The 60,948-nt window shown below is 55.1% G+C and overlaps 1 protein-coding gene across 2 annotated transcripts; it reads right to left on the bottom strand.

Annotated features, from left to right (window-relative positions):
- Positions 1–263: 263 nt before the first annotated feature.
- FGFR1 (fibroblast growth factor receptor 1) lies at positions 264–49,048 on the bottom strand. 2 transcript variants are annotated; one of them, XM_056116775.1, is made up of 18 exons: positions 48,809–49,048; positions 40,155–40,330; positions 16,125–16,391; positions 14,661–14,750; positions 14,338–14,510; positions 9,810–9,933; positions 8,669–8,859; positions 6,930–7,074; positions 5,506–5,702; positions 4,488–4,633; positions 4,175–4,296; positions 3,765–3,875; positions 3,180–3,370; positions 2,505–2,627; positions 2,324–2,394; positions 1,708–1,845; positions 1,242–1,347; positions 264–1,152 (listed from the first exon to the last, which is right to left on the bottom strand). In XM_056116775.1, exons 2-18 carry the CDS (start codon positions 40,243–40,245, stop codon positions 976–978), a joined length of 2,463 nt encoding a protein of 820 aa, XP_055972750.1. In that variant the 5' UTR covers positions 40,246–40,330; positions 48,809–49,048; the 3' UTR covers positions 264–975. The 2 variants fall into 2 exon arrangements, with proteins under 2 accessions (XP_055972750.1, XP_055972751.1); XM_056116776.1 differs by having other exon boundaries at positions 14,667–14,750.
- Between the last annotated feature and the right edge of the window lie 11,900 nt (positions 49,049–60,948).

The following is a 60,948-nucleotide window of genomic DNA, read 5'->3' as shown; positions in this document are numbered from 1 at the left end:
CTCTAGTTTTGCTCAAGCCCTCGGCTATTCCGAGGGAGTCCCCTCGGCTCCCCCGGGAACCGATCTGTGGTTGATGGCTGCAGGCAGGAGGTCCTGCCCTGCCTCCCCACGCCCTCGCGCCCAGGCCTCGGGGCCAGACCTCAGAGGAAGGGGTTAGGAGCAAGTCACAGAGCGGAGTGTGGCCCCTCAGACAGACACAGCCCAGGGGTTCCCGAGCCGCCCTCCTTTGAATGGACACGCTCTCCCTTGTCACACAGCCCATATAAAAATGAAGCAGCAGCAATTTTTATTGAGGGACCTAAAATGAAAATAGGTTTAGAACATAATTTAAAAAAATAAAACAGCAAAAGTAGCAAAAAATATATGACCTTTTTAAAAACATTTTCCTTTTTTTTTTTTTGCTTTTTTTTCTTTGTTTTTTTTTTTAATATATAGCAACTGATGCCTCCTCCCAGCCACCAGGAGCATCTTACCCAGTGGGTAAATTTCTGGTAACGACCCTTTTAGAAAGACATGTAAATATATACTCAGATTTATACACTTTGTGTTTTCTTCATAGCTATATACAAAGCCCCCAGTCCGGGCTGGGCCCCGGGGCCGCCAGGCTACTCCTGCTCTTTGCTGCCCTACCCTCCGCTACCGGCCATTTGGTCAGCAAAGCAAATTAGTATCAGAATGAAGAAGCCCACGGCACCGTTAGTCTGGGGCAGAGGTCGCCTCCCCGGCCCCCACTGCCGTGACCAAGCCCCAGGGGCTTCTGACCGGGGCCAAGCGGGCAGAGCTCACCCACAGGCTCTGCGGGCAGTGCCAGGGGGCGAGGCTGGGGCGTCTTGGTCCAACATCTGGCAGGGATGGAGGTGGCCGCCGGCCAGGGCCGGCCTCTGCGTATCTCAGGGGAGGGGGCTGGGGCGGGGTGAAGGCGGGCCACGGGCCGGGAGGCGGCTGAGGGTCCGGATGATGGGGATGGGGCACGGCTCAGCGTCGTTTGAGTCCGCCGTTGGCAAGCTGGGCGGGGTGCCGGGGCAGGCAGGGCTCCTCGGGCAGCGGCTCATGCGAGAAGACGGAGTCCTCCCCCGAGGAGCAGGTGGAGCTGCGGGTGTCGGGGAAGCCGGGGGAGTACTGGTCCAGGGGCACTGACAGGTCCAGATACTCCTGTGGGGGGAGACAGAGCACAGTGCCAGGCCCGCAACCCTGGGGCCGGGTGGGCAGCAGGCAGGCGGGCGGGCGGGCGGGCGCCTCACCTGGTTGGACGTCAAGGCCACGATGCGGTCCAGGTCCTCCACCAGCTGCTTGAAGGTGGGTCTCTGCGAGGGCACTGCGTGCCAGCAGTCCCGCATCATCATGTACCTGTGTGAGGGGCGGGACAGCTCTTCACCCCGCCCACCGGCTCCCGCTCATCCCAGGGACGCGGAACCACCCACACTGAATCCTGAAGGTCCCGGACTGAGCCCTCCGCCTGCTCTCAGGCTGCCCCCACAGGGCCCGGGATGGTGCAGAATGGGCTGCATGCAGGCACCCGAATCCCTGGACTCTCTCGGCCCGACTTCAGATACTACTGCGGGAACAGCTTACAGCCGAGTAATGCTCGTCCTCAAGCTTGGCTGAGCCGCTGCCCAGTGCCCTGGCCCTCCTCACCGCCGATCCCAGCCCCCCCGCCCGGCCACTGTGGTCAGCTGTCCAGGCTTCACGGGCCTCCTGCTTGCTTACAGCTCATTCGTGCAGTTACTGGGCTTGTCCATCCGATGACCCTCCTTCAGCAGCTTGAACAGCTCCTCCACAGGCACGCCAGGGTAAGGAGAGCCGCCCAGAGTGAAGATCTCCCACAGGAGCACCCCGAACGACCACCTGTGGGCAAGGCAGTCAGGCCGCGGGCAAAGGCAGGAGAGGACCCAGGTCAGTGGCGTGCACAGCGGGCGCCCGCCCTGCTCTGCCTACTGCGGCTCCAGCCTCTTGACACCAAGTGGACTGACGCCTGCCTGTCCACGGACCCAGGCTGAGAATCACTGACCTGTGGTCCCTCCCCCCCTCCACAAGCCCATCCGTCGTCGTCGTCTTCTTTTTTTTTTTTCTTTTTGGGTCACACCTGGCGACGCACAGGGGTTACTCTTGGCTCGTGCACTCAGGAATTACCCCTGGCAGTGCTCAGGGGACCATATGGGATGCTGGGAATCGAACCTTGGTCAGCCATTTGCAAGGAAAATGCCCTACCAGCTGTACTGTTGTGTCAGCCCCTCGTCAGTCTTCTTGACCCTATGAACCTTTCGTTCTAATGGGACAGTCTGCCCAAGCCGCAGGGGCGCCGGCTCCCCTCCTTGGGACTCACACGTCGCTCTGGTGGGTGTAGATTCGGTCAAACAGGGCCTCGGGTGCCATCCACTTCACCGGCAGTCGGCCCTGCGAGGGGGTCAGAGCAGAAGACTGAGGGGACAGGCGAGAGCGGCCCGTCTCACACCCTGGGCTGGACCACGTGGTGACCCGGCCCGCGGCATGACACCGGCACTCACATTGGTTGTCTTCTTGTAGTAGTCGATGTGGTGGATGTCCCGAGCCAGGCCGAAGTCCGCGATCTTCATCACGTTGTCCTCAGTCACGAGGACATTCCTGGCAGCCAGGTCCCGGTGGATGCACTGTGGGCGGGGAGGAGAGGCCAGTGGGCAAGGGGCGAGCGGCTGGGAAGGACGCACCACCACCAGCCGGACTGCCGCCCCACTCCAGCTCCAGAACGTTCCACGAGGGTGCCAGTCGCCTCCATTTCCTGCCCAGTTCCTTCGATGCCTCCAGGCTGGGCTGGAGCGACAGTCCAGCATGGAAGAGGCTTGCCTCTCACGAGGCCAAGCCAGGCTTGAACCCCAGCGCCGCTGCGGTCCCAGAGCCCACCAGGAGTGACCCCTGAGGTAGAACCAGGAGGAAGTCCTGTGCACCGCTGAGTGTTGGCTGCCCCCTCCCCAAATACCTCCAGCGGCCGGCCCTGCGTCGCTCCCCACGCACCTGAAGGCCCAGCCTTTGTGCCAGTGCCGTTTCAGGGTACGCCCCGAGGGTCCCCACCCTGAGTCTCGAAGGACTCCACGCCCAGAACCACTCTGCAGCCCGGCCGGCACCAGGAGCCACGAGGCACTGAGTGGCCCGGCCCTACCCCCCAGAAGTCTGAGGAGGGCACTGTGGGCCGCAGGGCTCCTCACCTTCTTGGAGGCCAGATACTCCATGCCCCGGGCCACCTGATAGGCACAGGACACCAGGTCCTTGGAGGACAGCTGTTCCTCAGGGTCGTGGCTGGGGTTGTAGCAGTACTCAAGCCCTGGGGGCCTGCGGGCCTGCAGGTACTCTCGGAGGTTGCCCTTGGAGGCGTATTCCACGATGACATACAGAGGGCCTAGGGCCAGGGGTGGGAGAGGTCAATGGGGCAAGGCTTAGCCCACGCACCAAGCACCAAGTACTACCCGAGACCTCCACCACCCCTCTAGACAGCCCAGGGCGGGCCAGTCCACTGCCCGCAGAAAATCAAGGCAGTAATTCTCCCTGGCATGGTCTGGAAAGTTCCCACGAAAAGGGGAAGGGAAGGGCCTTCCTGGGAAGCAGGACTGCTCACGTTGCATGAGACTCAGTGCCCAGGCAGGAAACACAGCCCTGCTCTCGCCACACCCTCCCAGGCCTCCCCACGAATGGTCTGTGATACCCACTTGCTACACTTCTTTCTGTGACACACGTTGGCATTGAGGGAGGCCCAGGTGCCCAGAGAGGGCCGGGAACCCCCTTGTCGTACTTACCGTCCTGCGTGCAGGCGCCCAGGAGATTGATGATGTTCTTGTGCTTCCCAATCATCTTCATCATCTCCATTTCCGAGATGAGGTCGGACAGGTCCTTCTCGGTGGCATCCGCTTTGCACAGACCAGAGCATGCGTTGAGGGTCAGCTACTTCGGAAGGGCGGCTGATGTGGCCGCCCAGAGGGGGAGGGGAGCAGCCTGTGCACCCCCCCCCCCAGCTGCCTGGCCGGCACCCCTTTTTCGCATCCAAGTGTATTTCCCCTTCCCTCATCTAAGAGCCAGCGTTGCCACAAGCTAGCCAGAAATGGGGCCGCGGGAAGGAAACCAAAACGTGGGGACCAGAGACACCCAACTTCGAGGCAGGCTGGCCAGGGAAGGGGTCGTGCTTTTGCAGGACAGAAACATCACTTACATTTCAACATCTTCACGGCTACTTTGGTCACGCGGTTGGGCTTGTCCTTGTCCAGCCCAATGGCCTCAGCCAGCACCACCTGCCCGAAGCAGCCTTCTCCCAGGGGCTTGCCTAAGACCAGTCTGGGGGAAACGAGAGGGGTGAGAGTCGGGCTGGCGCCAGGCAGGCCCCCGAGGACACCCGCCCCTGCTGCTCTGGACTCCACCTGCCCGGGGGGCACAAAGTGGGTGGGGCTGTTTCTGCCTGCCCCAGCTGGCCGGTGGCCACACACAGAGCCACATGCCAGCTTCCACTGAGAAACCCCAGCACTGACCTGTCTCGGGGCAGCTCCCAGCGGGGGTCCTCCGGAAGCTCATACTCGGAGACCCCAGCCAGCATGGGGGTTCCGCTGGAGGACAGCCGCGAGGGCCGAACCAGCAGGACCCCGGAGTTCATGGAGGCACTGGAGTCCGCTGACACCTACAGGAAGAGTGGGGTCACCCTTCGAGCAGGGATGGAGGGGTGGCAGCGGGGGCCGCCTCCAAGCCTGAGGCTGCTGTGTGGGCCATCACTGAGATTCCTCTAGATGTCGGTCGGCGGCAGGAGACCGCCAGGGCTGAGCAGAGCTAAGCTCTAAGCCAGATCGATTCACCAGCCTTGCGCTCTCCGGAGCCCTAAGCCACTCACCTTGGACAGACAGACACGCGCCACAGACGGTGCTTCCTTCATGTGAAGCCCGCCTCAGGCCACAGAGGCCACGAAGCCCTTGGCCCCCTAAGCCCTCTCTAGAACACACTCCTCTGGTTCTTTTTTTTTTTTTTTTTTGCCTTTTGGTCACACCCAGCGATGCACGGGGGTTACTCCTGGTTCATGCACTCAGGAATTACTCCTGGCCGTGCTTGGGGGACCATATGGGATGGTGGGAATCGAACCCGGGTCGGCCGCGTGCAAGGCAAACGCCCTACCCGCAGTGCTATCACTCCAGCCCCTCCTCTGGTTCTTTACAATATAAAGACTCTTGCCCTAGTCTGGGAAGCCCTCGGCCCCCTACGCAGTCCCTGGGGCCAGCACAGTTCTGCGTGGCCCCCTCCTGCCCCTGGTTTCCGGTATAAGAGGGAGAGAGGAACAAGGCAAACAGGCACCGAGGCCCCAGGCCCCTGCAGCAGCGCTGCACCTCACACACAGCCGTACACGTGCCCAGTGAGGAGTGCGGGGTGCCTGTGGGTCCAGGGGTGGGGGGCTGGGGGGGCCTCCAGGGAACCTGAGCTCACCCCACACCCCCAAGGCAGCACAGGCGGAGTCTGCGGCCCGGGGAGGGAAGGCGTGCGAATCCCCCATCTACTTTCTGTTACCTGTCTGCGCAGAGGGATGCTCTTGGCCAGCTTGTGCACGGCCATCTGGCTGTGGAAGTCGCTCTTCTTGGTGCCGCTCTTCATCTTGTAGATGATGGCGGAGCCCGCCATGCAGGAGATGAGGAAGGCGCCCGTGCAGTAGATGATGATCTCCAGGTAAAAAGGCGAGGCCATCACTGCCGGTCTGTCATCCAGGGCTGAGTCGGCGTGAACAGGGCGTTAGGGGGGCTCAGGGGCCCCGTCCAGCAAGGCCGGCCCCACCGGGCACTTCCCTGGGGCACCAGCACCGAGCAGGTTCCTCCTTAGGGAGGGGGTCCCGCATGGTGGGGGGCGCATCTGCGCCTTCGGAGGCGCTCGGAGGGGCTGTGCTGTGTGGGAGGGACGGGACAGCCTAGCGCCCCCCCACCCCACCCCGGACCCTGTATGCAGGGCCCTGCTGAAGCCCACCGACAAGCCTCCAGTTCTCGCAGGAAGGCGGGCAGGACGGGGACGGTGCCACTCGGGGTTCTGTGACACCCGGCAACCTGAGTGAGGGCAGGGAGAGCGGCCAGCCTGTGTCACTTGTATCAGGCCTGACAGGCGGGCAGAACTGACTGGACACACCCAACAGCCCCGGACTTTCCCCCTCTCCCCCACAGACCAAAGAGGAACACGGAACTGTGTGCTCCCTTCCCGAGCCCCAGGGAACAGCCCCCACCCCGACCCTCTGGCAAGGAAACCAGCCGAGGGCGCCACCCAGGGACCTCCCAGGGAAGGCCGGGCCCAGGCCGAACTCCCTGAGACCGAGAGGGCAGAGACAACGAGCAGGGCTTCTGTTTGTCCCCCTTCCCCAGTGACGACGAGCACGCACGGACAGACAGCGACAGGGACACACAAAGAGCGCTTCCCGGCCCCCCAGCGAGGGGCCCAGCCTGGGGCAGGCGGGCAGCAGAGCAGAGAGGGCAGGGACAGCAGCCCCGAGCAGCACCCACACCCAGCCCACCACCTGCAGGCTCCTTCCTCCGCGGGCGTGACGGATGGCACCCCACCCCGAGGGGGCCCCGGGACCAGCCCATCTCGCTTAAAGCAGCTCCAGGTCTCTTGTTTGGGCGGAATCTCCCCATCTAAAAATAGACGCTGGAGCAGGGGTGGAGGGTGGGCGGGCCTGGCTCCCAGCAAGGCCCCTTTGGGCTTGTGTTCGGCTAGAGGCGGGGGACATGCCCTGCCTGGGACTCTGGGGGCATCCTGGCCGCGGGTGGAAGGAGCCTGTCCTGAAGGAGCCGAGCGGCAGGTTAACACCAGACCCCGGCATGCATCCCACGGGCCGAGGGGCGAGCCGGCTGCGTGGGCCACCCGAGGGCTGCGGTCGTCGCCCCCCGCCCTGCGATGCATGTTCCCCCCGTGCCCGTGCGAGGGCGGGACGAGAGGAGAAGAGCAGTGTATACCTTCCAGAACGGTCAGCCATGCAGAGTGATGGGACAGTCCGATAGAGTTACCCGCCAAGCACGTATACTCCCCCGCGTCCTCAAAGGAGACATTCCTTAAGTGAAGCACCTCCATCTCCTTGTCGGTGGTATTAACTCCGGCAGTCTAGAAAGAGACAACGGAAGCCGATGGGCCAGCGCGGGGGAGCGACGCCTCGGGACGCGGAGAGAGAGGGAACACACGAGCCAGCGAGGAGGAGGAGGAGTCGGGTGGGAAACCAGAGAGGAGAGACGCTCCCGCGGCTCCGGGCCACGACGGACACACAGACACCACCAGGCAGCAAGCCCTGTTAGAGGAAGAGAGTGAGGCCCCGGGGGCCCCGCCTGCGCCGCCGTTACGACCCTTCACCACACGCCGGCAGCCCCGGCCCATCAAGCATGCGGGCGCGACAGCATGGAGAAATGGGGCCCGGCGGGGGGCGCTGCTTGGTTTCAGGCGAGGAAGGGAGCGGGCACCGGGGGTGGGGTGGCACACACGCCGGGACACAGAGAGGCACGGGGCAGACACCAACGGTCCCGAACCAAAGCAGCCGCCCGGGCCGGGCATTTTTCCATGGCTCTGGACACGAGGAACACAGCAGATCCACAGGGAGAGTCCGGCGCCGGCGCCCCGCCTGCCCCGCAGCTCGGGAGGGGCCTCCGTCAGAACCCCCAGCAGGGCCCGTCCGACTCCCCGTTACCTGCGGCCACAGGTCTGGTGACAGTGAGCCACGCAGACTGGTGAGCTTCACCAATGTAATTGGAAACCTTACACACATACTCCCCGCTCTGGGCCTCTGTGACATTGAGCAGGGTCAGCACCTCCGCATCCGAGCTATTAGTCCCCGAATGCTGGAACAGACCAACGGCACCCAGTCAGTCGGCGGGACCCTGGACGGCTGCACCTTGCGCCCTGGAGCCTCAGGGCCGGGAGACGGGCGCGGGTGAGACGTGGGCGTCCCGCTCTGAGCGCGGCAGAACGAGTCGGACTTGAACCACCCGACACAGAGACAGGAGATCAGCTTTCAAGGACAGGGCGTGGCCACCGCCCCCGTCCAGCGGCGCTGCCCCCGCGCACCTCAACTTCGGAAGGAGAGGGACGGGCAGTAAATCTCGGGGGCAGTCGCCCAGGGGAGGATGCACCCTAATGCTGGGACCGGGAGGTAAACTACTTTCCCAGCTTCTGTGACTTCCTGCTGCAAGGTCCACGGGTGAGCTGGGCAATTACCTTCCCTGGATTAATGGAGCATTCAGGGGCAACACAGTCTGGGAGCGAGAGGAAAGAGGAAGAGAATGCCATTACTCCTGACACCGCTTAGAATTTATCGGTGGCATTTGCTTTTCTAGCTCGGCTGATGCTCTCTGCCCTTCTCATCCGTCCCACCTGCCGCAGAGACTCCGGAAACGGCGAGAACGGCAACTGCCTGCCGGAGAGGCTTCCGGGAGATGGGAAAGCAGGGGCTGCAGTGCCGCCCCCCAGGCCCCACCAAATTCAACCCAAAGTGCTTTAGCAACCAACACTGTCCACTGCCCCCATGGCCCCTGCCCGCCTCACAGCCCCACTGCGCCCAGCCACTGGCCGTGGGGAACTGGTCCAGTTCCTGGTGGACAGAAAAGTACAGAGCACGTGCTCTGTCCAGGACACACCTGCCCCAGCACCGGGGACTCTGAGCACTGGCCCCTCCCCAGCACCTGGCTGTGGAGACCGGGTCCGGGATTACCTTCAGGATCTGGACATACGGCAGGTTGTCCGGGCCAATCTTACTCCCATTCACCTCGATGTGCTTCAGCCACTGGATGTGGGGCTGCGGGTCGCTGTAAACCTTACACATGAACTCCACGTTGCTGCCCAGGGCCACTGTCTTATTGGCAGGCAGGCCTGCCTGCAGGATGGGCCGGTGCGGGGACCGCTCTGTAGGGGCAGGGAGACGAGCGGATCAGCCAGCCCCGTGGGGCCTGTTCTGGTCGGGACACACCAGGCGCCTATCCCAAGACCATGGGAGACGAGTGCGCCACCCCCCGTGGCTGGCCCTGTGGCAGGCAGGGCCTCTACTGGGGTCCGGGCCTTCGAGCCTCAAGGTGAAGCTTCCCTATGGAGAGGCCATAGGGGTCGTCAGGCTTTAGTGAGAAGCTACAGACGGGCAGCTCCTAACCTCAGCACAGCCTGGGCTTCTCACCTGGAGACCGTCTTTTAGACGCCCCCGCAGGGCTGAGTGCAGACCCAGGAGTGTCAGGAGCCCCTTAGAAATGCCGAATCTGGGGCTGGAGTGATAGCACAGCGGGAGGGGCATCTGCCTTCACGCGGCCAACCCGAGTTCAATTCCCAGCATCCCATATGGTCCTCTGAGCACTGCCAGGAGTAATTCCTGAGTGCAGAGCCAGGAGTAACCCCTATGCACCATTGGGTATAACCATCCCCCCCCCCCCCATAAAAAAGAAAAGCCAAATCTTTAGAGATGCTTCTTGGCCTCCTGGACCACACGGTTCCTCTCTGGACCATGGCCTTGGACCAAGACAGAACGTCGGCTAGGAAACAAGGCCTTTGGACCACGATGAGAGTGTAAGACTCAGACCACTGAGGGGATGGCTATGGTCGGGCACCCGGAGTAGGGGGCTCCTCTGTGGAGGGGGAGTAATAGCAGGGTGTGGAGGGAGGAGAATGGTAGGTGGGGGAATTATGGCTCCCTGCAATACTACACTGACGGCCAGGAAGGAGCAAGCACCTTCATGCAAAGAACGAGGGGAGGGGGAAAGACAGAAGGGTCAAAGGAGGAGGATGGGGAAGGCCCTCAGGAGCCGGCCAGGCCCCTCCCGCAGCCGCTGCTGGGCGCGGGTCCCTCCCTGGCCCCCTCTGAGTCTCACCCACAACGTCGAGCTGGTAGGTGTGGTTGATGCTGCCGTATTCGTTCTCCACGATGCAGGTGTAGTTGCCCTTATCCGAGGGCACCACGGAATCCATGATGATGCTCCAGGTGGCGTATCGGACCTGAGGGGGACATGCCAACGGGGCTCTGCTGAGGGTCCGAGAATTGAGCGAGGCCACTGGCGCCGAGTAGTCCTGACCCCCCCAGCCCAGCATCAGGGAGGCCAGCCCGGAGGAGGCGCTGCCGGCACACCCCCTGAAAGAAGCGTGTAAGCAAGACGGCAGATCGGGGTGAGCTCTGCCCGCCGGGCCACTGTCACCCGGGGAGAGTGTTTCTGCACCCGGACACACACTCCGTGCCCTGGGCGGGAATAGCACAGTCCAGCTGTCTCTCCACCTGACGGTCCTCACCAGGGCCCGGAGCAACACACGGACTAGGACACCTGCTGGGCACACAGGCGGCCCTGGGTCAGTCCCTCCACCCCCCTGCCCCAATCATTCCGCCCAGAGTGTGCCCCATACACACCCAGGTGGCCCCCAAACAAACACCCAACCACAACCACGACGCCTGTCTCTCTGCTAAAGCCCGTCAGCCTGCTTTACAGCAGTGGACAGACACTCTCCTCTCAGACTAAAAAGTACTAAGAGGTGCTTGCTTAAGTGACACAGGAGACCACAAAAAAAGGCGATGCCTTCTGGGTACTTGTATTTCATTTTCAATGGTTCCAATTTTTAAAATTAGACTCTGCCTTTTTCCTAGACACCGGCTGAAGAGGACTGGCTGTCTCTGAGCAGACGCGCTACAGGCTGGGGTCACCATGCCCCTGCGTGGCCAAGCCTCCACCCTCTCTCCATTGGGGGCTTGGCCTCCCAGGATGCACCATTCTACCATCTGCTAAATCGATCTGCAGCTCATAGCACACAGCATTTGGAGTCAACATTGAAAATCTTTCCCTATTTTTTTTCTCATCTCCTCTGCTTCTGTTCCACAAAATGGATGAGAAAAGACAGTCTGTGAGATGGAAGAGAGACAAAATTTATAGGTGATCAGATTTTATTTATTTGCTTTTTGGGTCACACCCGGCAATGCACAGGGGTCACTCCTGGCTCTGCGCTCAGGAATCACCCCTGGCTCTGCGCTCAGGGGACCATATGGGATGCTGGGAATCAAACCCGGGATGCAAGGCAAACGCCCCACGCGCTGTGCTATCACTCCAGCCCCGGTGATCAGATTTTAAAGAAGGGATTATAAGATGGTCTTCCTAGAAATGAAAATTGGTAATGGGCAACTTATACAAGAAACAGAAGTTGCAAAGAATAATGAGAACTTTTCATCTACTTTATTGAGAAAGACGTAATGAGCCTGCCATTTTCACTTTCTGTTATGGGAAGGTAAATAAATTATTATTATTTTTAGAAAGTAATTGATACAATAAAAAAGTAAAAAAAAAAAAATCACACCTCAACTCATTATCCCTATTATCCTCCATTAGAGCGAATTACTACCGTAGATTTTGATATTCCCTCACTTTTCTTTGAACTCGGTACTGCCTGGTAAGCTTTCTAGAAAGGTATGTTAAGAAATGTCCATGGAGAGTGAATCTCATGGAGAATGAATCTATTCCTGGACACCACCAATATACCAAGAGCTGCACACCACCTTTGATGGGGTATAAAGTAGAAGGGAACCAATCTTATAGGGAAATATATTTTTACAGATAAATATATATATATAAGCACACAAGGCTCAACCTCTAACAACATGTTACTGATCCCTAACAGAAGGGCTTAATGGCTCCTGGGTGAAATACAACAATGTTCACACACTTTCTTCTAAGAAACCTTTTATGGATCATTTTTAGAGGGTTATTCATAACAAGCAACACGAACTAAATTATTTTGGTTCTGCCTGGGGGCAGGGTTTGGGGTTTGGGATGGAAATATGGTGATGGGATTGGGTGTTCGAATATTAAATGTGATCAGGTATTGTCAACAACTTTATTTAAAAAAACAAAACAAAACAAAAAACAACTACCAAAAGAAAACATCCATGGAGGCAACCCAGGTGTTGGACTAGCTCAGGGCTAGCTCAGGGCTGCTTCCCTGCTCTGGTAGTTATACTCTGGGACAGAAAGACACGGGCAGGGCAGATGACTGGGTGGAAGGTGTTTCTCTTCACTTGCCTTCACGGAGGCACTTGGCTTCCCAACTGGCTCCTGGGAGACTAAGGGCCGGGCACTGCTGACACGGTAGCCACCGCAGCCCTGGCCAGCTCTATGGCAGCCGCTGAGTGATGGTGGAAGGCTGTGCTCAAACGGAGGAAATCATGCCCAGGGCATTGCTTAGAAGGGCAGATACAGAACTATGGGTCAAGCAGTAGTTGTGGGGGGAAAAAAAAAAGAGAGACAAGTAAGTAAAAAGGAAAATGCTCCTAGTACTGCACTTAGGGACATTTCTCTATCAGAAAAACTTTGTCACCCAAGTGTTGTCAGTCTTTAAGATGTGCTTATGTAGTGATAGCACAGTGGGTAGGGCGTTTGCTTTGCACGCAGCCAACCAGGGTTCGATTCCCAGCATCCCATATGGTCCCCCAAGCACCGCCAGGAGTAATTCCTGAGTGCAGAGCCAGGAGTAACCCTGAGCATCGCCGGGTGTGACCCAAAAAGTAAAAAAAAAAAAGAAGAAAAAAAAACCTGCTTATGTGCGACTGCAGGGATGTGCTTGATGCCCCACCCTGAATTCTCGAGTTCTCCTGAAGAGCTCAAGAAATAACTGGATTCTTCACTTGCATCAAATCCTCTAAGGAGCTGTGCTTTCACACGTGGTGCCCTGCCAGAGCTACTAAATGACTTACTGGAGTATATAGGTAGGAACATCCACGAGACTGGCACACTCTGGTACATATTTCAAGAAGCACTGCCGGGTCAGCTTGCTACGTACTCCTGCTGACACAGGGCGTTGTGTTTGTGGAACCAGCAATGAAGAAACCAACTTTCCATGGTGATTAGGAATTGACTGACTCTTCAGAACTTTCAGACTTTTGGGCACTGCCAATAACGAAGTTTGTCCAGAGGTGGAGTCTTTCTAGGGCTGTTAGAATATATCTCCAAAGTGGAACTCAGGAAACGAGTATCCCATGTGAAAAACTTGGATGAAAATGCCTCAGATCTGCTCTCAAAAATGTTAGCCTACCCCAGCCAATTCTAGCAAAATGGCACGGAATCATCTGTATTTTAATGATTTGGATGATCAGATTAGGAAGATGCATCTCTCTTGACAAAGAGTTTCCACATATTGTCAAGATTAGACATTTTTACTGTTGACTATTTTTGCACTGTGTATTTTTTTGTTGTTGTAAAACTTAAGCTGTACTTCATCTTCGAAGTTCAAATATATAATTTAGATATACAATATAGATATATAAACGTAGGTCTGAGTTTAAATGCAGTAATTTGGGGGGGTTGGAGCAATAGCACAGTGGGTTGTGATTTTATTTATTTTTTTTGCTTTTTGGGTCTCACCTGGTGATGTTCTGGGGTTACTCCTGGCTCTGCACTCTCGGGGGACCATATGGGATGCTGGGAATCGAACCCGGGTTGGCTGCGTGCTACCGCTCCAGCCCCACAGTGGGTTGTGATTTACTTTGCATGCAGCACCCCCTATATGTCTTCCCCTGGTCTTGTCAGGAGTGACTACCGATGAGCACAGAGCCAGTAGTAAGCCTTGAGCACTGCCAGGTGTGACTCAAAAAACAAAAGTTTTTTTTTAAAAAAATAAACATCATAATTTTGAATATGGGTTTAGAACTCACTGCAAAAACTCTTGTTACTAGAAAAAAACCTACAGATCTTTAAAAAAAAAATCTCATGGAATGAAAGTGAATAAGTAAAATTAACTACTAGGAAAACAAGTAATTGAGTAACATCTCTCAAAGGCTTAAAAATGCTTCTGGCCAGAGAGAGGTCAGTGGCCTGAGCACATATTCTCCATGTCAGAGGCTCTGAGTTCGATCTCTGACACTGCACGATTCACCTAAGCATCCACGTGCAACTCCTGAGCACTGCCGGATGTGTGGCCCCCAAATGAAACAAAAATAAAAATGCTTAACAAAACAAAAATAAAATCCCTTCTAGCAATCAGTTCTAAGGAAGAACATTTTGAAATGTCAACTAAGATATGCCCCGTAACATTTACTTCGCCCCCCTTAGAAAGTAACTAATACAGAATAGCTATGGTCCGCATGGATGATGGAATATCACACAGCCATGAAAAGTTCAAACAAGCAAAAGACTCATGCTATAATGTTAACAAGTGGCAAGAAAATTTTTTATGTCAAAGTATATATACATAAAAAAACCCCAAATATTTTAACACTTTATTTTTACTTCTTAGACTGGTGATTTTCTTTTAAAACTCTGTTCCTTTTATGATCAGTAGGCATAATATTCAACAATGAAAGGCATAGGATTGATTCTAAGTTTTCTCTCTTGTTCTTCTGAGTCTGCCTCCACACACAGACACACCTACCTTGTAACCACCAATCCGGTGGTCAGGTTTGAATTCTTTGCCATTTTTCAGCCAGCGCAGAGTGGGGTTGGGAGTCCCATTGGACGGGCACTTGAACTTCACGGTCTTGGCAGCTGGCACCGCGTGCAGCTTCTTTTCCATCTTTTCTGGGGACGTCCAGTATGGAGCCACGGCTGCCCAGGAAAAGCCGAGACAGGCCGGGGGGGTGCTGGTCAGGCCCAAGTGGATGCCCTCCCCACCTCTCCCCAACCACTGGGCCACCCAGCCCCACTCACACCCCACACCCAGACCCCAGGGGCAGGAAGACAGAAACTGTGTCTCACGCATACGGTTTGGTTTGGTGTTATCTGTCTCTTTCTCCTCGGAAGAGGAGTCATCGTCATCATCATCGTCCTCGGAGGAGGGGAGGGCATCTACGGGAAGGAGAGGGGCACTGAGGTCCCGCCCTAAGGACAGGACTCTCGTGACTTCCAGCCATATCGAGAGATCCGACTCTCACCTCCCTTCCCCATGGGCTCTGGGAGCCGAGAAAGGCAACCAGGGTGCCAGACTCCTCCCACCCTCTGCCTGGGCAAGCCCCATTGGGGTGGATCCTGCTTCTGAGACTCAGGGCTCCCAGACGCGGGGCCTGCAAGGACCCTGGGCCCCAGCCACATCCCGGCCCTGCTTTCTTTCTCTCTCCGCCTGCGGCTTCTCTCACCCCCGGGTGTCAGAGGAACCTACACAGGCGAAGGCACACTGCGGCAGGGCCATTCCCAAAGCTCTCCTGAACCCCTGCCGTGCAGCTGCTGAGGCCGCAGAGGACGGTGGGGGACGTGTGGTCCACGGGGACGCGTGGCCCCCCGCACAACCTGCCCTGCCACCACTCGCCAGCAAGGCCCTGGAGCAGGCGGGCCTCCTGCTGGGGTCCAGGCTAAATCTTTTTCTGGCCGTTCCCAGTGATTTGGAGGGAAACGGGCAGTTGGGGCCCTGTGCAGGGCTAACTGCTGCCCGAGGGGCGGCTTGCGAGCTGCCCAGGTACACGACTGTCAGAGAGGACATGCTGGCCAGCCTCGCTAGCTACGCCCAACAGTGTGGGACCTGCGTTCTGAAAGTGGCTGATGTCCAGAGTCCCAGAGCACTAGAGTCCCCAAGGTGCCCTGGGCAGCTGTAGCTGGAATCTTCCCGCAGGCCCTGGGCAGCTGTAGCTGGAATCTTTCCGCAGGGATGAGGTGTGGCAGGGTCCGTCCCGACACGGGAGGGGCCTCACTGGCCGTCTGGGGCCAAGCACTTAGTCCAGCACCCAGTACTTAGCCAAGGGCAAGGACAGGACCAGGGAGACTGTCGGGGGGGGGGGGGCGGCAGGGCGGGGGTGAGGCTCACACTGGCATGCCCCTACCCTGGGCTGGACGCCAGCACTGCACTCTTGGCCCTGGCACGGAACTACCGGCCTCTGGTGGAGGGTCATCCAGGTTGACCTCAGGCCCTCTGAGCACTGCTCGGAGCCTCCCAGGGCTCCCCAGTGAAGTGACAAGGACCCGATGGGAGGGACGCCGGAGGAGGCTCCAGACCGTCATCTCGGCAGACGGTGAGGGAGCAACCACTGGGCCGTCCTGCCAGGGAGGGAGGTCAGCTGCCAGCCAGGGCGGGCTTGAGAAGCCCCAGGACTGGGCCCACCCACCCGGTCACCTCCTGGAGAGCCAAGCCACGCGGCGGGCGGGTGCGAGGTTAGTGGGCAGCAGTTTCTGAAGCAGAGTGGGGGGGGGGGGGGCGGGGAGGGAGGCGGGGGCAGGGCCCGCTCTACCCACCTGAGACATTGACGGAGATGTAGGTGGTGTCGCTGCCCGAGGGGCTGCTGGTCACGCACGCGTAGAGGCCCGAGTCGGCGGGCGCGGCATCCCGCACCTCCACCTCCTCCCCCGTGATGTGGGTGCGGTTGCTCTCGGCCAGCTGCACCCCATCCCGCAGCCAGTTGATGCTCTGCACATCGTCCCGCAGCCGACAGCGCAGCTGCAGCAGGTCGCCGGGGTGGGCCAGGAGCGACTCCACTTCCACGGGGGCTCCCCAGGGCTGGGCTGCAGGGCCCCCCCCACAGGACGGGGAGGAAGCGAGGGAGGACGGAGAGAGGGGAGGGGAGAGAGAGAGAGAGGGCATTACGCTGAGCTGCACGGCCACTGCCGCAGGGAAAAAGGCCAGCCTGGGGGGGGGGGGGAGGGGGGTGTCTCCCGTCCTGGCTCCTCGCCCACCCCCCCACGGCCGAAGGAAGCAAAAGGCAAAGTTAAGCAGCGGCGGCGGCGGCAGCAGCGTTAGGCGGCTCCTAACGTCGGGGTCCTCGCCCCCCTCCTGCAGTCCAGTGCCCACTCCGTCCAGAACGGCCGCTGCCCGGCACATCAACCCCGTTTCATGTAGGCTGGCTCGGCCTGGCCCTGGCCCTGGCCCTGGGCACAGCCGGACACACCCCCATCGCCGGGATCTGCAGCCCCCACCCCCGTGAGGGCAGGTGGGGGGAGCCGGCCCGGGAGGGGTCAGCCCAGGGAAAACGTCGGCGAACAGCTGTGGGCCGCGGCTCGGGGCTGCTCTTCGGGACAGAGGCCCGCAGCTGCCACAGAGCCACACTTGCTCTGCGGCGTTCGCCAGAGCCGGACAAAGCGCCTTTCTTCTCAGCCCCCGCCAGGTCCCGCCCGCCTCCGCCCTGCGCACGGGCACATGCCCACTACCCCACTCTCTTCCCAGGACCCAGAGAGCCACCTGCTCTGCCCCGGCCCCAGCCCCAGGCTGGTGGGCACTCTACAGAGCCAGCCTGAAGCAGATCCCCAGGGACTCCCACGCCCACCCTCACTGGGGGGCATCCTGGGGAGCTCCAGCAACTCCCCACTGTCCCCACAGCGCCTGACTGAACCCCTGCTTCGGAGTCTGAGGCCCTGCATCCCCCTGGGCCCCTCATGCATGCCCAGCTGGCTGTGGTGCCCTCGGCCCGCAACACCCGTCTCCCTGCAACCTCGGCACCAGAGCCCAGGAAGGGCCCAGGATCCCGCGAAGGGGAGCTTAGCAAGGATGGCCACTCACGCCCCTTGAGCCCCTTCCTCCACCCACTCATTCCAACGGACTCTCTTCCCTCCTCTGTAATTGGTTTTACTTTGATCACAAACTCGACGGGGGCTCAGGGGATCAAACCCAGTGAGCTGTGTGCAAGGCCAGTGCCTTAAACTCCCGGACCACCTCCCTGGTTGGCCCCTTGAACACTCTCGGAAGTATTTCTGCTGGCAACTTCATAAAGGAGACAGAGAAACACAGGGAACAGTGTCGGGCCCGGCCAACGCCAATCGCCGGGCCCCGTGGGGCAGAAGTCGCATTGTGAGAAAGGGCACTGTTTTAGGTGGCCTGGATGCCAGCAGGATGGCACTCCCTCCGTTCTGAGTCAGGTCAAGAATAACACCACCAAGGTGAGGAGACCGCACAAGTGATCGAAACAAGCTTGTGGGTCTTTTAAAAAAAGACTCATTCTTTCCATTTTTAGTGCATGCGGTTTTGTTCGAAGAAGGCGGAAGACAAGCAGCTCGGACGGGCCCCCGAGGACGCAGCAGACGCTCCTACCGATCCAACCTTACTTCCCCCAGTGACCTCACTGATTAAATGTCCTGCAGCTCGTGATCCGTACCAGCGCTGGCCAAGCAGCAAACTCAGGAAACTCAAATTCTTAGCCTCGCCATCAACTTCAGACGGAAGGGAGCTGGGGGGACGCAGGCACCACGAGCTGGAGAAAACCACGAGGGGGCACAGGCCAGTTCTGGGGGTTCCGGCTTGAGGCCCTAACTCCCATGCACTCCAGTGAGATATGCTCCAAAAACTCTTCTAAAGGCGTCCGTGGGAAGTCTCTGGAAGGTTCCAGAGAAGTCCACTGGCTGATCCAGGCTTGATCCCCCCATCATATGTCCCTGAAGCCCCGCCTGGAGTGAACCATGAGTAGAACTGGGGGTGACCCCAAACAGAAGCTCTCTCGGGAGTGTCCCGGGCTCCAGCGGCCCCTCACAAGAGCCGAGGCCTGCCCTTTCAAAGGCTCTGCACACCTCTCCCCTAACTTCGTCTGAACCTCTCCAGGTCACAACTTTGTACCACTACGTCTTATTCTCCTCAAGGGCTATAATTCACATACCAGACGAGTCACCTATTTTAGGGTATAATTCAGTGGTTCGTGCTGTATCCTGAGTTATGCAACCGTCATCACATGAATCTAACTTCAGACCACTTTTACCAGCCCCCAGAAGAAATCCAGGCGCAGTCACAGGTCAGCCTTTGGTTTAAGCCACCACCACTCTGCTTCTCACTGTACCAACTGATGCAGACCTGTCAGGGAGCTGTCTACACAGCCGTCTACACAGAACCCTCCTGTGGAGGTGATCACAGAACACACAACACAGTCTCATGATGGGCTTCTCTGTAATTGTTTTTACTTTGTGATCACAAACCCGACGGGGGCTCAGGGGATCAAACCCAGTGAGCTGCGTGCAAGGCCAGTGCCTTAAACTCCCGGACCACCTCCTTGGCTGGCCCCTTGAACACTCTCGGGGTATTTCAGTGAGCCTGTGGCTGCCCTTCCAGGCTGGAGAATGTATCACTGCTTCATTCCTTCCCATGCCAGATACTTCACTGTTTGTACAGAACACAGTTATCCATTTAAGCATATTGTTTCCAAACTGTCCGAAGAAAGAGCACGTAATTCAAAGCAGAATTATGGATGGTAATTTCCCCACCGCTGAACAATGTCTGAAATGGAAAATACTGAGGGCTTGAAACGGACTTAGCAGCGGGTACGGGCTAATTTTCAGAGGTACCAAAAATTAGTCTTCAGTTTGGGGGTTATAATGATTTTTTTTTAAGGCCAATAATGCCCTTGGATGTAGGCCAACGCATCCATTTACAAAACGGTGAGGATGGCATTTTTCTCTGGGAGGTGACAGGGAACCTACTGCGTGCTGGTTTCCTGGGAAGGCTCTGCCTAGCGGCATCGTTGCTCTGGTTGATGGCCCTAATCTTGGGGGCCCTGTGTCAGGCAGCTGATTTAAGGGCATTGCTGCGCACGAGACGCCAGCCGCCCTCAAGTCACCCCTCTCTGGCAGTCTGAGTCTTTCCAGCACCCCAATTTCTACCTCGGCGGAAAGGCTCTGGCTGTTGGCTCCACACGGCCATTCTCTACACGAGATCCGCGAGCCAGGCTATAAACGCTGGGTGTCAGCGAGAGCGGAGTGAACAGACGCTTTTATTGGGCTTGCCACGAGAGACGAAAACAGAATGCCAGTTTATTGCTCAGCCACTTAAAACCAACTCTTGGAGAATCTAATTTAATTGGAATGGGGAAGCTGTGAAGGAAGCAGCTAACCCAAACACTTGCTTTATCTATCTTCTTTCCCCAGAGAAGAGGTGAGGAATGGCGGCCGAGGACTTTTGGCATCTGGATTCCATGGTGACCTAGCCTGAGCTGAAAACGTTTGGCTGCAAGTCAAATGACTTTGCTCTTCCAGGCTCTCGGTGCGGTGTGTTCTGTGTACTGGGGAAGAACCAAGGAACTGCACTGAGCTTACCACAGGGGGCAGGAACAGTTGGGGCTGACCTGACACCCTCACGCAGTGGGCTGCCACATCAGAGCAGACCCAACATCTTGACTCTAAACCTTTGTCTCTGCCAACTTGCAGCACTGCGCAGGGCCAGGGGAATGAGCTCTGAGGAGGCCCGAACAAGCACAGACCTTGTTTTCCCTGAGAAGAGGCCTAGTTCCCACGTCTGAGGCGCAGACAGGAAAGTTCCTTCAGAACAGCTCCCCTGGGTGCCTCTGTGAGCTCTTGGGACAGTGCCAGGGGGTGAAAGGGATTAAAGCAAGGGCAGAAGCGGCTGCCCCTCCCTATCAGGATGATAAGATTCAGCCCACACCTTCAGAGCTGGAAGCACTTTGTACTGCAACACCAGGCAACTGGAGAACAGAACAGCTCAGGGCGGTTCTTAGGTTCCAGGGAAGTCCTAGGGGCTGCCGGACAGATGCTCAGGAGCAGGGCTGAGTTTGGGGACAGGCAGTGGGAGGTGACACTGGGCCTTCTGGCCTGCTTGGAGCAAGGTTCAGTCAAAGCACAAAGACACCAAACACAGCCATCAGGATTCTGGCCTGTGCGGTGGGAAATACAGTCCCACCAACATACGTGTCCACAGAGCCATGGACACAGGCCGTGCAGATACCTGAAACTGTATCTGGAAAAAAACACTGCAGTGGTTCTGGCCTGCACAGCCCATTGGGTCTGGACGTGGCCCTTCCCCAAACCACACAACTGAACACAGACCCAGGGAGCAGACGGGCGCATCTGCACAGCACTCAGCAGCTCACCCTGCACCTTTCCGGGAGGATCTTGGGACCTTTAATCAATTCTGAAACCAGGACACCAACACTGGCCAATACTTACAGCATGCTTCCTGTGTCCCGTATGTAATCTGTGCAAAGCTTTTTAACACCAACTCTCATTTGATCCTCACCCAATCCCGTGAAGCCGAGCCTATCAGGAGTTTACGTTATGGTTGCGCAAATTCACCGTGTGCCAAGGACAGCCCTCAGGAATCCTCATGCCAAGGAGGCTCTGGAATTACCCTCTCTGGCCAGAGGGGCACTGAGGCAGAGCCGCTCAGTATGTGCCCCAGCACCGGCCCTAATTTACAAGCTGCAGAGCTGGGGTCTGAGCCCCAGCGGCCTCTCCAGGGCCCACGCAGACACGTCTGGAGAAACCCTGACGCTTTTGTTTGGATGGTTTGGGGGGGCCACACTCTGCGGTGCTCAGGGGTTACTTTGGACTCTACACTTAAGGCATGACTCCTGGTGCTTGAGGGATCATATGGGATGCTGGGGATCAAACCCAGGTTGGCTGGGTGCAGGTACTTCCCTGGCCCCAGACCGTCGTGACTTCCGGAAGCAACTGAGAAACACGCTCTCTACCCAGCTCCCGTCCTCTCTCAGGCAGCCGCCATCTCCTCACTCGGCAAATGAGTCTCTGAATTGTTTCCTTGGCTTCTTCTTTCCTTTCCTCAGTCACAAACTACCTTACAATGTATGGCATAAAAAATAATTGCGGGGGGGGGGGGCGCTGGAGAGATAGCACAGTGGGTAGGGCGTTTGCCTTGCACGCGGCCGACCCGAGTTTGATTCCCAGCATCCCATATGGTCCCCTGAGCACCGCAGGAGTAATTCCTGAGTGCAAGAGCCAGGAGTAACCCCTGTGCATCTCCAGGTGTGACCCAAAAAGAAAAAAAAATATTGTGGGGCAGGGAGTGTGGAGTGGGCAGGGCTCTTCCTTTGTATGCAGCCAAGCCAGGGTGTCTCTCCAGCACCTCCTACGGTTCCCCAGCCCTGCCACAAGTGATTCCTCAGCAGAGCCAGGAGGGAGCCCTCAGTAAGTCCGAGGAAGCCCAAGCACTAAGAGATCTAGTTATATCCGACACAGATTAATCTCAGGTAGAGCGCAGCACTCACTGCTTGTGTATCTTACGCATCATCACTACAGTAAGTCCAGTTACCTGCTCCCCGTCCCACAGCTTACCTTTCCATGTATAGCTGGTACCTTTTGTCCTAGCCACGTCCAGCTGCAATGACCAACCGCGCAGGCTGCCCTGCAAAGCCAGCGCTCTCCTCTGAGTCCTCTCCAGCCCATGCCTGCCTTCTGGCTGACACGTGCCGCTTCCTCTCCGTCACTCTGTGCCCTCTAGAGAAGGGAGCACCCTGGGCACTGGGAGTGGCCAGCAGACGACTGAGGCAAAGGGCCTTGATTCATGTTCCTTGGAATCACAAGGAAACAAGGAAACGGGGGTTGAGGACCCGATCAGGGGTCAGCCCTGGCTGTGACTGCTGGGTCCTAGAGGTGAGGACCATCACGGTACTCAGGGCTGGACTCAGGGTGGACGCCACCGGCCGCCTGCCCTCTTAGGGGCCTTGCCTCACCATGCAGCAGCAGTCACCTGACACCCGGGCCCTCACAAGACCCTCATCCTGGAGGGCAGCATACAGCTGATGACCTCTGATGACCCCTGCCTGCCGCATTGAGAAGATTAAGGACATCAGGCAAAGGGGCTGTCACCCTCCCTCGGGCCAGTGTTCCTGGTCACACAGGCGCAGATTATCCCTGACCCCTCTACACAGCCGCTCTGCAAACCCCCCTCCCCCAGCGCCCACAGGGCCAAGCATCCTAGCTGGCCATGTCCTATGCAGCCTGGCCACTGGCCTCGCTGCCGTGACTTTGCTTCCTCCCCCTGGGCAAGAGAGAGGACCACTGCTCTCTAACCTTCCCTGAGCCTAGATCATCCTTCGGACATCCCTAATTCCGTTCTTTTTATTTTTTTTCCGGGGGGGGGGAATGGAGCATTTTTTTGAGAGTGCGCAGGGATCACTCCTGGAAGAGTTGGAGGGAGGGCCATGAATGGTGCCAAGGATTTAACGGGGGTCACCGTGTGCCAGCCGAGTGCTCTGCTCCCCATGCAACCCCTTCCCAGGAACTTGCCACGGCCCAGCTTTCCCTCGAGCGTGGCTCGGCCCAGGAGTCATCTTTGCTGTCCAGGGGAGGGCAGGGATCCTTGATTCCAAACGCTGAAGGGGTTGGAGCGTGGCTCATGGCCCCAAAAATCTAGGCTTAAGGGAGTGACTCTGGGCTTAGGACATCAGGGGTGAGTGGCCCTCCTGTAGGAGTGCCACGGGGGACAGGTGGTCCAGAAGTGTTTACAGTCTTGGCACAAACTCTCCAGAGATAAATGAGAGGGCAATTGTGGGTGGGGGAGGAACTGGGGTGGCTTTGAAAGCCGCCCAGCGGGGGCCCCGAGAGCTCTCTGCAGAGGGTTTTATTGCATTATTTTGCCTTTGAAATGGAACTGAAAACTCACTTTAGTCTGGCCAGAGAGGGAGAAATCGCACTGAAATACCAAAGAGAGGGGGGCTGGATGGGTGGACTCATCCCGGGGCCTTGGGACATGAAGAGGAAACCCTAGAGATTTGGGATTCCTTGGGCTCGGAGGCGGGGGGGGGGGGGGTGTGGGGTGGCCGGGAAGCCGCGGAAATGGGGAGCACATGTGTGGTGGGCCGCTGGGACACCGTGGCAATTAGCGGGGCGACACCCTGACCTCACAGCCTTCGCCAGGCCGACCCAGGTCGTGCGGTGTAGGGTGGCGGAGGTGTTTTTTTTTTTTTAATAGAAAAAGGGAAAGAAGGAGCATTTTGCATGCAAATGGGCCTCTGCCAGAAGTGCCCATTAAAATGTAAAAACTCCACTTTCAGGCTGACAAAACGGTGCAAACTGCTGTGTTTGCCAGAGGGGCAGCAATACAGCTGGCAACAAAGGGCCGCGGAACAATGGTGGGCTGAATGGCCCGTCAGCAGGTCCCCGCGCGCGTTGCCATGGGGACCCCACCGGGGCTTACTAAAGGTATTTCCTGAGGAGAAAGGCAGCACACACAGGCCCCGGCAGCCCGGCTAATCCTGACAGGAAGCCTCCAGCCTCAGCCATTCAGCAGCCCAGGGGCTTGGGGCCGGAGTTTTGTTTTGTTTTTATTAAAAAAAGATTTCGGTCTTTTGTGTGTCCCACGTCGTCACTGTAATTTACTGCAGAGCGGCCTGTGCAGCCCATACTGCAGTCGACCCCAGAGCCCACCCCAGCCCCCCACCCCCAAACGGCTCTCCAGGGCCGCAGAGCCCCACACAGGGGGCATCTGGGCGCAGAGCTGGACAGGCCTTCCAAGAGACGTCTCCAGAGTCCAATGGTGACAGGATGGAGTGGGGGGGTCAAGGCCCCCCACTGAGCGCGGAGTGGGTGCATCTGTTTGATGCATCCTGGTATCTGCATGCCGCCCCCCAGAGACCACGCCCTAGTCTCAGTCCCGGTGCGACCCCCCCCCACCTTCCCTACCTCCCACAAAGGGGAGCGATCGAACACCCAGGCTGTAATTAAGCGATTAACAAAGGAATGTGCCCAGGAGTTGTTTTAAAAGAAATTCCCCTCTTCCTCTCTCCCCAGCAAAAACTCTCGCCCCAGTTGTTTGCCTACACACCAGGGTCGAAGCCCAAAATAAAACTCACTACATCCATTTCCCCAAAGCAATCCCCAGCGGCCACTCTTGTCTCCCTCCAGCTTTACCGAGAAGAGGAAAGTTTGCCGACCACCTCGACACCCGGGAGGACGCCCGGGAGGTTCAGCCAAGGGAGAAGCCCCGCAGCCATGGGAGGAGGCCCAGGAGGCCACCCCAACTCCCAGTTCCTGGAAGTTTGTGTCACTGGTTCACACTTGGCACTTGACACCAGAGGAATCCGGGCCCGGGCAGATCAGGGAAGAAAGCCAACAACACAGCTGGCGGCTGAGACAGGATCCGCAGTGTGACAACTGCCCCCCAGGACACACTTTGGGGGTAAATTAACATTTCCTGAGCTAGCCTGTGTAGGGAAGGGGTCGCCCACGGGAGGACTGGGAAAACGCCAAAAGCTCAACTGCTTCTGTAGGATTCGAACCCAGATCACAAAAATGGGTTCGCTAAGTTCATACTCTTGCAACCGGACTCTTCTCATGCAGAATCAGAAACCACAGTGACTGGGATTCGGTCCAGGAATGCCACAGAACACCCAGGACACTTGGGCCGCTGTGCAGGAAGCAAAGGCCTCCCAGAGAACCCCGGCTCTGGAGGCAGCGAGATGCGAGATGCGGGGCATTTGCTCCTGCTTTTGTTTTTAAAAAGAAATTCCTAAAACCACAAAGCAAAAGATTCCCTGGCCACCAGCTGGTATGAGAAGTAAAGGACATGTTCCACGTGTGTGCGAGAGAGAGAGAGAGAGAGAGAGAGAGAGAGAGAGAGAGAGAGAGAGAGAGAGAGAGAGAGACCCTCCCACCCTGGCCCCGAGCCCGGCCTCCCAGCCATGTGTCTGCAGCTGCGACCTGTCATGCACTTCCTGGTCTGGGTTCTGTAATGGAAAGATCATTAAGCGTGGGGGAGGGGAGGGGAGGCAGGCATCAGCGCGCAGCGCAGCCCTGCAGCGCCCACTCTGCAGTGCTCTGACCTCAGAGTCCCTTCAGGTTCCTAAAAGAAAAAACGTGTGTGTGTGTGTGTGTGTGTGTGTGTGTGTGTGTGGTGGGGGGACGACGACACTCCCACCCTCCCCACACCCCGCAGAGCTTGTTTGGGGGAAGGGGCCAGCATCTGGGCAGGAAAGCGTGTGTCTCCCCTAACTGCTTGCTGATGAATTAGCAGAGGCCTCAGCTGCTTCAGGGTTTGCCTTTCTGCCCTGCACCCCCTCAGCCATGGCCCCTGCTGGAAGCTCAATTCATGGGGGTTCCGGCATCCCAGCACACCCACCATATTCCTTCCTGTCCAGCTCCAGGGGTGGGGCTGGGCCAAAGGCTGCCTGAGAGAGTGGGAAAGGTTCAAGAAATGACCCTAGTCTGACTTTATGGGAATGAAGGTATAAACCATTTAATTTAAAAGTTAAATGGTGGGGGCTGTAAAAATAGAGCAGGAAGGGTGCTTGCCTGGCATGCTGCCGACCTGGGTTTGATCCCTGCACCTTTATGCTCCCCCTTGAGCACCACCAGGAGTGATTCTTGAGCACAGAGCCTGGAGCAAGCCCCCAGCATCGCCAGGTGTGGCCAAAACAAGACGTAACAAAACAAATGATGTAGGAAGGTGATGATGTGACAAAACAAATGGTGTTGCTAGGGGCTGGGGAAGGGGTTAGTGTTTAATGGGTTCAGAGATTCAGTCAGGAATGGTGAAAAGTTCTGGAGATGGAGGTTCCAGGGTGAACACATCTTGCACACAGTCAACCCGGTTCGATCCCCGGCATCCCATACGGTCCCCAAGCTCTCAGGAGTAATAGTCGAGAGCAGAGCTAGGAGTCGGCCCAGTGGCCCCAAAACAAAATAAATCTAAGTTAAAAATGGAAAATTCTACTTTATAACCACACAAAAATGATGGTGCTCTATGGCACTGGGTTTTTTAAAATGTTCCAACTTGACAAAGTAAGTTGTCAACCCTGTAAAGTTTCCCTCAAACTGGGATGGTTTCTACTGGGCCTGGAATCTACCTTGGGGACCACGGGTCTGTTCACAAATCTGCAGGACAGGGAGGTGTGAGGTGATTCATTTATACCCCACGCAGCCATGGCCGTGCTTCCATTTTCCTCTCCTCCACATATGTGGAAGCTGAACACCGAGCACTGTTTTAAGAAATGCAAAGCATGTGGCGTAGGGATTTCCCCCCAGAGTTGCAGTAAGGCTCTCAGGCAGCGTCTGGGGCCAGGTAAGGACCAACATCAACACCCCTTTGCTCAGATAACCTGGGAGAGGTTCTGAGGCTCCTACCCTGGGAATGTCAGCATTCCAGGTCCTCTGGGACACAGAGGCAAGTTTAAAATCCTGATAAAAACCATTTGGCCCCTCTCTCCGTTAGAGCCAGCTGGCTGAACTGGTGACCATGAACTGTGAGTGAGCTTTGGGGCATGTCCCCTCCCCGCTCAGGTCTCAGTCTCCTCAGCGGGAAGCATGTGGATTTGACGAGCTCTAGGCATGTTCCAGCTCCAACGGGGTATTCACTGGGCATCACTGACCATCAGCCTTCCAGCCCCCACAGTGGGAGACCTTCCTTTTTTTGTGTGTGTTTTTGTTTTTGTTTTTTGGGTCACACCCTGCAATGCACAGGAATTAACCCAGGTGGTGCTCAGGGGACCATATGAGACCTTCCTTCTTAAAGAGATACTGTTTGGGGGCCGGAGTGCTAGTGCAGTGGGGAAGGGCCTGGCCGGTCCTGAGGCTGACCCGGGTGAGATCCCAGCCTCCCATACTATCCATCCCACTGGGCGAACCCTGCAGAGCCATAGCTCAGTCCTGAGCATCACTGAGTGTGACCCAAAGACAAAACAAAAATAACAACAGCAAAGAGATGCTGTTTCAGCCGCACAGCTTCCGCTACTGGCACCTGCAATAAGGCCTTCATTCTCTGGCTCTTCTCCTCGCCTGAGGTGCTGTCATGAGAGGAAGCCTCAGAAACCTCCGATCAGAAAGCACTGGAGAGGCCAGAATACTGCAGGTCAGGTCACCACGATCACCCCACAAGAACAACCTAGGCAAATAAATCAAACCAAAAATAAACAAACAACTGCCTGAGGGAAGTGAGGGCAGACACGATAGAATAAATGCTGTTTCCAAATGCACCCTCAAAAGTATTAATAGAGTCTTTAATGCTGAAGTCAAGATAAGAAAAGTTCTGAATTCCAGAGGGGACCTTCATGGGGCAGTCAGAGAGGAATCTGACTGTCTAAGGTTCAAAAGCTAATTCCTAAACCTAAGGAAAATAAACCTTAATTCCAAAGGTAAACTGGAGTTTGACAACAAAGGAGCAGAGATGGAGGACGCACAGCACCCTTCTAAAGGGCTGCAGCACTGACCGGCATTCCACTGGGGTGATAACTGACTTCAAGTCAAAGCTTCAGCAAAGCAAGAAAGTGCCCAGGAATGTCTCCTTCCTCAAACAGCACCCGACAAACGTCCTTCAACCACCGCCAGTCTGAAGCGATGTTTAAGAATGACTGCTCTTCAGACTGGAAAGATAGCACAGCGATAGGGTGCCCTTCTTACACACAGCTGACCTGGGTTCGACAAACCCTATATGGTCCTTCAGGCCCCACCAGGAGTGATCCCTGAGTGCAGAGCCAGGAGCACTGCTGGGTGTGGCCTAAAAATACAAAAACCTCCATGACTGACTTGGAGGCCAGCCGAAATGGTAGCTCAGATAGAGAAGGGAGCACCAAATAAAGGGGGTTGGGAGGACCCTCCCAGGATGGGAGATGCATGCTGAAAGTAGGCTATAGACTGAACATGACTGCCACTCAATGCCTCTTTTGCAAACCACAGCACCCAAAAGGAGAGAAAGAACAAAAGGGAATGCCCAGCCACAGAGGTGAGGTGGGATGGGGGGGATGGGGGGTGGGAGGAATACTGGGATCAGTGGTGGTGGAGAGTGGGCACTGGTGGAGGGATGGGTACTTGATCAATGTATAACTGAAACCCAAGCACAAAAATCTGTAAGTCTACAACTGTACCTCATGGTGTTTCACTAATAGAAAAACAAAACAAAACAAACAAACAAAACCCAAACCCAAGTGGTCTGACTACGCTGTTTATAATCAGTTTCCCAAGCCACTAAAATAGAAGGAGCACCTACCTTCTAAACTGGTGAGAATTTAAAATGTGATCCTTGCCTACTCTGAGGACGTGTGAGAAGCACAAGCTTGGGTTTCCCACCACAATCAAGAGCGTTGCAAGAGGGGTCGGAGTGACAGCACAGTGGGTAGGGCATTTGCCTTGCATGTGGCTAACTGGGGTTTGACCCCCAGCATCCCATATGACCCACCCTGAGCACTGCTAATTTCTGAGTCCAGAGCCAGGAGTAACCCCTGAGCATCTGGGTTGACCCAAAAAACAAAAAAAAAAAAAAAAAAAAAAAGAGCCCTGCAAGAGAACTATAATGGCTTTGAAGAAGCCGGATGAGAAAATAAAAATTGCAATTTTTAAGACATTTTTATTTTCTATTAAGACATTTTATTTGCATATGCATCCTACTTCATCTAGATGAAGAATCCCAAGGTTTTCCTTTTGCCTAGTTTCTTCACTCTGGGACATACGAACAACGGACCCAAATTGATGGGGCAGGAGACGGCTATTCTGCATTGATCTAAATCTTTAAGCTGCATATCACCGTGGAGGCTGATCACTCCACATCACAATAGTTTCCCCAGTGCTGGGGTCATCGTGACTTAACACCCAGCTATGGAACCACACTCATCATCACAGTCAGAAGCCAGTGAAGGCTCTGGAACTGCCATTATGGCCTGGCCGTGGCCTTCTTGGTGCTGCTGAGAGCCCAGCCAGGATATGTGCGTACAGCATGATGGTGGCCGGGGAAGATGCAGAGAGTGCTGGTGGGTCCCCTTCCTTTCAGACCTCTGAAGGTCCTCCTGTCAGCACCCCAGGGACCGACAGGCATGGCATACCCCCAGGCTTTAAGTCATTTCTCTAGGTATCTTAGATATCTCTCTCTCTCTCTCTTTCTTTCTTTTCTTTCTTTCTTTCTTTCTTTCTTTCTCTCTTTTTTGGCTTTTTGGGGTCACACCCAGTGATGCTCAGGGGTTACTCCTGGTGTTGCTCAAGGGACCACATGGGATGCCAGGGACCAAACCCACATTGGCTGAGTGCAAGGCCAATTGCCCTCCCCGCTGTGCTATAGCTTGGGCCTCCTAGGTCTCTTTAGAGAAAGAAACACAGGGGCCAGAGAGATAGCATGGAGCTCCAGGCCCTTGCTGTGCATTTGGCTCCAACCCAGGCCCCTCGCCCTAGCCTCGCCAGATGTGACCCCTGAGCATCACCAGGGTGTGGCTCCTCAGAAGGCAAAATGAGTGGCCACTCACCAGTGCATTCATACTCAAAATATGTAACTGTGTATCTAATATGAACCAAATCTTACTTAAAATCCTTCTGGAGATGAAGTTTTTTTCTTTTTTGCTTTTTGGGTCACACCCGGCGATGCTCAGGGGTTACTCCTGGCTCATGCACTCAGGAATTACTCCTGGCGGTGCTCGGGGGACCATATGGGATGCTGGGAATCGAACCTGTGTCGGCCATGTTGGCTGCGTGCAAGGCAAACGCCTTACTCGCTGTGCTATTGCTCCAGCCTCCAGATGAAGCTTTTAAAATGAGCCATACAATGTATTTGCATCTGGCTGGTGAGATTAATACTTATCAGGGCTGGGCCTACCCCATGGGAAGGCCCAGGGAAGGGGCAGTAAATGGCCCCCTTTCCAGGAAGACCTCTAAGACTATTTATGTGTGTGTGTGTGTGTGTGTGTGTTTTCATTTATTTATTTATTGGCTTTTGGGGTCACACCCAGCGATGCTCAGGGGTTATTCCTGGCTCTGCACTCAGGAATTACTCCTGGCGGTGTTTAGGGAACCGTATGGGACGCTGGGGATCGAACCTGGTTGGCCAGGTAGCAGGCAAACGCCCTACCCGCTGAACTATAGCGCTGGCCCGTGTTTTTAGGTTATACCTGGCAATGCTCAAGGGTTACTCCTGGCTTTGCTCTTGGGATTTAATCTTGGCAGTGCTCAGGGGACCAGATGGGCTGCTGGGGATTGAACAAGGGCCAGCTGCACGCAAGGTAACTGCCATAGCTGTTGGACTCTGTCTAGCCCAAGATCTCTCAGACTTTTATTGCCCTTCCTCCCTAAAGGTTACACAGAACTAGCATAAGGTACTTGAAGTGATGTTCAGTAATTCTGTGTTCAGTTTCCATGGTACACTTCAGATTTTATACCACAAACTAATACGTATATTTTTTAATTTTGTAGTTACTACATCAATTTGATAAATGCCAACTCTGACAAAAACTAAATTCCCAGGCCACCCCAGGTGGGAATAGTTTTCATGCCTTGGCCTGTTCCCCCTGGCGGCTCAGTGGCCACCACCCTCCAAAAGTCAGAGGACAGTCAGGTTTGGGCCTGCAGTGATGAGACATGTGGGGCCTCAAGGGATGGGGGTGGAGCCGGCCCTTTTCTCCCCACTCCAACAAGAACCCGAGTTGTTGCCCACGAACGGCCTCTCTGGCTCCTGATCAAGCTGCTTAATGGCCATGATCCCAGAGACTCAGGAACAAATCTTGGAACCCAGCAGGTTTTGGCAGAAATCCCTCCAGATTTAAATTGTTAAAATTTCGGAATTCCAAAGTCACGCAGCCACTACTGCGGTTGTGTGACATCATATGTTATTCATAACCAGCAATAGAAAACAAATTGTCTATGGTTGCCTTTTCGGCAGATCTGAGTGTTGGGGTAAAATCCCAAATAATAATGGTGGGTCTGGTGTCAAAATATTGAATGTGATGAAAGTAGAGAGAAAGTGGAAATCATCTGCCCCACACAGGTAGGGGGAGGGTGTGGGATGGGGGGATACTGGGATTTTTGGTGGTGGAAAACGGGCACTGGTGAAGGGATGGGTGTTTCATCATTGTATGACTGAGACTTAAACCCAAAAGCTTTGTAACTGCTCTTACGGTGATTCAATAAATAAATTTATAAAAAAGAAGAAAAACAATTAAGGTGGCATTCATGCCCAATTCAATCAGCCTAATCAATGGCTGAATAAATGGCAATACTCCTACATTAGAATTAAAAGGCTGGAGCGATAGCACAGCGGGTAGGGCGTTCGCCTTACAAGCGGCCAACATGGCCGACCCGAGTTCGATTCCTCTGCCCCTCTCGGAGAGCCCGGCAAGCTACCAAGAGTATTCGGTATGCCAGACACAGTAACAACAAAGTCTCCAATGGAGACGTTACTGGGCCCGCTCGAGCAAATCGACGATCAATGGGAGGGCCTTTTAGAATTAAAGAATTAAAAAAATAAACTAGTGAAAGATGGAAAAAAAAATCCCCAAATTCCCGATCTCCCTCCGCCCTCTTCTGCATTTAACTGGAAAAAAAAAAAAAGACCTGGTAGAGTCAAAACAATACCGCTGCTCCTCAGCCTCCCGGCTGGTTTCTTTCCATCCACGACATCGCAGGCCCCCAGCCACGAGAGAAACAAGCTATGCATGTCCCCGCAAAAGCACTACATTCCAGAACTTAGAGTAGCCCACCCAGAATGCTCCAGGGGAGGGACCCGACACTTGCTGGTCTGACCCCAGGCCCTGTCCAGGTAGGTCTCAATAGGGCTCTTGTTCTACTGATTACTTTCACTTAGGAAACCACTTTCCCGAGAGAAGCTCACCGTGCCACTGATTCAGAAACCCTCACTCAGGAGCAGGCACTGCCAGGCAAGCCACCCCGCAGTCCTTTCCCAGTGACATACATGACCCACAAAGGGAACTGAACCTCATTTTTTTCCCTTTGAGGTGGGGGTGTTTCCTCCTGGCTCTGCACTCAGGAATTACACCTGGAGGTGCTCCGGGGACCATATGGGATGCCGAGGATCGAACCCAGATCCGTCCTGTGCAAGGCAAACGCCCTCCCCGCTGGACTATCGCTCCGGACCCTAATGCCTGATTCTTCAACCCAATTTGACAAAGGGGTACGGTCTGAAACACTGGGAACCCTGGCGGCACAACTGACGAGTATTACCCCATGTGTCACCCCGCCCCACCACCCTCCAGCTGTGTGACCTCAAAGTCCTGTTTCCGCTTGGGATTCCCCACAAGCTGATGGCTCTCGGGTCAGTGGTTGAGGGGGTGAGGGTGGAAGGGAATAAGTGTTAGGCAGGGGGCAGTGCCAGGGACAGAACCCATGTCAGCTGCATGCAAGGCAAAAGCCTGACCCGCTATATATTACTTCAGCCCTCTGTGTGAACTATTAAAAGTAATAAAGAGCTGCACAACTAAATACAATCTTTACAGTCACACAATGTAGTAACTATGTAGTTATTAAGCATAAAGGAAAAAATGTTCCTGCTGGCAAAAACAAAACATGTTTAAGCTACAAAGCAATATAAAGTCCACTTTTGAAAAGTCACATTTGTACAAATGAAAGACAAAGGTCTAAAAGAACTCTAGATTCAGAGTTAACAGAAATTATTTTTTGATAAGTGATTATTTTGGAATGAGGATACAAGAATTGTTCTTTTGGCTCTTTACAGGTCTATATTTTCTAAATTATCTGTAATAGGTTACAGATCGAAGCAACACCTTTTTTTTTTTTTTTTGCTTTTTGGGTCACACCTGGCGATGCACAGGGATTACTCCTGGTTCTGCTCTCAGGAGTCACTCCTGGCGGTGCTGGGGGACCATATGGGACGCTGGGAATTGAACTGTGGTCGGTCACGTGCAAGGCAAACGCCCTACCTGCCGTGCGATCTCTCCAGCCCCAGCAACACCATTTTAAAAGAATAAAATTGTTATTTCTGGTTGACAAAACTTTGTTGAAGTGGAAGAAACTGCTATATATTAAAAAAAACTCCACATAATATACGGCAGAATATAGTAAACACTAGATCTGAAGTTGAACAGAGAGGGAAGGTAGGGAAGGATGATTAATCTGCAGAGGAAGGTTTTAAGCGGGAGCCTAAGCTTCAGCTAAGCCTTATACCAAACCCAAGATAAACCTTCATCACAGAATTCATTAGGAGTTACGAAGCAAACAGAGAAAGGGTAGGGGTGGACACTTCAGGCTAACAGACCAGAATAAACAATGATTTTACTTATATATGTATATACATACATATATATAATAAACATTAGCCTATCTAATATAAACCCGTATTCCCTTGTTGAGAAAAGGGATAAAGGAAGTCCTTGGTCGGATGGGTGAAAGAACACAGGGATGAAAGAGAAAGCAAGAAGTTAAAAAGGGAGGGGAGAAGGAGAGGGAGGGCAGGATCATCAGTGAACTGGGAGGGTGGAAGTTACTTTTCAACCTTAAAGAAACCTGAGGGAAGACACAGCTGTCAATGCATCTTCCTTGTTGATTAAGCCCTGAGAACTTCAGCGCTGATGGTTTCTAACTTCTTTCCCTATCCAGGCCCTTCCCCGACGCCTACAAGACCTGCCCGTGCAGGCAGTGGGCAGTGGAAAGAGAGCACTGAGGGGACAGCAGGTCAGCTGGGGGCTCCAGGCAACAGTCCCCACCGTTTGGCCATGGCAACTGGGTCTCAGGGCAAAGTACCCAGTTCAGGGCAGCTTAACTTCTGAAGACTTTTCCAAGGAGCGAAGAGCGGGAGCACCTCCAGAGCACAGGGAGCGGGCAGGTGGGGGGTGGGGAGGGAGGGAGAGGAGACTTCAGAAGAAAGCAGGGCACTGGCTCCCTGGGTTTGATGGCAGGCACCCTGCGGTCTAGACTGCGCCTGAGCATCTGATGTGCCTCCAAACCGTAACAGCATCAAGGAAGGAATCTGCACAAAAGCCTGGGTGGGGGGGCACCTCCCCAGAGAGACCTGCGCCCCGGGCAGCAGGGAAAGTTATCTCCTTCCCAGGCCGTGGGGAGGAGGGAAGTGACGCCTCGTGGCCCGGCACAGCGGCCCCCTATCCGGCTCCTGCCCCACCCAGTGCGGGGCCACTATCCTGCTCGTCCCCCTGTGCCAGTGACAGAATCCTGCCAGACCCCATGCAAGGGCATACCCCCACCTGGCACGGCAAGGCTCGGGACGGCCATTTGCTCTTCTCTGAGAAACTGTTCCTCCCGGACCTCGGGGAGCTGGCTGGCAGAGGCAGAGTGGAAAATCAGTGGAGCTAATGGTGGAGCAATGCAGACGCCAAAGCCAAGAACACAGCCCAGAGAGGCCGCGGTGCTAGCCCGGCGTGGCTAGGCCTGTGTGTGTGTGTGTGTGTGTGTGTGTGTGTGTGTGTGTGTGTGCGCGTGCTGACAAGTGAGCCCTCCTTCCTCACCGTGGTCAGGCCTGGGTGTGTGTGTGTGTGTGCGTGTGTGTGCGCGCGCGTGCTGACAAGTGAGCCCTCCTTCCTCACCGTGGTCAGGCCTGGGTGTGTGCGTGTCCCACTGGTCCACACCTTTCCAGCGGCTCTCACAGGCAGTCACCCCCTCTGGGGGGCAGATATGGGACAGAGGAGCCTCAGGCGGAGTGTATGAAACCTGGTAACTGAGACCCCTGCAGAAACCCGTAAACCGAAACTCTCAACCCGCCCAAGTGGGTCGCCCAATTTCACCTTCAGCCCCTTGAATTCCCACGTGCCCTCTTGGAGTGAGCGAGAAACTTCTCTTCAACATGCATGTGAGGCAGAAGGGAAAGGGCTTTTCTCCCTGCCTGCCTCCTGGGCTCCCCCTCCTGAAATGCATACCCCTCGGGCCAAAAGCGGAGGCAGGACCCCTGGAGGGGCGGCGAGGGTTGGCTGGGGTGGCCAGACCCTGGGAGCTGCAGCTGGGAGTGTCACCACTGCCTGAAGCCCCGCGACACAGGTTTCTGCAGAACAAAGACAAAGCCTGGCTTTGTGGGACGAAGAGTCCAGGGGCTTGCGGCCAGAAATGGAAACTCGCAGCTTTTCCATTAAGTGGAACCTCGCCCCTTGGAGTCGGGGCGGTGGGAGGAGCTGGGAGGCCCGGCCCACTCAAGCACTTATTAGTTGCAGGTTTCTGAACAGGGACCCGGAGACCGTGTCCCTCTCACCATGGTCTGAGGAGCGGGGGGCGGTGTAGGGGTAGGACTCCCCTTACCCAACTCTTTAAAAAAAAAAGCTGGCCTTACATGCAATTCTGGACTGACTTTGAGAATTTGGATTTGCTCGAAAAGAGAAAAAGACACAGAAACAAGGTTCTTGAGCTCCACAGGTCTGTTTCAAGGTGGCGTGCCTCTTCTGAAAGAGCTCCCTCGCCCCACCACGACGTGGTGTGACCCCCACGGTGCATTCCAGCACCCCGTCCCTCCCTCCAGCTGGAGCTGCAACCAGCTGGGCTGCTTCAGAGGGGGCAGGAAGGAGAGGGGGAGGGGGGGAGCTCCGTTCTCCTGGAACCTTTATTAAATCAAATTTCCAAGGTCAGCCAGGAACTTTGGACCTCCCCATCCCTCAGGGACATTTGCAGACATGGGGGTGGGGGGTGGGAGGGCCTTCTGACACAGAGACAGACAGACACACACACACACACACGCACGCACACGCACACACACACACACCCCTTTCTAAAGAGTTGGCGGAGGGGCTGGAGCAATAGCACAGCGGGTAGGGCGTTTGCCTTGCACGCGGCCAACCCGGGTTCGATTCCCAGCATCCTATATGGTCCCCTGAGCACCTCCGGGGTAATTCCTGAGCGCAGAGCCAGGAGGAACCCCTGTGCATTGCTGGTGTGACCCAAAAAAGCAAAAAAAAAAAAAAAAAAAAAAGAGTTGGCGGAGGCTCTCACACCAGCCAGGGGTGCAACCGGGGGAGTGGGGGGGCACTTTCTATACGTTCCCAAAGTAGATTTCCAGGAGGGGAGATGCTGAGTCATTTTATTTTTTCCTGGTAAAGGGGGACAGTAGGCCAAATAAGTTTGGGAAGCTCTGCACAGTTTTGGGCAAACATCTATAGAGGAGTTTTCCCCTGAGGACAGCAGCATTACTTGTCAGCAGGGCCGAGACAGCACGGTGGTATCTGACAGCTGGGAGTAGCTCCCGGTGAGGGAAGCACAGGCGGATTCCCCCCCAAGGCGTCACAGCAGCTCACGGCAGGGACCAGCGCTCTCTCAGGAGGGCTGAAACCCACACACACAGGCAGCACGGACGCACGCTGGCCACAGAACTGGGCCCTTGACTCTAAGCCTTTCCTGGCTCCTGCCATCCGCAAAGCAAAGTGCTCCCTCTCAGCTGGGGGGGATGGGGGGGCTCCTATGGGCCGCAGAGACAGCACCCACTCTGCTGCTCACGGCTCACTGCCTAGGCCCAGGCTCTGCGCAAAGACTTTGTGTACAGTCTCATGTGACATGAGGAATTTTTTTCTTTTTTTTCCTTTTTGGGTCACACCCGGCAATGCTCAGGGGATGCTCCTGGCTCTGCACTTAGGAATTACTCTTGGTAGTACTTGGGGGACCATATGGGACGCTGGGAATCAAACCTGGGCTGGCTGTGTGCAAGGCCTTACCCGCTATATTATTGCTCCAGCCCCAGACATGGGGATTAAGCATCGCCAAGAGCGGATGTTCATCATCAAAATCGTTTCTGTCGGTGCAGAGAGTTACCTTCCCCAATTCAACCGTCCATAAGAAGCAGAGCCAACCAGAACATTAAAGCAAGGAAAATGCATGCCCACACGAAGACTTAAAACATGTAATATTCACAGGCATTTGCGTATTAACAACCCAAACAGCCAACAACAGGTTAAGGAGTTTAGATTCATCCGATAATTCCATTATATGAAATTCTAGAGCAGGTGAAACTCAACTACAGCGATGAAGTCACATGGGTTGGTGCGCAGGTCTGTGCAAAGGGATTGCAAAGGAGCATGTGGGAAGTTTGGGGGGGCGGGGGGGGTGAGGAAAATGTCCCCTATCTTGACTGGGGTGAAAGTTACCTGGATGCTACATTATGAAAACACACTACCCTGTACTTACAACACACGAAAAAGTGACGTTTCACAGAATGACCGCCCAAGTCGATGTGCTCCGTGGCATCTGACTCCGTCTCTCCCGTCCCTTCTCTCCTTCTAGGATCCTAGTTATTGTCACCAACACTCAGCCTGGGCCAGAGAGACGCTACCGAGGTAAAGGCAGCACAGCCCACCTGTGATCCTGGTCTGAACCTCGACTACACACGGTCCTACAGCACTGCCAGGAGACCGCTGAGCACAGAGCCATGAGCGGCCGTGAAACCAAACCAAACCCTTGGCCCCCAGCCCCTTCCATTGCCTGGCTTCCTTTTCTAATGATAAGTTCAAGCAGGAGCTTCAATAATCCCCTCCACCACCATTACCATCCCCCAGAAGTTCCTTATGCTTAGAGCTTAGATACCCTTTTCCTGCCTGCAAATGCACAACCACGAGATTCATATAACCTCATTCTCCCACCCTCTCCCATCTGCAAGAGCTTGAGGGTTTTATCTAAAGGCTACTCTAGGACCTATCGCAAATGCATATCGCAACCACCATCCGGCGGTCAGTGCTCATGTGACCCCTTATCCTAGTCTATGTGACAGCTGATGTAAATCTCTAGTCCTCACAAACTTCCGGACCTTCCGACTTCATTGCCAACGAACACGCTTGAACCCACAGATCCTATTTCTCAAGTATCTTTTCCTATTTTTTTCTCCCATGACAATCACAGAGTCCCTACCCTTGTTCATACCCGCCTGTCCTTCTCATTAAAACCATCATCCAATTTGTCTTTCTGGCAAAAGCTGTAGCAGTAGCAATAAGTAGTAACATCTGACCTATAACTGATTGATCACGATTATTTTAGTTGGCCCTTTATTACTATCCCCATACGATGATTTTACCTTTTTTGTTTACTGTTTGGTTTTTGAGCCACAGCCCAGTGGGGCTCAGGACTTACTCCCGGCTTTGTGCTCAGGATTAGTCCTGGAAAGGGTCGAGGGACCATGAGGTACCGGAATCAAACTCAGTCGTCTGTGTGCAAGGGAAACATCCTCCCCACTGAAATATTTCTTCAGTCTCGTATGCCCCCATTTTAAAGATGAGCAAAGGTTTCATGTGTTTGAATGATTTGTGAAAACGAGTAAGACATTTTATGAAGTGCTGGAGCCAGGACTCAAACATAGGATCTTCCTCCCACCCATCCGAATTCAGCTGGGCCAGATGAATTAGCTGAAAACTGGATCATGTGACGACTGGATCACAACTTTTTAAAGGCCAGGAGAGATAGCAGATGGGTTAAGGCACTTGCTTCGCATGTGGCAGACCCCGTTTTGCTAGACCCCCTGGGCTGTATCTGCTCTAATCCCTGAGCAGAGTCAGGTGTAGCCCCTGAGCAAATGTGACCCCAAAGCCCCGAAAACAAAACTGTAGCACTGTCCTCCCATTGTTCATCGATTTGCTCGAGCGAGCCCAGTAACGTCTCCATTGTGAGATTTGTTGTTACTGTGTTTGGCATATTGAATACGTCACAGGTAGCTTGACAGGCTTTGCCATGCAGCGAGATACTCTCGGTAGCTTGCTGGGCTCTCCAAGAGGGGTGGAGGAATTGAACCTGGCTCAGCTAGGCCGGCTGTGTGCAAGGCAAACACCCTACCGCCGTGCTATCTCTCCAGCCCAAATTTTTTTGTTTTGTTTTGTTTTTGGGTCACACCCGGTGATGCACAGGGCTACTCCTGGCTCATGCACTTAGGAATTACTCCTGGGGTGCTCAGGAGACCATATGGGATGCTGGGAATCAAACCCGGGTTGGCTGTGTGCAAGGCAAACGCCCTACCCGCTGTGCTATTGCTCCAGCCCCAAACAAAATCTTTTTGAAGTTCCTTTACGTACAGCACTAGAGTACAGTTTCCTTAGCATGGAACAAAGACGACCCAATCCAATTCTCCCCATAATTGTACTTCTTTCCTTTTCCTGTCCCCAGTGGTGGTCAGCACTTCCTCCTGGCTGTATGCTCTGAGACCATTGCTGGCGGGGTTTAGGGTACTGCATGGGGTGCTGGGCACAGAACCCTGGTCGGCCACGTGTGAGGCCAGTGCTTTACTCACTGCACGATGCTCAGGCCCCTACTGGAGCCATATTCACTCTCCCCTCTCCCGTGCTGCTCCGGCTGGACACTGGCCATCCCCACCACCCCTCATCCCATGCTCCCTCCTCTCCAGCCGCTGGCAGGGCCCGGCAGATGGGGCCAGGAAAGGCAAGCTGGCACGCAGATGGCCTGGGTGTCGACCCTCAGAGAAGCACCCCCACGATTCTCTAGGAGCCTGGGCTGCTGATCTACCTCCCCTTCCCTTGACATCCCCAGAGTGTGACCCAAGCACTGAACCCTAATTCGAGTGTCACCCACACCCCACTGCCTCACGCAGCCTCAATCTGTATATCGTTGTCTGGGTTAGGGAGCCCACTCTGGGGGTCTAATCAAAGCTCTTTTGTTTCAGGTAGGAAAAAAAAAAAAGCACAAACCCACCCTGAGCAGGTCACCCACTGCCCAACGCTGGTCTCATGACAACCTCTGACCTCATGACCAACCTCTGACTTCATGACCCAAGCGCTGACCTTATGACCAACCTCTGAACTCACAACCCAACCTTTGAACTCACAATCCAACCTCTGGCGAGACTGGTTCTGAGCAGACCCACGGCAGCGGGGGGCCTGAGTCTCCCAGCCCCCAGGAGCCTACTGGCCCCGGCCACACCCCACCTGCTGGCTGGCGAGGGCCAGGAGGCGGCTTTACCTTGTTCCGGCAGGGTCGGGGCCGGCCTGGCGGTGCAGAGTGTGGCTGTGACCAGCACAGCCCAGAAGAGGAGGTACTTCCGGCTCCACATCCCAGTTCTGCAGTTAGAGGTCGGTGACAAGGCGCCACACCTCCATGGAGACTCCGCCTTGAGCTTAATCCTCGTGAAGCTGACTCTGGGGGGAGGAAGGAAAGGAACCGTTAGCGAATGTTAGCGAATGCGAGGCCGGAGGTGATGGACGTGGGGAGACGGAGCACCGGAGCACCTTCAGAGTCCGAGTCACTCCATCCGGAGGGTGCTTGAAGCAAAAAAAAGTTCCTCCCTTCAGGCACAAAGAGGAGAATTGTGGCCCTGCCCCAAATGTTGGGTCTGAGGTTAGAGGCCCTGGTCACACAAAGGAGCACTTTAACTTGGCTCTGCAATTATTTACTGAATGCCGACTATGTGCAGGCTTGCTGGGAAAGTCGCCGTGAAGCTCTCCCAGGAGCAACGCCGTGAATGCCTGTGCCGGGAGAGCAGACGGACTCACGGAAGGCCGAGGAGCCCTGGCGCTTCCTGGGCAAGGGCTCCCGAGCGTGCGGTAGGCTGCGGGAGGCTCAGCCTGCCGAGAGGGTCCCCAATAAGGCGAGTCCCGCGAGGGCACAAGCCCTTGGCTGAGGGAGGAAGTGAGTTTGGGGTGCGGAGTAAGCCGAGAACTAGGAAATAGGGGCTGAAGTGATAGCACAGCAGGTAGGGCGTTTGCCTTGCACGCGGCCGACCCGCGTTCACTCCCAGCATCCCATATGGTCCGCTGAGCACCGCCAGGAGTAACTCCTGAGTGCAGAGCCAGGAGTAACCCCTGAGCATCGCCAGGGTGATTCAAAAAGCAAAAAAAAAAAAATAAAATAAAAAAGTTTGGGGCTTGAGCAACAGTACAGCGGTAGTAGGGGTTTGCTTTGCACACAACCAGGCCAGGTTTGATCCTCAGCACCCCATACAGTTCCTTGAGCCCAATAGGAATGACCCTCTGAGTGCAGAGACAGACTTCTGTGTATCGCTGGGGGTGGCCCAAAAACACCAAACAAAAATTATCTTAGTTTTCCTGACTGTAAGGAGGAAACATATGTACTGAACACCTGGAATAGGTTGAGCAGGGTTTTTTGGGGAAGGGGCGGGGAACCACACGTGTGATGCTCAGAGCTGACTCCTGGTGGTATCAGGGGACAGTACAGGATGCCAACGACTGAACGCAGGTCAGCTACATGCAAAGCAAGCACCCTAGCTGCCATACTATTTCTGCTGTTGGGGTGAGCGGGCTCGAAGGACACTGGTAACATATGAAATGTCCTTTCTTCTTCTCACAGTAAACCTATCGATGGGGACAGAAGTTAAGAGCCGCAGGGAAAGACTGAGAGGTTCACAGCTGGGAAGCAACGGTATCTAGCCTCTCATCATCCGTCCAGAGGGCAGCCAGATGTCAGAGGTGGGGTGGGAGAGGCAAAGCAGGGGCTGTGGAGCCTGCCTGAGCTGACACAAACTCTCACTCTGACGGACAAAACCCTGGAAGAGGGGTCACTTCCATTCTCGATTCCACTGCTTGAAAGACAGACCGTTGACACCATCCAGGACACGGGGCCACTCCCTGATCCAGAAGCTCTGCTCGCCAGAGGATTCTCACCTGCTTCACAAACGTCAGAAAGTTGCCAACCAGTGCTCCAGATATGATTCCATACATAGTCCAAAGACACACCAAACACAGGATGTAGTCCAGAAACAACGGATACTTGCTAAGAACCTAAGTCCCAGGAAACTGCCAGAGTGGAGAAGTTTCAGGGGCCAGCAGGCAAGGCACCCATTCGCATTCCACTGATGGTCCCAGAACCCATCAGGAGTCATCTCTGAATGCAGAGCCAGGAGTAAGCCCTGTGCACCACTGGGTGTACCCTGACCCCCAAAAGGGGACGTTTCAGTACTCCACAGGGAAGGGCAGCATCATCTTGTGACAAGAAAGACTGTTTTCAAGAGGGACAGACAGGGGCTCCCACCACCACGTGGCACTGACTCCTGAAAAGCCTGACCACCTGCCAGTGACCGCCCTATTCAACTCTGCCATCCAGTCACTCCAAACTCTCTCATAGCTGGGGCTGGAGCAACTGTACAGCGGGCAGGGCACTTGCCTTGCACGTGGCCAACCCAGGTTCGATCCCCAGCATTCCATATGGTCCCTCAGGAGCACAAGGAGTGATCCCTGAGCACTGCTAGGGAGTGCTCCTCCCTCACCCCCAAGCAAAACCAACTAATCTCATAGCTTCCTTCTTGCAAATTTCCCGTCCTTTCCCAGTTCTGCTTCTTTAGAACAAAGGACAGCAAGAAAAGCCCAGCCTCCAGGCAGGCAGCAGCTCCTGGAAGAGGCCGCACACCCCTCCCGAAGGCTGGAGCCAGCGAAGGCTGGAGCCAGCGCGAGGGTTCTAACCACCAGTCCACGGGTCCGTCTGGGGCTTCGACTGACTGCCGCAGCCTCCTCCTCTCACCTTCTGCTCATTCTCCAATTAGCGAATTCCTGAAAGCCCTCAGGAGCAGTCTCCTTCCCTCACTCTCCACAGATGTGGAGCCTCCCAGGTGCGATGGCAGCTTCCTCCGAGACAGCTGTTCCACCTCAGCTCTCCCCCTGCCCTGGTCTCCGGGGAGGACTCTGGCTGAGGTGCAAAGGCCTCACAGTGAGTGGGGGGACAGGAACACAGATTCGCCTCCCACTGGTCGAAGGGGGGCTCCACCACCCCCCAGCAGCTGAGGGTATGGGCACCTCACTCAGTGCTAATCTCAGTGTAAATGGGTGGTTTACACCGAGATTAGCATGGACACCCCCCCCCCCCCCCCCGCCTCCCACACACACAATGTTTCAGAGTCCTGGGGTGAAGATCAGATGATACTCTTAGTCTAAAAATAATGTGGAGGGGCTGGAGAGACAGCACAGCGGGTAGGGCGTTTGCCTTGCACGCGGCTGACCCGGGTTCGATTCCCAGCATCCCATATGGTCCCCTGAGCACCGCCAGGAGTAACTCCTGAGTGCAGAGCCAGGAGTAACCCCTGTGCATTGCCAGCTGTGACCCCCCCAAAAAAATAATAATAATAAAAATAATGTGGAGGGGCCTGAGAGATAGTACAGCAGGTAGGGCACTTGCCTTGCAGGTGGCGACCCCCTACAGTCCGTCTCCCCCCTCCACCCCGGAAGTGATCCCAGAGAGCAGAGCTAATAGCAAACCCTGGGCACTGCCGGAGGTGGCCCCAAACCAAACACCAAACAAGAGCCCAACAAAATTATATGGAGAAAATACTAGTTAATAGGGTTAGGGGGTAAAGCTAACCTGGCAGGGTTAGGATGTAAACCTTTCTGAATTCATTCATTTTCTTGGGGGTGGCATATCCATGATGCTCAGGGGCTACTCCTGGCTCTGTGCTCAGAAATGGCTCCTGGCGGTGCTCGGCGAGTCCAACCAAGGGTCAGCTGGATGTAAGTCCTGTACTGTCTCTCAACCCAGGGAAAAGTGAATTCCCGCCCTTCCCTGAAGCACCGTGAAGCCATTGCTTAACCTTTCTTAGCCTCAGGTTCCCACTTGTCAGAGAGAAACAAATACTCGCACAGGTAGTTATAAGGCTCAAACGGGCAGTAGGTGAAAGTGACGGTTTCTCTCTAAAGTACTAATCGGCTTCTCTCTAAAGTACTAATCGAGTGTAGGAAATTACAAGGCGCGTGCTTTGAGTCACTCCTTGTTAGCAGCACCCAGTACATCTCGGCAGCTGGGGACGAGAGGAAAAGAACGTCCCACTTCTACAAATTTGCCACTATCCATCCATCCATCCTCAAACCTAGACTCTAGACTTAATTGTGCCATTAAGGGCTCCCAGCCCCTCGAAACAGACAACTGAAATGTGGCTGACAAGAGCTGAAGTATGCTAGAAGTGAAAAATATACTGGTGTTGGGGCTGGAGAGATAGCACAGCGGGTAGGGCATTTGCCTTGCACGCAGCCAACCCGGGTTCGATTCCCAGCATCCCATATGGTCCCCTGAGCACCGCCAGGAGTAACTCCTGAGTGCAGAGCCAGGAGTAACCCCTGTGCATTGCCAGGAGTGACCCAAAAAGCAAAATAAAAATAAAAAATATACTGGTGTTATAAAACAGGATATTTAAAAAATAGAACATAGCTCAATTAAATTCTTATGTTGATTGCTCAAATACTGATACTGTGTTTGAGCAACGTCTTAAAATCCAAACACACGTATGAATTACGGAAAATTTCCCTTCTGTCGCCGCTGCAGCCGTGGCTCCCAGGAAGCGAAGGCTCTGGGTAGCTCATGCTCTATTTCAATGAGATGACACAGCTCGGCAAGCTCCCGGCCCGAGTTTCTCCTTTGCCCTTCGCTCATGTCTACCGATTCAAGAGCTCTACGGTCGAGTCCCACCAAAACAGGCTGAGTCCTCTACAAGTCTCCCAAACCCTCTAGCCGAGGATCTCATTCCCCGGAATTTCCAAAGCGGTCTCCAAAGTCCCCCCCCTTCCCCCTCCTTCATGTGCGCTATTTTCATCTTGCTACATTTGTTACTATGTTTCCCTTTCTCTTCTCTCTCCTCCCCAAGAACAGGACCCTCCTCTGACTTCTGTTAGCATCCTCAGCACCTAACACCTGTCAGGTGGATGCGGACACATTTGTTAATTAGATGAGCTTGTGAATGAAAAGAAAGGCCGACGGAAAAGAAAGAAATTCAACAGAAAAGAGGTTGAGAAAGCAAGAGTCAAGTTCACTTGATTAGTTTGCCAAACTCGACTCCCACGCATTCCAACGGGGACATTTTCTAAACACCTCGGAGTCCTCAAAAGTAAGGAAACAACAGCAAAACATTAATGCAACAGCTTCTTCACAGAAATGGTCATTTCCCCAGAAGAGCATTCTTTACTCACTTTTCAGAGTGGCTGAGCCAGGCTGCCGACAGCTGCTAGGGTTGGGCACATGCTCTGCTCACAGAAGAGCGAGGTCCCATCCCTGGCTTCACCTGGGACCCTGAGCACCACCTGGAGTGACCCCAAGAGTCCAGAGTGTTAACTGGCTCGTACCCCCTAACAAGCAAACTGACAGACAGAATGGCGCGGCGGCAAGTACTTAAAAACACTGGAGGAGGGCCAGAAGAGATAGTCCGAGTGGCAAGGCACCTGGCTTCAGTCCCGGTCACCCCGCAATGCCCCCCCAAGCCCCACCAGGAGTGATCCCTGAGCACAGAGCCAGGATTAAGCCCCAAGAACCACTGGGTGTGGATCCCCCAAAAAGGTTGGGGGCAAAAAGTTAAGCCGCTCAGTCTACGAAACATTAGCTGTTTTCTTTTCCTTTTTTTTTTTTTTTAAAGTTTCTGTAAGAAGAAAAAAAAAATTCTGGGCTCAGAGATACAGCCCAGGGGGTGAGGTATCTGCCTTGGCATAGCTGACACTAGTCTAATCCCTGGTACCCTGCGTGGTCATCTGAGCACAGAACAAGGGGTGGGCCTCAAGCACAAAAGAAATAAAAACAAAGAAATGAGTCTCTCGTCCTTGGGAGTGACGCATATTAAGAAATTATTTGGGTTGCGGGTGGCGGGAGGGATATTGGGATCATTGGTGGTGGAGAATGGGCACTGGTAGAGGGATGGGTACTCGATCATTGTATAACTGAAATGCAAGCACAAAAGTTTGTAAATCTGTAATTGTACCCCACGGTGATTCAGTAATAAAATTTTTTAAAATTTTAATTTAATTTTTTGTTTTTTGGGTCACACCCAGCTATGATCCTGGCTTTGCACTCAGGAATCACTCCTGGAGGTCCTTAGGGGACCATATGGGATGCTGGGAATCGAACCTGGGTCAGCCGCGTGCAAGGCAAACGCCCTACCCGCTATGCTATTGTTCCAGCTCCTAAAAAAAAATTTTTTTTAAAAAAGAAATTATTGTTAGTATAAAGAAAAACCCAAGACTTCTCTTTGTAGCCCGGGAAGCTCAGTGGAAGGCAGGACGGACAAGCGGAGCTCCCAGGTCCCCGGAATGGTTCACTTCCCAGAAGCTATGTCTTCGGGGTGGGCAGGAGGCCCAAACAGAGCTGCTTTAATTGGTAGTGGTCGTGTGGAGGAAACTTCTGGTTTAAGGAAGATGCATCCTTGGGGGAAGAGCAAACACCCCAGCCCAAGCTTGGCATTTAATCCCTTCTGGAAACACCAACTCTTCTCTAAGGCTCTCCAGCTGGACTCCCAACAGTCAGACAGAGAGCTTGGGAAGACAAATGCAAGACAAAGTTCCCAAGAGAAAATGAAATTCATCTTAAGAGCTACGAAGGCTTTACAGAATAAGACTTGGAATCGATTCTGGGGCCTTTTCCACCCGCAGCAACAGTTTCAAACTTTCCTACGAAGCTCTTAACTCACAGCCATTTTGACAAAAGATTAAGAAATGGAGGCCAGAAGGGAACACGGAGAGAAGCTGGCCGCTACAGTCCTCAGCTCACAGGAGCCAATCTATTTTAGGAATCTTGTTTTAGGTGAACTGCTAAAGCAAAAAGCACACAACTGAAAGCAAAAAAACTGATGACTGGGACGGAGAGACAGCTCACCCGTCTGGGCATGTGCAGAGCACCTCTGGCTCTCTTCAACCTCAGAGCACTGTGCCAGGAGTAGCCCCTAGAGCACTGCTGAGTGTGGCCCAAACCAAGGACAACAAAAGAACTCATGACTTTTCCTCGGTGTGCATTGGGTGAGAGTCCATCTGCCTCGTCTCCCTGACCTCTGGAATTCACCAGGAATAAAGTGAGCTAGCCCAGATCAGGGTTCCCTGGCCCTGGGTGCTCCACCTGCTACCCAGTGGGGGCTGAGGGCACCTTCTCTGAGCCAGAGGCCAAGGGACAGGGCCTCCCAAGGCTCTGGGTCAGAGGGGCCCAGTCACCCCGCGGCAGTGAGTCCAGGGGCTTGACCTCCCTGCCGCCAGCCAGCCATCACTCCTACACTGCAAGGAGCTGGTCACTGACTATCCCCGCAGGTCCCCAAGGACCCCAGCACTCCTTCTGGGGTCTTCTGCAGCACCACTTTGAAGCGCCCCCCTCCCCCCCCAACCAAATGGGGCAGATATGTAAACAAGTCATTAGGGAGACAGGCCAGCCAGCAGCTCTCCCTAGGTCACTAGGAGAGATGACCCAGACTCCGGGGTAATTAGGCAGACCCAGCCACGTCCCAGGGGCCCAGCTTTTCAACAAGCTCCAAGAGGAAACAGGGGCTCGGGCCAAGGGGGAAAATGGCCACTTTCTGCTCTACACACAGTGCCAAAGCTAGAGGTTCTACAACTCAGCCGGTTTTCCGAAAAAAGCGCTGGTCCGAAGGTGCAAAGGGCAGGGCCCATCTGCGGAGGAAACGAGTCGCCTTAATTACCATGTCTAGAGAAAGTGCGATTTCATTACAGCCTCGAAACGACCGCCCAAAGGAGGAAACCAGAGAAGTGTTTTCAATTTGAAAGAAGCCTGGAAAAGTCCGGGCGAGAGCAAGCCGAGTCTCCCCCGCGCCGAGCCTGGAAAAGTCCGGGCCGCGTCCCGAACCCCCGCGCCCAGCCAGACCTGCGGCCGCGCCCGGCGGGGTTCGAGGGCGACGCTTGGGCCACCCGCGGTTCCGACCTCGCCCCGCTCCCCTCGCGCGCCTCGCCTCGCCTCGCCTCGCCCGGGCCCGGGAATTGCGCACCCGCGGGGCGGGAGAAGGATGTGAGCAATGCGGCTGCGGTGTGCCCGCCGAGGGCCAAACGGAACCAGATGCGGCGGCACATCTGGAAAAGAAAGGGGGCCGCGGGGAACCCGGGGGAGAAAGACACCGCAGAAATGTTTTAATGGGCTAATGGCTTCTGGGCCCAGGAAAAAAGCAGCCCGCGTCAGCCCCCTCTCCCCAACTCCCCAACGGCACCCTCGGCGCTCCCAGCGCGCAGCGGGTTCCTGCCCGCGCCCGCCCGCTCCATCCCCCGCCCCACGCCGCGGGCGCGGGTCCGGCCGATCGGCCGCACCGCCGGACGACCAGCCTCGTCCCTGCCCCCACCCCGCGGCCCGGACGGGCCCCCTCCGACCCCCAAACTTCCCACCTTCCCGGGCACCAAGGGGGGCCCCCGCCGCGCGCGCTCTCGGGACCGGGAATTCCTTTCTCCGCGCCGCTCTCCGGCACAGTGGGCCGCCGGGTGACGACACCTTCTCCAGCCTCCTGCGGGAGGAGCGCAGCCAGCCCGCCGCCCCGCCGGGCCGCACTCCCACCCACGCGACCCGCGGGCGGAACGCAGCCCGCACACACGCGGGGGCACGCGTGCACGGGGGCACACATGCACGGGGACATGCGCGCGGGGGACACACACGCGCACGGGGACACGCGCGCAGGGGACACACACACACACACGCACGCACGGACACCCGCGCACGGGAACAGGCACCCACGGGGACACGCACGCACGGGGACACACTCACACGGGGACACACACACGCACACGCACGCTGCCCCGCGGCCCGGCCGGCCCCTCCCGGACTCCCCGCCGCGCTCCCGGCGCGACTCCGCGGAAAAGTTGGGCGTCGGGCCGCGCGCGGGGCAGGGGCGCGGGGCGCCGCGGGCCAGACAAAGGGGGGCGCGGGGCGGCTCTTACCTCGGGGGCGCCGCGCTCCCGCCGGGGCCCGGGCCCGGCTCCGGCCCGTCCCCGCCGCGCGCGGGCGCGAACAATGGAGCGGGAGCGGGGGCCCCGGAGGCGGCGCGCGGGTGGGCGCGGGACCCCGCGGCCGTGTCGCCTCAGGCGTCCCGCCGCGCCCGCCCCAGGGCCCGCGCCTGGGTGGCCGCCGCCGTGCGCTGCGCGGGCTCCCGCCGAGTCCCGCTCCCGCCGACGCCGCCGCAGCAGTGGGCAGGGGCCGGGAGGGTCCGCTCGCCCGCGCCCGCCTGGCCCCACCCCCGCCCCGCCCCCGCCGCTGCCTGCTGGGCCTTGTAGTCCCGGGCCGCGGCCCCCGAGCCGAGGGGCAGCAGCCCTGGCTCGGCCGGCCTCCGCCGGGACCTGGGGTGCGCAGACGGGGAGCGGAGACGGGCTTCGGGGAGGCCGCGCGGGCCCCCGGCCTGGACTCTGACCCGGGTCCCGGGGAAGCGCTCCGCTGCCTCTCCGCGGCTCTGCACCGGGGATGGGTGGAAGGACGTAGTTAACACTCCATCAATAGCAAGCGGGGTTTATGCAGGAGAAGGTGGACCACCTCCCTCTTCCCCCCACTACCCCCGAGCACTTTCCTTCCCTCTGGTCTTTTCCCATCACAGAACTTAGGTCTCGTGGCCGGCGGGAAGTTGGACCCTCTACACGGGGCGTGCAATGCCTGGCCTCTCGAAGTTTCCGCCTTGCGAAGGACGCATAGAAGCGGAGTTGGTGGTGGAGACTGGGGGCCGTGGTGCTGGGTTCGAACCAGAATCCTCCCACAGTGTGCTCCGGAGTGCTGGAGTGGCAGGGAGCTGAAGGAAAAGGAGCCGGCTGCTCAGATGGAGGCAACCACGGTTAGTGGTTCCCTAGTGGAATGGGCTTGAATCCTGTGGGCAACTTTCCCAACGGACAGTGTTGGCCTGCTCAGACCGTCCCAGGAAGAAGCAGAGTCTAATTTCCTAAAGCTATGAAAAAGGGCTGGAAGGTGGGATGTTTATGCCACACGAGATGGGAAGTGCTCCGCGCCCCCTCCCCCCTGTACTTATCAACAGATTGATTTGGGGCAAGTCACTGATCTGAAGAAAATTAAAACTTGTTTATTATTCCCCCCAGATGCTTGGGACTCCCTCGCTAGGTTTTCATAAGGATCAATGAAAATAACAGGGATCTCTGGAGATAACTCAAGCGTATGTGAATCCCGAGTGGGCCCAGTAACGTCTCCATTGGAGACTTTGTTGTTACTGTGTTTGGCATATCCAATACTCTCGGTAGCTTGCCGGGCTCTCCGAGAGGGGCGGAGGAATCGAACTCGGGTCGGCCATGTTGGCCGCTTGTAAGGTGAACGCCCTACCCGCTGTGCTATCGCCCTACCTGCTGTGCTATCGCTGTGAATCCCTGAATCCAGACCTGGGAGCCCCAATTCCTCTCTTTCTTTTGGGGCCACATCTGGCAGGGCTCAGGGGTTACTCCGCCTCTGTGCTCTGAGGCCACCTGTAGCACTGTTCAGAAGACCGGATAGGGTGCCAGGGATCAAACTGGGACTGGCTATGTGCAAGGCAAACATGCTACCTGCTGTACTGGCTACCCTGCTCAGACCCAAGTTCTCCTTCATTTTAAATAACCATAAAATACCCCCCACCCCCACACACACACTTTTAGGAAAGCCAAATCCATACCACTCCCTATCAGAGAGGCCTGTCTTGCTAATCCCCTGGAGTCCTCACTGGCCTTCTGGAGTGACCCTTAGCCTCACTCTGAGTTATCTTTTAAAAACTCCAACAGGCTCTGAGACTGTTCAAGGACAAGGAGCCCTTCTAGATGTCTGTCCTGGCTGCAAACCCATCCTTGTTGTGGATGAACTTGATGAAGGCACAGAAAGAAACCCATCAGACCAGGGATCTGGTAGAAGGCAGGCTGGGGAACCCAGATGACCGATCATATCCAGCTAAAACTTCCCCCATTTGCCTCTAAAAGAGACCTACCACTCTTCCTCTCTGCAAGTCTTCAAAAAAAGGAGTTTCGTCTTTTCACATTTTTTATTGCTTGAGATTTTGTAGTTTTCAATCCTGTTAATAATGGTTTCTCATGCCCATAATTCCAGCACCATACCATCACCAACCCTCCCCGAACCCCCTCCCACCTCCAAACAGGGAGTTTAAGTGAAGCCCTCTTTTCACTCCTTTTGGGTCCATTTTAGGCTTCTCCCCAACCCCCAGACACGTTAAAGCATGTGTCCTTAATGTAAATAAATCCAGTGCTTTTTTTGGGGGGGGGGGGTTGAGGAGATGTCCAAATGAAGACAGTGGCCCGCCCTCCCTGGGGCCCATTTTCAGGGAACCGGCCCAAGACAAGGGGATGAGGAAGGTGAGAAAAGCCAGAGTGAAGAAGACCCCCCCCCCTGCAGCCCGCAGACGTGACTCGTGAATAATTGAGCACTGGCCGCTTCCACTCTCCCCGAGGCGGCTTCCTCCCGCGCCTCACCTCCCCCTTCCTCTGAGCTAGGGCGGCCCAGCCCTGGAGGGAGCACATCCCCAGGACGGGGCGCTGGAGGGAGCACATCCCCAGGACGGAGCGCTGGAGGGAGCACATCCCCAGGACGGGGCGCTGGAGGGAGCACATCCCAAGGACGGGGCGCGGGAGGGAGCACATCCCCAGGACGGGGCGCGGGAGGGAGCACATCCCCAGGACGGGGCGCGGGAGGGAGCACATCCCCAGGACGGGGCCGGGAGGGAGCACATCGCCTAGGACCGCCCGAGCGGCTCCAGGCAACCGGGGCGGCCGCCAGCTCTGCCCGCCTCGGTCCTGCTCCGACGCCTCCTGGCACCTTGCCTCGCCACACAGAAATGTAATCTTCCCTCCGAGATAACAAAGAGCTGGGAGGGTCAGGGAGGATTTGTCGGCCCCTTGCCCTGCCAGCTAGATGTCTGAGGGGAGACAAAGGCCCTCACGCTCCGGGACCAGATAACCAGTTGGGGGCCTGTTGCCTCCCGTCTGTGGGAGGAGGGGACGGCGCTGAATGGAGAGAGGGAAACGGAGCTCTCCCCAAGTCCCGGCGGCTCTTTGTTTGGGAACACTGCAGAAAACCCCTGCCTCTCCCCAGCTCCTTGTGTCTTTGGGCTTCTTCCACGAGCAGGGCGAGCAGGGCGAGCAGGGCGCGCCCCCTCTCTCCTCCTCCTCCTCCTCCTCCTCCTCCTCCTCCTCCTCCTCCTCCTCCTCCTCCTCCTCCTCCTCCTCCTCCTCCTCCTCCTCCGCCCACCCCGGCTTCTTGGCTGCCTTGGAGTTGAGTGATTTTTGGGGACTGAGCAGTTCCCACCAGCAAAGAGCACCCCCGCCAGGCCGGGTCAGCGCTGCAGAGTTAACACCTCCCTGCCAGTGTGCGTGTGTGTATGTGTGTGCATGTGTGCGTGCGTGCGTGTGTGCACGGGTATGTGTGTGCGTGCGTGTGTGCACGTGTATGTGTGTGTGTGTTGGGGGGCGTGCAGCAGTGACACTGAGGCGAGGTGGGACCTTGCAGCTGCTTTAGAGGCTCTGGGAGCAAAGCTGAGGCTCAGGCACCCGGCTGACAGAGGGGGTTCGGCAGGGGAGCGGCTGGGGCTGGGTCTTTCTGGCACGGCTGGTCTGGCGCTGCTGTTCACAGGTCCCTGGGAGCAGGTGGGAGGCCCGACCTTTTGCCCCAGGCCCCGGAGTTAGGGAACAGCAGCTAGTTACCATCTGGCTGCCATTTGGCGACCCCTGGCTGTTCTGTGCAGGGCTTTAGCGTAGGGGTGGGGTGGGTTGGAGGGCTGCATTTGGCCTGGGGTTTTGTCAATAACATTTTACTCTCGGACCAACTGGGAGTGGGCAGGAGTGGCTCGGAGTCTGGCTCTGCTGCAGTATTCATTCGCTCTGTGTGTGTGTGTGTGTGTGTGTGTGTGCGCGCGCGCGGGGGGGGGGGGGGGGACAGCATGTTGGATCTGAGGACAGCAGGGCTGGGCCTGGGGGACTGGGGACACCAAAGTCATACAGCAGGGACACCTGTGTAGCACCTGGAGAGGAGAGCTAGGAAGGACGACACTCGGGGAAGTGACACAGCTCTGGGCTCAGCCCTACAGAACTATGGTTCTGTAGCTCTGTCTAACTTGGTCACATCTCTGCCTGTGTGATCTTAGGCAAGTCACTTCACTCTGTAGAGCTATGGCGATAACAGGGCACCTGTTTTGGTTTCGGGGGCTGGGGGGCCGGGCTCCCAAACAGGCTCAGGGGGCAATATTTGCCAATATTTGGCCAACCAGGCCAGCAGTTCAGTGCCGGGACCCAAGGTGACAGTACTGTTTGGGCTCCACAGTGCTGGGGGCCACCAGGGCCACCGCAGAGATATTCAGCAGGCCAACATGGCAGATCTTTGAAAGGACCAAATGAGCCAGATAACACGAGTTCATATGTTGTATGTGTCCTTAGCCGTGGATTGTTGTTAGAGTAGAGCCTCTCTGGGAGGCTGTTTCTCACACATCCATGTGAATGATGCAACTATCTACCCACCACCACCCGGCCTGACCATACTCTGTCGCCTAAGACCAGCCACAGAAAAGGCTGCGATTTTCCACTATGTCTCTCTCTTCCTTGAAGCACCTTTCGGAGATGGGTTTTATCACGAAGCCAGCAGAAAGCCAGAACCTTGCACAGGTGAGGGGCAGATGAGCCTTCCAACACCCAAGTGGATGCCTGGTCTTGGTTTCATACTCTTTCTAGAATGCTCTGCACTGCAAAACAGCTGGCCTTTGGGGCTCTCCCCTTTCTCTGCTCCCAACTTACACACCCTCCTAGTGAAAGATTCTTCTGGTGACTGAGAGCTAGTACAACCGATAGGCTCTTGTCTGCATGCTCTGACCCAATTGGACCTGGTTAGATCCCTGGCACCACACATGGTCCCACAATTGCTGCCAAGAATGATCCCTGAGCACAGAGCCAGGTGCATATGCACACACACAGACACACACACAGACACACACACAGTCACAGACACACAAAGACATAGACACAGACACACAGACACACACACACACACACACACACACACACACACACACACACACAGAGGAACCAGGCTAAGGCACTGCACTGCTGCCTGGGAGATGGAAGGTGGCCTGGAGGCAAGGGATCCACGAACTATTTGCATTTCTGAGGATTCCCAGCAGTGGAAAAAGGACTCCTTAGGCTTTTGCCTTGCCTGGGGACAAAGATCAAAGTCTTAGAGTTAGACTGGGATACAGGAGGATTCAACTTTGAAGTGGATTCCATCCAACGATATGCTAACAAGGTTGCTGATGACTTTGGCAGGGTTGTTAAGATAGAGGGATAGGTGTTGTCAAAGAGGAAGAGAACTTAAAATAGCACTCTGAGGCAGAAGAGATAGTACCATCCACAACATTCTGTGTAGGTCCCTGAGCACCACCAGGAATGATTCCTGAGTGCAGAGCCAGGAGTAACCCCTGAGCATTGCTAGGTGATGCCCCCAGACAAAAAAAAAAAAATAATAACAGCTCTCAGGTTAAAAAAAAAGAGACATACACAGCATTGTTGGTGAGGATGTGGGAAAATGAGCACCCAGACCTGACCTTGGTGGCAGTGCTGATCAAAGGCAGTCTTTGGGGGGCCATTTGATAATGTTTATCAGCATACAGTAGATGCATACTTAATGTACTTGGAAGAATCCAATGATTCTTCTAAGAGTTTAGTATGCAGATATTTTTGTATATATATAGAAAGATTTATGGAGGGGGAAAAGTGAGAAGTTTTATACTCTCTCACCCTAGTCCTGATCCTGTACTACTTTTATAATCTACACAACAACCATATTAATGGCGTATTCAACCAAAGCAAGCGTTCACTGATTGATAAGCATTTATCTTTATTTTGTCTGGCTTTGGCTTTGGAGACGCACCTGGCAGTGCGCGAGCATTACTCATGCTCAAAAATCCCCCCCCCTGGAAGGACACCCTGGAAGGATCCTGTGGGGTGCGGGTAATGGAACCCTGTCAGCCACGAAGCAAGCACCTTACCCCTGTTCTATCTCTCTGGTCCCCAATACTTTATCTTTAGGCAAGGGACAAGATCTTGAAGAAATGCCCTGCCAGGTCCAGGCACATCTGGGCAGCGTCTCAGTGGCCACTCTCAGCCTTCACAGGATTCCCTGGCCCTCGCATACTACCACCAGCTGGCAGGACGGGCCCTTGCCGGACAGAAAGACTGAGTGAAAACTGACCATCAGGAGGCACACATGATGACACTGTGGCCCCAGGGAGACTTCCAGGTACCTCATCTTCCCCAGGTCTGTTTCTCTACGTGCCAGCTAGTGCAGGGGCCCTGCTTAGGCCCCTGTTGGCAGCCTGCCCCAGTAGAAGCTGAGTCTTCTCCCACAGTGCCCTGGGGCCTCTTGGCTGCTGATGGGGTCTGCCAGCATTTCTTTTTCCTTTTTCTTTTTTTTTCTTTTTGGGTCACACCCGGCGATGCACAGGGGTTACTCCTGGGTCTGCACTCAGAAATTACTCCTGGCAGTGCTCAGGGGACCATATAGGATGCTGGGAATCGAACCCTGGTTGGCCGTGTGCAAGCAAACGCCCTACCTGCTGTGCTATCAATTCAGCCCCTCTGCAGGCATTTCTTTTCTGGGTCATCTAGGGAGATTTTTCTTTCTTAATTAATTAAAAACATTATTATTATTATTATTATTAATTTATTGTTTTATTTTGTTTGTGATGCTCAGGGGCTATTACTACTCCTCCTCCTGGCTCTATCACTCCCAGTGGTGCTTGGGGACCATATGGGATGCTGGGGATCCAACCTGGGCCGGCCACATGTAAGACAAGCACCCCGTCTGCTATATTATAGCTTCAGCCCCAACTAGGGAGATTTTCTTTCTTGAAAAAATATCTGAATGGGTATTAGGTCTTCGATTCCTCTGCCCCTCTCGGAGAGCCTGGCAAACTACCAAGAGTATTCAATATGCCAAACACAGTAACAAGAAGTCTCACAATGGAGACATTACTGGGCCCGCTCGAGCAAATTGATGAACAACAGGAGGACAGGCTATATATCTTCATATTCCAGGAAGTTTCTTGCAAAGACTAAATAGTTACTGATACTTCACCTTGTGTTCACTGGTGACCTCTGACAGGTTTCTGAAGGTGAACTTCTTTTCTAAGTATGTTTAGAAAAATGCGAGCAGTGCTCTTAGAGTCGATTACTTAAGGCTTAGAAAGATGCCTTCTTTCTGGGTCGTGATAGCTAATATGTAATGAACACTTCCCCCGAGCAGATAACTCACTAAGCACTTTAACCCGCTGTTTCGTTAAGCCTCACAACAATGAGGTAGATATGACTGTTAGTCCTCATGTCACAGGTGAGGAAACTGAAGCTTTGAAAAGCAAAACAGAGCCACAAGTGGTTAGGAAAGAAAAGGCGACTGCAAACCCAGACAGTCAGAATGGAGACTGGGATCGCTGGCCGTTCCACCAGGAAAAGAGGCCTCGCTCAGCATCTGGAGAAAGGACTTTTTGGGGGCTGGAGAGATAGCACAGCGGGTAGGGCGTTTGCCTTGCACGCGGCCAACCCAGGTTCGATTCTCAGCAGCCCATACGGTCCCCTGAGCACCACCAGGAGTGATTCCTGAGTGCAGAACCAGGAGTAACCCCTGAGCATTGCTGGCTGTGACCCCCCCCTCCAAAAAAAAAGAAAAAAAAAAGGACTTTAAAACTTCCATACACAAAACGACAACAAAGCCTCAACTACACTAACCTGTAAGTTTAAATGTACATTTTCAGAACTCGTTGCTGGCCTGCTGTAATCGTCGGCTCCGTTTTCCTAAAGGGGCTCTGTCTTATGAGTGTGTGTGTGTGTGCTGGTGTGTGTGTTTGGGGGGGGGGGGTGGGATGGTAGAAAAACAGCTGCTATCTGACCCCAGCGGGCCCACGGCTCAGTGTCACTTAGAAGTGTCACTGGGCCTCAGCCCCACTCTGGCTGCTCCAGTTCAACTGGTCTCGCCGGAGGTGTTGCTCGGAAATTAGCAGTTCATGCCAACGCAGGGGCTAGTGAAGACGCGGAAGGCGTTTGTAAAGAGACTCAGCCAGTCGGCGAAGAAACTGTATTTTCAGTAACCATATCTCTGTTATGAGTAGGCCCACAGAGAGTTGAGATGGAATGAATCTTTCCAATCAAATGCGCTTTCTGCTAGGTATGCGTCCAGCTTATTTTTCAGTTTCATCTTTTTCCATTAACCCCTTACCCCACCCAGCCTTGTCCACTCATGATCCCCTCTCCTTTAGTCTTGCGACGTTTGGAGCAGAGGTACAGAGGGCAGGAGCAGCGTTCCTATTAGAGAGAGGTGTGGCCTTTCGCTTCGCTGCCAGCTTAGCTGTACCAGAGACTTTATTTGGCTGTAGTGTTTCCTTGCTGCTATAAAAGTTCCCAGAAGCAGCCCCCTCACCCCCTCCCAGGAGTATGATGTCAGTCACTAGCTGCCCAAATTAAGCTGTGCTTATGACTCTAAGCCAAAGTTTTACGTATTTTTCAGTTTTCAGTGGTGTCAGGGATTAAGCCCAGGACTTCACACATGTCAAGCGATTACTCTACACTAAGCCATATCCTTGGTCCCAAAGCAAAGTTTTAAAGACAGTCAACATTTCTTCTACTCTCTCTCTCTTTCCCTCTCTTTTTCTCTTTCTTCCTTTCTCTCTCTTTCATTTTTTTATTCCTTCCTTTCTCTCTTTCTCCTCCTCCAACATCTCCTTTTTTCCTTTCTCCTCCTCCTCCTCCTCCTCCTTTTCCACCTTCTCCTTCTTTTCTCCTTTTTCTCCTACTTCACTTTCTCCCATTCTCTTTCTTTCTCCTTCTCTTTCTTCTCCTCCACCTTCTCCTTCTTTTCTCCTTTTTCTCCTTCTCCTTCTTCTCCTTCACCATCATCAATCATCATTGTTGTCATGCTCAGGGCTTACTCCTTTTTTCCATTAATTTTTTTAAACACATTTCTGGTTTACTGAGTGGGCACACAACCAACCATCTCTCATACTCTCAATTTCCTCTGTTGGTACCTCTCAAAGCTGTGCATACAGGTAAAGGTGTCCTCACCCTGTGAGAAGGTCATCAGTGGCATCAAACCGAGGGCAGTAGCCCCTGCTTTGGCAAACATCAGAAGGACTGGTTAAAATGCTCTTGCCTGCTATGGTGGCATCGCTGGAGGTGACAGTGGTGTCTCTAGGGCGAATCTGAATGTGGCTGTATCCCCACCTCCGTTTACCCCCAAGAGGCCAAACACTCTCCACAGCAGACCGTCCCCCCACCCCCACCCCCCGCCCCAGCACAGCCTGTGCACTGCTGGGCTGGAGCTGAAGGAATCAACCCTGTGAGCAGAAAGAGAGACGTTCACTCGCCACGAGTGAGTCTTTGTCTTTCTTCAGCCACATCACTGTCTTCCTCCAGGATCATTCAGGTGGGATGGACGCAGTGCCTGGTATCAGAGTCAAGGCAGTGCTAGCATGGCAAGTGCCCACCTGATCTACTGTCCCTCTGTCCTCTGTCCTGCACTCGCCTACCTGTACCATGTCTTTGGCCCAGTATCCTGAAATGCCTCTTCTCACAGCACAGTTTCAGAAAGGCACATACTAAAACAAATCAAACGTGATTGAGACAAAGGGCAGAAGAAGGCAAGCAGTCAGGACAGACGGTATGGCGCTGGATAGCTCAGTGGGTAAGGCGCCTGTCTTGCCTGTGGCTGACTGGGTTTTGATCCCTGGTACCCCCATGTTGTCCTCAGAACACTACCAAGAGAAATACCTGAGTGCAGAGCAGGAAGGAAGGCCTGAGGACAGCGGGTATAGCAAAAACCAGCGAGCAAGCAAAAAGGAGCATGAACCAGCCTGGAGACTTCCAGATTCTCTGCTCACTGACCCCTGCTTCTCTGCCCTCTGCTCTCCTTTTTTTTTTTTTGTGCCGATGACTTATGGAGTGTCCTGAAACGAAACTTATGCAGTGTTCTCTTGGTGCTCACCCTCCCCTTCCTGCAGGGAGGCGACTGTCCTTCCTTCAGAAGCCCCTTCCCACTCCTCCACTGTTCCACCTTCTCTAAGGAGCCCGCTGGGGGACTGGGGCCCTCAGGGTTTCCTGGCCCCCTCTCCTCTCCCCCAGAGTCCCTGCTCCCTATTCATCACATCCTTATTCATCCCTGCCCTCCCCACCACTGAGGGCAGCCGGTGGCAAAAAGCCTGTCAGGACACGATCCAAGTGTGACCTTCTGCCCAGGGTGGAGTGGGACACTAAGGGCCCCTTTCGCTCTTTCACTGCCAATAAGAAAGGGCAAGTAGCAGGCAGATGCACGCGCATTGCTCAGTTTCCAGCTTAGCCCGCCAGGACTCTTCCTGAAGGGTAGGAGGAGGGAGGGAGTGAGGGAGGGGAGAGAGGGGGGAGGGGAAAGAGATAGAGAGAGACTAAGAGAGAGATACAGAGAGAGAGACACGAGAGACAGACTGGGTGGGGGGAGACAGAGAGACAGAGACGGAGGGAGAACAGTGAGAGAGACACACAGAGAGAGTCTCTCTCATGCCTGCGGAACCCTAAAATAACTTGGGGGAATGGGAGCCCTGACAATGAACTTGCATTCAGGTGCCTTTTGTTTTCAATCACGAAGTGCTGACTCCCCCACACTCTCTGGCAAAGCAGCAGCAGGGGAAGCAGGATGTCACAGCATCCTGGGGTGGGGGTGGCAGGGCAGGAGGAGATGGGTGCACTCCCAGAATAGCGCTGGGACTCTGTGATCTGGGCGCTGAGAGACTGGGGAGGGGTGGGGGAGAGCACCTGGTGTGGAGGGAGAGAGAGGGGGCAAAGGGAGTCGGAGGGGCGGAGCCACAGACAGCAGAGAAGGTGTTTGCCTTGCAGGCAGATGGCCCTGGGTTCCATCCCTGGCAATGGCATCCCATATGGTCCCGGAGCACTACCAAAGCTAACTCCTGAGTGGAGAGCCAGGAGGAACCCCTGAGCATCACTGGGTGCGACCTAAAAAGTCAAAAGGGACTTAAAACAAAGGGACTAGGAGAAGCAAGAAGCTGAAAGGCAGCAAGAAAAGAGGAAGAGAGAGAGGAGAGGAGAGTAAATCAAGAGGAGGCCACCAGTGTCATCCTAGAGGAGATGCAGACGCAGTCCCATCAGCTGGGTGTTTCCAAAAGGACCTTCTGAGGACCTGTTGCCTGCCATGTTGTCCCCAGACCAGGCCTGGGCCAGGGCTGCTGTCTGCCTGCAGGCCCAGGATGCTGTGAGGAGTGGCCCCTCACACCGTTTCAGTTTCCAGAGGAATATTTCTGGGAAGGGCTGGAGTGATAGCACAGCAGTAGGGCGTTTGCCTTGCACAGCCAGCCCGGCTGAGCCGGGTTCAATTCCTTCGCCCCTCTCGGAGAGCCCGGCAAGCTACCGAGAGTATCTCGGCCACACGGCAAAGCCTGGCAAGCTCCCCGTGACATATTCGATATGCCAAACACAGTAACAACAAAGTCTCACGATGGAGATGTTACTGGGCCTACTCGAGAAAATCGATGAACAATGGGAGGACAGTGACAGTGACAGTGATTTCTGGGAAAGAGGAATATTTCTGCTGATCTGCTGCTAAAGCCCAGAGCACTCCTTGGGGTGCTCTGTGCACAGAGTGGAGTGGGAGAGACAGCACAGGGGCTGAAGCACGACCTTGCACGTGACCGATTCTGATTTGATCCCCAGTACCACATAGGCACCCCCCAACCCCACCTACAGCGGTCCCTGAGCACAAAGCAGAGACTAAGAACTGAACACTGCCAGGTATGTCCCCAAAACCAGACAGAAAATCCCACATACAACCAAGTTCTGCTGCATAGCCCTAGAACCTTAGGACTTCAAAGTAGAGAAATTAAATATGTTGTTTACTTATGAAAGGTTTTATAGCTGAGGCTTAGGAGAGGCTTGAGATGGGGAGACTCGGCTCTCCAGCAGGTGAAAAGGCCCTGCCAGCGACTAACCCTCCAGAGGCAGCTTCCTTGGCGCCTTGGGAGGCGGGAGAAGACTGCATGGCTAACAGGCAATAAGTACCTACATCCTAAGTACTCATGTCTCCTGCACGGAGA

This window comes from Sorex fumeus, unplaced genomic scaffold (assembly GCF_029834395.1).
Source record: "Sorex fumeus unplaced genomic scaffold, SorFum_2.1 ptg000033l, whole genome shotgun sequence".
Lineage (NCBI taxonomy): Eukaryota > Metazoa > Chordata > Mammalia > Eulipotyphla > Soricidae > Sorex > Sorex fumeus.
The sequence above is the reverse complement of the archived record's forward strand: the minus strand, read 5'-3'. Positions and strand labels throughout refer to the sequence as shown.

Excerpts from the sequence above, each read along its gene's own strand:
- FGFR1 (XM_056116775.1), bottom strand. The coding sequence starts at position 40,245 with ATGTGGAGCCGGAAGTACCTCCTCTTCTGGGCTGTGCTGGTCACAGCC. Across the intron at positions 7,075-8,668 it reads CGTATGTCCAGATCCTGAAG|ACTGCCGGAGTTAATACCAC; the intron begins GTAATCCCGGAC and ends GTCTCTTTCTAG. Across the intron at positions 2,628-3,179 it reads AGTATCTGGCCTCCAAGAAG|TGCATCCACCGGGACCTGGC; the intron begins GTGAGGAGCCCT and ends CCCCGCCCACAG.